Genomic DNA, 72,089 nt, shown 5'->3' with positions numbered 1-72,089 from the left:
AGTTTGTGTTCCACCGCCCTACATATATCTGCCATCAGTCCGAGTTTCCACCAGATTCATCTCCGCCACAAGTCCGAGTCTAGGATTTGGTCTTTGGTTTTTTGATTTCCAGATCACGCCATACTCCGAGTCGTGACCAAGTCGGACTCTCCAACTTTCGTGCTACCCGCAGTAGAAAAACAGTTCTAGTTTCAAAATAAAACTAAGTCTGGAAAATTCTGGCTAGGCAGTTTTTAGACCATTAGTAGACTTTTTCGAAAAAAAATTGTTGCGGAGAAAAAAAGAGGAAAAAAGTGCAAAGAAAAGTGAAAAAAAGAAAAAAAATTAGAGTGTGCTCCCCCCTTGTTTACGTGCAGCGCCGTGATTTTGTTAGTGTTCTAGGCTCGCGTCTCTAGTACAGTCTAGCCTAGGACCAGTACAGTACCGTCGTTGAGCGTTTATTCAACTTTGCATCTCTGAATTGATTATTGCTGACCTTTTTGCTACCATATTATAAGCCTTCCTAGGTCCACATTCATCTACGTCGTGCGTTTGACTCTCCCAGGTAATCGCTCTATCCAAGCTTTGAGAGTTTTGACTACAACGATTGCCAATCACCACCTGCCGCTTCGTAAGAAATGGTAAGAATTTGAGATTTGCTTGACGGATTCATGGCACACTACCACTTCCTAGTAGTTTGTAGGATCATATTCTTGTGTGTTTCTATTGCTGCTGACCATGGTAGGACCACAAGCCGACGAGATTGACTAGGAGAACATGACGAAGAAGGATCTTCATGATAAATTACAAGAAATGCCGAGTCAACAGGTGGAAGACGTCATGGCCACTTTCGGAAAGGCACTGGAGAGGATTGATGACGTTGAGAAGACAATTGACACCAAGTTGGACGCCAAGTTCGATGAAGTACTCGAGCGTCTTCCACAACCACCGCCCGCTGCACCTATCACACCTCTACATCATCAACAACAACAACAACAACAACATCGCCTTGCAAATCAAGTGGGACGAGCATTGCGTGTTCCTCTTGAGCCCGGTCAAACTTCTGGTGCCGCTGTACCTACTGTTGATGCTTCTGTTGCTCCTGTTGCTACTACAGAGGTGGAGGAACATTACGAGGATGAGGTTGATCAAAATCAGAACTACGTGCAACCACCAGCACCACCAACACCACCAGGTCGTCCTCATGCATATCATCGTAGCAGTAGGGCTGCACCATCTTCCTAAACTAAAATTGAATATTCCACCATTTGAGGGTAGATATGTTCCTGATATATTTCTTACTTGAGAGTTAGAAACTGAACAACATTTTACATGTTTACAATATCCTAAGGAGAGACGTGTTCCTGCTGCTGTTTGTGCTTTCACAAGTTTTGCATGTATTTGGTGGTCTGAACATTGTAGATTATATCCTATTCTAGCTACTTGGGCTGCTTTGAAAAATGTTATGCGTACTCGCTAGGTTCGACCATATTATCAACGTGAATTGCGTCAAAAATTGTTGCACCTCTCAATGAGCTTACAAAGAAGGAAGTGCCTTTTGTTTGCGGTACCACACAAGAAGAAGCCTTCACGGATTGAAAGATAAGTTGACACATGCTCCTTTACTCCAACTTCCTAATTTTAATAAGACTTTTGATCTTGAATGTGATGCTAGTGGAATTGGATTAGGAGGTATGTTATTACAAGATGGCAAACCTATTGCATACTTTTCTGAAAAATTGAGTGGGCCTAGTCTGAATTATTCTACTTATGATAAAGAATTATATGCTCTTATTCAAACTTTAGAGACATGGCAACATTATTTATGGCCCAAAGAATTTGTTATACATTCTGATCATGAATCTTTGAAACATATTAAAAGTCAAGCTAACGTGAATCATAGACATGCTAAATGGGTTGAATTCATCAAGACTTCCCCTTATGTCATTAAACACAAGAAGGGTAAAGAAAATGTTATTGCTGATGCATTGTCTCGTCGCTATACTATTCTTTCACAACTTGACTTCAAAATATTTGGTTTGGAGACCATCAAAGATCAATATGTGCATGATGCTGATTTTAAAGATGTAATGCAGAATTGTAAAGAAGGAAGAATGTGGAACAAGTTTGTTGTTAATGATGGATTTGTGTTCCGTGCTAACAAGCTATGCATTCCAGCTAGCTCCATTCGTCTTTTGTTGTTGCAGGAGGTGCATGGAGGAGGATTAATGGGACACTTTGGCATGAAGAAGTAAGAGGATGTACTTGCTACACATTTCTTTTGGCCAAAGATGAGATGGGATGTTGACCATTTTGTTGCTCGCTGCACTACATGTCAAAAAGCTAAGTCACGACTCAATCCTCATGGTTTATATATGCCTTTGCCTGTACCTAGTGTTCCTTGGGAGGATATATCTATGGACTTTGCTTTAGGTTTAACTCAAACAAAGAAGGGGAGGTATAGCATATTTGTTGTCGTGGATAGATTCTCGAAAATGTCATACTTTATACCATGTCATAAAAGCGATGATGTTGTTAATGTTTCAGATTGTCATACTAAATTTCTTAGCCACTTTTGGAGATGTCTATAGGCTAAGTTGGGGACTAAATTGTTTTTTAGTACTACTTGTCACCCCCAAACTGATGGACAAACTGAAGTAGTTAATAGAACATTGTCTACTATGCTTAGGGCAGTTTTGAAGAATAATAAGAAAATGTGGGAAGAATGCTTGCCTCATATTGAATTTTCTTATAATCGTTCATTGAATTCTACTACTAAGATGTGCCCTTTTGAAATTGTGTATGGTTTCCTACCTCGTGAACCTATTGATTTGTTGCCTCTTCCATCTTCGGAGAAGGTTAATTTTGATGCTAAACAACATGTTGAATTGACTTTAAAAATGCATGAGTTAACTAAGGAAAACATTGAGTGTATGAATGCTAAATATAAACTTGCTGGAGATAAGGGTAGAAAACATGTTGTGTTTGCACCTGGAGATCTTGTTTGGTTACATTTGCGTAAGGATAGATTTCCTAATTTGCACAAATCAAAGCTAATGCCATGTGCTGATGGTCCTTTTAAGGTGCTAGAGAAAATAAATGAGAATGCATATAAACTTGAGCTGCCTGCAGATTTTGGTGTTAGTCCCACTTTTAACATTGCAGATTTGAAGCCTTATTTGGGTGAGGAAGATGAGCTTCCGTCGAGGATGACTTCATTTGAAGAAGGGGAGGATGACGAGGACATCAATACCATTGTTACACCCACAACCCCTACTGCTACATATACTGGACCAATTACTAGAGCTCGCGCACGTCAATTAAATTATCAGGTACTTTCGTTTCTAGGTAATGATTCTAATGTTTGTGAGATTATGATGCTGACTAAATTGATACATTTGTTTTGCTTACAAATGAAGGGCCTGGCATGGATAAGAGGGATGAAAACTGGAGCAAGACCAAGCATGGAGATAATGGCATGTGCAAGGGGAACAAGAACGGAGTTGCACGTGATGATTTCAGGACTTTGAAGCCACCATAAGGAGTGCATGAAGCCTTGGATGAAATATACAAGATGCCATTTCATAAATTTCGTCCAGAGGCTATTCTAGGTGCCGCGTCACCTTATTATTGGGCCAGGCCCATGTAATTTCGAAATACTTAAGTATAAGTTGTTTTTAGAGTCCGTATGTGTGGGGAAACAAGAGTTAGGGTTGGTTTCGGACCCCTCCTCCAACGGACACGAAATTCCCCCCTCTTCCTCCATATATACAGCCTTTAGGGCGTCGTTTAGACTTTGGGTTTTGTTTACATTAAAATTTCACCATAGCTGCAACTTCACGTACTTCATTTGTGTTCAATGACCAGACCAAGACGTCATAGAACCCTACTTTGATCAATAAAGCTTTCATCTTATATTGCAATATCCAGATTGTAATCTCAGTTTCTTGCTTGTTCTTCATTTGTTTGTAGGAAATAGACCGTCGTGGTCAGGTTGATCATGCTCCGGCGTGGTAAATAACCTCTCGGAGTTGGTTTAGCGATTGCTAAGGCGCGACGTCCTCTCACGTTCGTAGTCGGGTCATCAAAGTCTACTCCACCGAAATGATAACCACCTTCTCATCGAAAGATGGGACACCTTTGCCTCTATCACAAGAGGAATATGTATAAGTCATGAAGAAAGCAATATCAATATAACTTAATGATCATTATGTTAAGCTAACAGATGGGTCTTGTCCATCACATCATTCTCTAATGATGTGATCCCGTTCATTAAATGACAACACATGTCTATGATCAGGAAACTCAACCATCTTTGATTAACGAGCTAGTCAAGTAGAGGTATACTAGGGACACTCTGTTTTGTCTATGTATTCACACATGTACTAAGTTTCCGGTTAATACAATTCTAGCATGAATAATAAACATTTATCATGATATAAGGAAATACAAATAACAACTTTATTATTGCCTGTAGGGCATATTTCCTTCAGTCTCCCACTTGCAGTAGAGTCAATAATCTGGTACATAGTAATGATTCTAACACCCATGGAGTCTTGGTGTTGATCATGTTTTGCTCGTGGAAGAGGCTTAATCAACGGGTCTGCAACATTCAGATCTGTATGTATCTTGCAAATCTCTATGTCTCCTTCCTTGACTTGATCGCGGATGGAATTGAAGCGTCTCTTGATGTGTTTGGTTCTCTTGTGAAATCTGGATTCCTTTGCTAAGGCAATTGCTCCAGTATTGTCACAAAAGATTTTCATTGGACCCGATGCACTAGGTATTACACCTAGATCGGATATGAACTCCTTCATCCAGACTCCTTCATTTGCTGCTTCCGAAGCAGCTATGTACTCCGCTTCAACGTAGATCCTGCCACGACACTCTGCTTGGAACTGCATCAACTTACAGCTCCACCATTCAATATAAGTATGTATCTGGTTTGTGACTTTGTGTCATGCGGATCAGTGTCAAAGCTTGCATGGACGTAACCATTTACGACAAGCTCTTTGTCACCTCCATAAACGAGAAACATATCTTTAGTCGTTTTCAGGTATTTCAGGATGTTCTTGACCACTGTCCAGTGATCCACTCCTGGATTACTTTGGCACCTCCCTACTAAACTTATAGCAAGGCACATATCAGGTCTGGTACACATCATTGCATACATGATAGAACCTATGGCTAAGGCATAGGGAATGACTTTCATTTTCTGTCTATCTTCTGTAGTTGTCGGGCATTGAGTCTGACTCAACTTCACACCTTGTAACACCGGCAAGAACCCTTTCTTTGACTGATCCATTTTGAACTTCTTCAAAACTTTATCAAGGTATGTGCTTTGTGAAAGTACAATTAAGCCTCTTGATCTATATCTATAGATCTTGATGCCCAATATATAAGCAGCTTCACCGAGGTCTTTCATTGAAAAATTCTTATTCAAGTATCCTTTTATGCTATCGAGAAATTCTGTATTATTTCCAAGAAAGAATATATCATCCACATATAATATTAGAAATGCTATAGAGCTCCCACTCACTTCTTGTAAATACAGGCTTCTCCAAAAGTTTGTATAAAACCATATGCTTTGATCACACTATCAAAGCGTATATTCCAACTCCGAGATGCTTCCACCATTCCATAAATGGATCGCTGGAGCTTGCACACTTTGTTAGCACCTTTAGGATCGACAAAACCTTCTGGTTGCATCATATACAACTCTTGTTTAAGAAATCCATTAAGGAATGCGGTTTTGACATCCATTTGCCAAAGTTCATAATCATAAAATGCGGCAATTGCTAACATGATTTAGATAGACTTAAGCATCGCTATGGGTGAGAAAGTGTCATCGTAGTCAACTCCTTGAACTTATCGAAAACCTTTCGCAACAAGTTGAGCTTTGTAGACAGTAACATTATCGTCAGCGTCAGTCTTCTTCTTGAAGATCCATTTATTCTCTATGGCTTGACGATCATCTGGCAAGTCAACCAAAGTCCACACTTTGTTCTCATACATGGATACGATCCCAGATTTCACGGACTCAAGCCATTCCGTGGAATCTGGGCTCATCATCGCTTCCTCATAGTTCGTAGGTTCTTCATGTTCTAGTGACATGACTTCCAGAACAGGATTACCGTCCCACTCTGGTGCAGAGCGGACTCTAGTTGACCTACGAGGTTCGGTAGTAACTTGATCTAAAGTTTCATGATCATCATCATTAGCTTCCTCACTAATTGGTGTAGGAATCACTGGAACTGATTTCTGTGATGCACTACTTTCCAATTCGAGAGAAGGTACAATTACCTCATCAAGTTCTACTTGCCTCCCACTCACTTCTTTCGAGAGAAACTCCTTCTTTAGAAAGGATCCATTCTTAGCAATGAATATCTTGCCTTTGGATCTTTGATAGAAGGTGTACCCAACAGTTTCCTTTGGGTACCCTATGAAGACGCATTTCTATGATTTGAGTTCGAGCTTATCAGGTTGAAGCTTTTTCACATAAGCATCGCAACCCCAAACTTTAAGAAACTATAGCTTAGGTTTCTTGCCAAACCACAGTTCATATGGTGTTGTCTCAACGGATTTAGATGGTGCCCTATTTAACGTGAATGCAACTGTCTCTAAAGCATAACCCCAAAACGATAGTGGTAAATCGATAAGAGACATCATAGATTGCACCATATCTGTCTGTGCAACAAACCCTGGGTCTGTTGACCAACCCACAGGCACAAGATCAAGATTGAAGCACTAGCTTAAGTCTGAGATTGAAGAACCAACATGCAGCTCAGAAGTACCAGGATTGAGCCTAAGGAGCAAGATATCAACAAGAGAAGGGCCTCCCATGCCGGGCAGGCGAGCCCGGCAAGGGGAGAGGCCACCACCAGAAGCGAGCAACCGAGGCTCCTTGGCAGAGACTGCCGGGGTCCGCGGGGGCAGAACCGCCCCGCCAACCACTCTAGCACGAGTCACGTCGTCAATCAGTGCGGTGTCAAGCCGCAAGATGATTAAGTGGCACCTATTCGCCACATGGCAGCCATTTCCTACAGAGAAGCCTACAAATGACGTCCGTCATGCGACGTGTCAAGAGAGCAGATGCGGAGCTGGCAAGATAGCCCGATGGGCCTTCCTGGGCGCCTAGTGATGTGACACTAAGCGGTGCATTTAATGCACCATGTCAGCCTGCAGAAGTTATGTATGATAACACTGTTTGCTATCATATCAGTGGATAATGACCACTTTGCCACTGTGGTGACCCCTTAATCTATAAAAGGAAGCCCATGGCACTCGTAGGAGGGGTTAGAAGGTTGGAAAGTTGACAACCCCAAGCCACCACATACACGTAGTCGCTGTAGGCAAACCCTGCTGGGCAAGTGTACTATGCTCCATCACATCCATTCCTCCATCAATCCACTAAAGTAGGAGTAGGGTCTTACGCCTCACGGTGGCCCAAACCTAGGTAAATCGCTTGTGTGCTCTCTGCCGCGTGGGTGTACACTGGTCTGCTCTTTGTCCAACGCGCCGTCCCCCCTGCTGAACCAACAAGGGGCCACCTGGTCCCATAGGTGGCCGCGGAAATCCCGCGACATCTTTGGCGCGCCAGGTAGGGGGAGCGCTTGCACGAACCTGAAAGTGTATGCCATGCGTCATCTTCATCGACATTTTCATCCTCGATGGCGCCACCGACCATGGCGCCCAAGAAGTATTCTGGCATCTCAGCTCATCCAGCCACCTCGAAGGCTCCTCCGCCCGCAGCCTCCTATGCCGCGGGGGACACGAGGGCTCACGAGGATATTGACGCCGCTGGGGGCATGGTTGGAGCGGGTGGCACCGTTACCGCCTTCCCCACGGCCGACACGGGGGCCAGAGCTACCGGAGGAGGATGGCATCAGTAGCATCCCGACGGTCAAGATCGGCAAGATGCGGGCGAGGGGGTCGCACCGTCCGCGCCCCCTCCTCTCGCGGACGAGCACAACCGTAGTAACGGTGCTCGGTCCGGGGCGAGCCATCACCCTCCGGCCGCCCCCATCACGGGAGAAGCTGCGGCGCATGCGCCTCCTCCCGGACGAGCCAACCAGGCTGTTGTGCTCAACGGAGCCGCTGATCTTAGAGCGCCACCGCCGCATGACCCCGCTGCCCCGGTGGTTGTCCCACAACAGCGTGGGCGGGGCGCCGCCTCCTCCGCCGCCGTTGGCACCATTCGGAGCTAGGCGACGGTGCGGTCGACGTCATTGACATCCATGCCAAGCATGGCCACAGAGGCCATGGTGCGAGCTCGGCTATACTGAGGTTCCCGCTAGTAGCCGAGCAGATGGATGAGTGGTGTGCCACCATCCAAATCCTGCTCGGTTTCGCTAAAGCTGGGGGCTCACGATGAGCCCGCCCACTACAACCTCCCCAAGCAACAACTACCACCCAACCTGCTAGCCGTATGAAGGGCGCCGTCCTCACGGTTTAGTCCCCGCCACGGCAGCCGGCGAGGACGCAGCAGAATCAAGACCCCGACGACGTCTCGATGGAGTCTTCTGACCCTCGAGCATGCCCAGGCCAACATCGAACCCCGAAAGACAGGTAACAGGGGGACGCGCGCACTGTCGCTGAACGGCTCCGCAACGATCTCCGCCAGACCGGTGGGTGCGACGGCCTCAACATCGACGAGCCCGCGCTCGGTGTTGGCGGGTTCCTATCCTTCGAGGTTGGCTTCCCTGCCTTTACTCGAGAGCTGCGGCAAGTCCGTTCGCCATCCGTTCACACGTTCAAGCTAGAGATACCTGAGAAGTATGACGGGAGGCTTAACCCGGTAGAGTTCCTGAGCATCTACACCATCGTTGTTCAGGCTGCCGGGGGAAGAGATGAGAAGGTGTTCGCCAACTACTTCCCTTTGGCCCTCAAGTCCAATGTGAGGTCTTAGCTGTTGCTGTTAGTAGTAATCTTGGTTAGTTGAGTGCATGCAGTATTAGCTAGCTAGTTAGGTGTGCTGGCCGAGTCATGTGGCTGAGATGGCGTGGGGATTGCATGGCTGAGTTAGTTAGCAAGCTAGCTGGGTTTGTTAGCTGCATGCATGTGATTATGGCCGAGTCCTCAGTCGTTGAGGATAGGATAGGCTGCGTAAGTGGTGGACGTGGGCATAATTATAGCTAGTGGTTAGTTTGGTTAGTGGCCGGGCATGGCGGCTGGCTTGTGTGCGTGAGGCTTGCCTCCGCTGTATAAGTACTATTTACTTGAGTTAATGAGAAAAGTGAGCCGAGAGGGCTGAAGAAACATGTAGCCATCGTGTGTACACCAAGGGGCAGGGCCTCTACGCAAAGCTCTTGTGCTCTTCCTTGGTGTGTGTGTGTGTGTGTAGAGTTTCTCCATGGTGTGTGTTCATGCGAGATGAGAGGAAGAAGAAGAGCAGCACTGCGTGGAGGCGGAAACAACAGATGCACCTGCCGGAGAACTCCATTTCTTCAACGACAGACCTATGCCACGAGTTCATCAGTGCCTTCACCGGTGGCAACCAAGAGCCCAGCAGGCCCAGGGACCTGCAGCTTCTCTAGCAGAAGGAAGGAGAAAACCTCCGTAAGTATTTGTATAGATTCAATAAAGTTCATAGAAATATTACAAATATCCATCCGACAGTTGTTATAGCATCTTTCTAGTCCAATGTGCGCAACCGCCGCACTCGTTCCAAAATGAACGCGTGGTTGCCCAAGACTGTGAAAGAACTATATACACCAGTGGATAAATGTGGCTAGATGGAAGAAGGAAGGAAGTTGCCCGGAGAGGAAGATTGCATTAATGTTGATTCAAAGGATGAGGATGAATCAACTAGTCAGACGAAGGGCAAGAAGCGCAGTAAGAAGCCAAGAGACAAGGCAGTGATGACTGTGGAAGGTTCGGGCATGCCTAGTACCGGCAAGAAGGCCAAGGCTGAGGCCCCCAACAAGGAAGGTGCCGGGAGGCCATGAACTTCATGAGCGTGATCAGGTTGAGCTGCTTGTCAAGAGACAGAGAGCAGAGTATGATAAGCGTGATAAGGAGAAAGGTCAGAATGCTGTTGGTGGTAAGGGCCCAGGCGGTGAAGCTAATCGCCTCGGCAAGCCCTTTCGGAACCAAGGAAAGGCTGCCAGGGGCCAAGAAAAGGAAACCTGTGATGATGCCAGTGATGGAGGGGATGAAGAGGAAACTAGTGAGCAGGAACTTCAGAAGGCCACTGACGCCCTATGCATTGATGGATGTGCATCTTTGCACACCTCTCATCGCCAACTCAAGCGATGGGCATGAGAGGTCAATGTTGTGGAACCAGCGCCAGAGGCCCGGAAGCCGCTCAAGTGGTCTCGCATGCCCATCATCTTTGATGAGGAGGATCACCGTTGCCGCACCACGGCAGTGGGGTGTTTGCCGTTGTTGGTCTCGCCAACAATTCACAACCGCAAGGTCACAAAGATGTTAGTGGATGGCGGGGACGGGTTGAATCTGATTGTCCCCACAGTTATCAGCAAGCTTCATATAGGAGAAGATCACGTTGCCAGTGACGTTTGGGGGGAGCTGAACTTTCGGACTAAGAAGATTGTGTTTGATGTGGTTGATCTCCCCCCTGCCGTACAATGGGATTCTTGGACGACCAGCCCTAGCCAAGTTCATGGCAGCATCCCACTATGCTTACAACACCCTGAAAATGCCCCGGCCATTGGGAGTCCTCATTATCCCGTCAGATGAGAAGGATGCGATTATCTGTGTGGACAAGATGTATTAGGATGCAGTCGAAGCAGGGGCTGCGGCGGTAGCAGTTCCCGCCAAGGAAAGCAAAGGAAAGAAGAGGGATTGTAGGACCTCCAGTAAGGAGTCTGGGAAGCGTGCCCCTCCGAGTGCACGGCACCCGTTGACGACGTGCCGGAGTGTTCCAACAGCAAAGATCCATGGTTGCTGCACCCCAAGTGAAGAAGGTCCCGGCAGGGCTGGCTGGCATTGATGGTACTTTCACTATCATTGCCACCCTCGATGACAAATAGGAAAGCGCGCTCGTTGCCTTCCTGTGGGAGAATATCGATGTGTTGGCTTGGCAACCATCTGATATCCCCCGTGTTTCTAGGGAGGTAATTGAGCACCACCTTGCTGTCTACCCACATGCCCGACCCGTCAAGCAGAAAGTACGGAAGCAGGCTTTGGAGAGGCAGCAGTTCATTGCCGAAGAGATCAAGAAGTTGGAAGCAACTGGTTTGGTCAGAGGAGTACTGCATCCTACATGGTTGGCAAATCCAGTAGTGGTCCGGAAAGCTAATGGTAAGTGGAGGCTTTGCATTGACTTCATAGACCTCAACAAAGCTTGCCCAAAGGACCCATTTCCCTTGCCGCGCATCGACCACATCGTGGATTCTACTTCGGGATGTGATTTGCTCTCCTTTTTGGATGCATACTCAGGATATCATCAGATCTTCATGTCTAAGGAAGATGAAGAGAAGACGTCATTCATCACTCCATGTGTTACGTATTGCTTTGTCCGTATGCCATTCGGATTAAAGAGTGTCGGGTCCACTTTTCCAAGGGCAGTCTAGATTGGTTTTGAGCCACAGTTGCACAGAAATATAGAAGCCTACATGGATGATATTGTGGTCAAAATGAAGGATAAGGCCACCCTTAGCCAGGATTTGGAAGAGACATTTGCTAATATGCACAAGATCAATCTGAAGCTTAACCAGGAGAAATGAGTGTTGGTGTTCCCTCCGGCAAGCTACTTGGGTTCTTCGTGTCCCATCAAGGGATCAAAGCCAACCCCACCAAGATCAAGGCCATTGATAAGACCCAAGCGCCAAGGACAGTTAAGGATGTGAGGTGCTTGACGGGATGCGTTGCTGCGCTGAGCAGATTTGTCTCCAAGTCTGCCGAGCATGCCCTCTCGTTCTTCAAGGTTTTGAAGAAGGCGAGACCTATGAAGTGGGCCCCAAAAATAGATCTGGCTCTATAAGAGTTGAAAGCCTACCTATCATCTATGCCTACCTTGGTTGCACCCAAACCACAAGAACCATTGTTGCTATACTTGGCGGCAACAAACCAAGTGGTCAGTGCAGCTTTGCTAGCGTAGCGAGAGGTGGATGAGGTAGAAAGCGGCCAGATCATGGCAGAGTTAGAAAAGGATCAGGATAGTAGTGACACGACAACGAGAGCATCCCCAAGGACGGGGCAAGGAAGAAAGTGGTGTAGCGCCCAGTGTACTTTGTCAGCTCCTTATTACAGGGGGCTAGATCGAGGTATTCTGGCGTGCAAAAGTTGATCTTTGGTCTCATTATGGTCTCAAGGAAACTGCGCCACTACTTCCAAGCCCATGAGATCACGGTTGTCACTCGTTTCCCGTTGCAAAGGATACTCCGAAACCATGAGGCAACTGGCAGAATAGTGCAATGGGCTTTGGAGTTATCCAGCTTTGGTTTGAAGTTTCAGAGCACTTCAACCATTCAGAGCAGGGCATTGGCAGAGTTTATTGCAGAATTGACGCCAACCCCTGATGAGGAAAGGACAGAGACAACTCTCTCCGTCAAGGAATCCCCCCAAGAGTGGATTATGTATTTTGATGGTGGTTTTTCCCTACAAGGCGCAGGGGCTGGCATGCTTCTTCTTGCCCCCTCCTGGGAGAACTTGAAGTACGTCGTCCAGATGCACTTTGCCCGGGAAGAAGCCACCAACAATACATCAGAGTATGAAGGGCTCCTTGCTGGGCTCAGGATTGCAACAGAATTGGGAATTAATAAGATGATCATTCGAGGAGATTCACAGCTCGTGGTGAGACAAGTCAACAAGGATTACCAAAGCCCATTGATGGAAGCATATGTTGAGGAAGTAAGGAGATGGGAGGAGCACTTTGACGGGTTGCAAACGAGCACGTACCCCGTGCGGAAAACAACATAGCTGATCACTTGTCAAAGTGTGCTACGCAGAAGCTTCCTATGGAACCATGAACTTTTGTTCTCCATCTCTCTCAACCCTCCGAATCACCAACCACAATGGCCCGGAAAGGAGAAAGATGGACTATGGTAAGCCTCTTCTGGCAGAGCCATCCGCTCCCAGCAGAGACCCTACCGGAAACAACTCCACACAGCCTGCCAGACCACCCCCTCCAGCTGGGCCTATGGACCCCGCGAACGAGGCTGGTGCTCCCGCAGTCGTGGAGGTGCTGCTCGTCCTTGTAGCCGAGCCTCATGCTCCAACTTGGGCAAGGCACATTGTCCACTTCCTCCAAACCGGAGAACTCCCTGGCAATCATCATGAAGCTGAAAGAGTAGCCCGGAGGGCCAGTATGTATCAGTTTGTCGATGACACTCTGTATAGAAGGAGGCCCAACGGTGTGAAATTGAAGTGTGTTTGCCGGGGGCATGGAATGGAACTATTGCCTGAGATTTACAGAAGAATGTGCGGTTCACACATTGGATCAAGGGCATTAGTTGGGAAAGCATTCTGACAAGGATTCTATTGGCCCACAGTCCTCCAAGATGCAGTTGAGCTCGTCACAAAATGTGAAGCCTGTCAGTTCCATTCCAAGAGAACACACCTGCCCGCCCAAGCCCTTCAGACAATCCCTTTATCATGGCCATTTTCAGTCTGGGGGCTCGATATCCTCAGCCCCTTCCCCCGAGCAATCGGGGGCTTTGAATTCTTGTTTGTTGCCGTCGACAAGTTTACAAAGTGGCTGGAAGTGATTGCCGTGAGAAAGGTGTCTGCTCAGTAAGCTATCAAGTTCTTGAAAGAATTGTTGTGTCATTTCGGAGTTCTGGCAAGGATCATCACAGACAATGGCACGCAGTTCACGAGCCACGCCTTCATGCAATATGTTCACACCCTCGGATGCAAAGTCTCATTCGCTTCTGTGGCACACCCCCGGAGCAATGGACAAGCTAAGAGGGCGAACACTAAAGTGCTCCGTGGATTCAATACAAGAACTTTCGATACGCTACAGAAGCACGACAGGCGGTGGATCGAGGAGCTGTCGGTAGTTCTCTGGTTCCTCAGAACGACACCTAACCGAGCTACCGGGTAGACTCCCTTCTCCCTGGTCTACGGGGCAGAAGCAGTTATCCCGAAGGAACTCATTTATAGGTGCCCTCGATTGCTTGCCTACGATGAAGTAGCACAAGGTCAGCACCGACGTGACGATGCTGTGCTACTTCTGTTGCATGCTACCAGCAAGCCCTACGTCACTATCATAGCCGCATGGCTCATGCCCGGTGTTTTGAGGAAGGCGAGCTTGTCCTTAGGCGTGTTCAGTCCGCCAAGGGTAAAAACAAGTTATCACCAAAGTGGGAAGGCCCTTACCGGGTGGTACGAGTCACCAAACCTAACGCAGTCCGTCTGGAGACTGGAGATGGCACACAGTTGCAAAACTCATGGAATATTGAGCATCTCCGTAAGTACTACCCATAAGGCGCGAGGCTGCCGGGCACCGCCCAGCAGCCACCCTTTTGTACAGGCCTTGCCTCAGTTGCATGTAACCCCTTGTACAAAGCCGGGGCGATGACCCCATGCAAGATAAAATAAAGAAGCACTGTGGGGGGCCCCGGTCGAGATCGCATGCATGCACAAGGACATCCAGATCACTGCATAAGCATTTCATGGTCATTTGCATATGCATATAGATAGGACTACATCCTGCATAAATTCTCATCTACATGGAGTTGCAGGTTCCTGCCGTGAACTTGACTCCGACAAGGGACGAGAAGATTGCACGACACCGCATTTCCCGGCAATCCAAACAGATAAGTTTACCTCTTGTCCATTAGTGTTTTGTAATCTATAATTTGTGCATAGAGAAACCTCGCCGCTCTGTTGAAACTAGGGTGCTCCCATCCTTAGCTTGAATGTTGCTTCGGCCTGGATGGTCACAGTGGTCCTTGGTGAAAGGGGATTGAGAGGGGGGTTGGCACCTCGGTTTGTTCCCCGGCAGACATGGTTCTCCGGCAGACGAAAAGGTTGCCGGCAGGATATCCTGCCGGGAAATCTCATTTAACTACAGTAAAGAGGCACTCCACCTCTACATGGACGTATACATGCACGAGTTCTCGGCAAGGTCTATTTCTTTCATTGACATGCGAATACAAGTACATGCATTACAGAACACAGAGATTTACTCGAGAGATTATATTATTTCAATTAAAATTTGGTGATTGCCTACAAGTTTAAGATTGAAAAAAGATAAGTGCCACATTATGCCTTTGCCCCTGTCCATCTCCTGCAGGGAGAGGTCGAAGGGGCCGGAGGCGCGCACAGCTAGGATGCAGCGCCTCCCCAGGATTAGTGCGGCACCACTCCCCGACAGGGAGGAAGAAACCGAAGCGCGGGCGTGGATGGTGACGCTGCCGGAGGACCAGATGGGTGGCACGGAGTCACTAGCAAACACGACTTGTCGGAACGGTCGTCCCCGTTCTTGGCACATCGTGGGTTGCCGGTGCCGTCTGCATCACTACCACCCGAATACCTCGGCGCGGTCGCCATGCCGAGCACCATGCTCTACATAGAGCATGGTCATCCCTAGGAGACCTAACGTTAGAAGTCACTGCACATCTCGAAGATGTGTGAGAAAGCAAGGAGCCTTCGTGGCCGACGAAGAAAACCACATCTAGGAGGAGCCAGATTCGCCCCCGTTGGTGGGGAATCTCTTCTACGGCTCCTCCCTGACACCGCGAAGGGAAGAAGAATGGGGATCAGTCGACTACGACATGTCGTGCCCACCTCGAGCAGCGACATGATGTTGATAGCATCCCCTCCCACTTGTCACATCCCTAGCTTCTGGTGCTGCCTGGTGTTTGCATCATGTTTAAATTTTGAAACTTGAACTGAGGGAAATTGGAAGCCTCAAAACCCTAAACAAAAGAAGGGCAAAAACCCTAAAAATCTCATTCATTGTTCCAAAATGCTCTTCTTAAATGTTTGATAATTTTTGGCAAGGGTTCTGGTCCCAACCAAAATATTAAACATTTTTAAGGATTTATTTTTGGGACTTTGAATTTAATTCATTAGCTATTTGAATTTGAATTATATTCATATAATTAGAATATAATTTCAAATATCCCTGAAATATTTTATGAGCTTTTGGAAAAGTCCATCTAGCAAAATAAAAATATTCAGAGGAGCTTTTGGCATTGTTTGAATTATTTTTAAATTCAAAACAGTGGCAAAACGAAATTAAATAAAACAAAACAGAAGAAAAAAATAAAACAGAACAGAAAAATTAAAAAAGAGAGAAGCCCAGCCACTTACCTGACTTACCTGCCTGGCCCAGCTCCTCCAGCGCGGCCCAGCCCACCACCGCCGCTTCTCCCCCTATCGTCTTCCTCCCCCTCGCCCCGAAGCTGCTCGGTGGTGCGCGCAGGCCACGCGCCCGGCCACCTCCTCCCTCCCAGCCTGCCTGGCTCCTCCTCGACGCCCCGGTGACGCCACGTGCCTCCCCGACCCCCTCTCACTTCTCCCTCGCTCTCTGGACCTCCCTCCCCCTCGCTCCTCTGCTTCTCCCCCCCATGACCGAGAGCCGCCGCCGACGTCGCTCGTAACCACTGTGGCCACGGGCCACCCCTCGCCCTAGCGATAAGCCCAGAAGAACCGCCATCGTCTCCTGCATCATCTACGCCAGCCCGTTCGACTGCGGGAGCCCTGCATCGCCGCCCACGCCGTCTCCCTCATCCCCGGTGCCCGAAGATCGCCGCCGTAAATTCGCCGTCGCAGAAGCTTCCCCGAGCTCGCCGACCCCTCCATTCGATCCACTGTGAGCCCCTCTTCCTCTTCCCCCTACTCTCAAGCTCGCGCTCATCCCCTAGCTTCTTTCTCCACCGCGGCCGAGAGCTTCTCGCCGCCGGCCATGGCGTGGCCGTGGCCACAGCCACCGCAGCTCGTTTCCGAGCCCACCGTCGTGCTCACCGCGATCTCAGGAGTCCGTAGCACGCCCCAACTCCTCCTGCCGTGCTCCCTAACACCGACCTCGAGCTCGCCCGAGCTCCGGCCGCCGCCGAGGTCGACGCCGTGCTCAACTCCGGCCACCTCCGCTCCAGCCGCCTCCACCACTGGAAGCGCCACTCCGCCAGCTCCCCGTAGATGCTCCCCGCGCCCCAAACCATGGCCTGTAGCGCAATCCCGACGCGGACGCCGCCGCGATCTGAGGTCGCCGGCGGTTAAACGCCGGCCAGCTGATGTGGCTGGCTTAATTAGCCACTAACCACCGCATCGTGTCACAGACAGCCGGGCCCCACCGCCTAACTAACCGGCTAACTAAAATAGATTAGGTTTAATCTAATTGCAGTGGCCCCACGCGCCAGCTTTGACCGCGCTGACGTGGCCTTTGACCCGGCCCCACCTGTCATTGACACTAACTAGCCCTGTGTCACTGACGTGTGGCCCCCACACGTCAGGTTTGACCCGGACCAGTCCCTGTTGACCTGCTGACGTCACACTGACGTCAGGCTGACGCAATAATGAATTACTGGAATTATTATAATTCAGGAAATTCCAGAAAATTGTATAAACTTCTAAAATTCATAGAAATTCAACCGTAACTCCAAATTAAATAATTTATATATGAAAAATTATCAGAAAAATTCAAGGAATCCATCTGTACCATTTTCATGCATGTTAGAACAACTTATAGATGCTGTTTAGCACAAATCATATTAATGGCATTTAAATATCCACATATGGAGTTTGAGTTTGAATCTTGGATTCAAACCAACTTCATTTAAACTGGTTCTAGGTGCATTAGCCCAAAACACATTCATATTGGCATGTCATAGCATGCATCATATTGTGCATTGCATTGATCGTGTTTCTTCTGTGTTTGCCGGTGTTGTTCCCCCTCGGTAGACGCTGTACCGATGGTGTGATCGTTGACACTAATGAAGACTCAACGTTATCTTCAGAAGTGCCAGGCAAGCAAAACCCCCTTGTTCATTCCGATAAAATCCCACTCTCTCGCTCCTGCTCTCTACTACTGCATTAGGACAACAACGAATCAACTGTTACTTGCTGCGGTAGCTGAACCCCTTTATCCTTTGCATGACCTGTCATTCCACAGTAAATAGATGAAACCCACTAGCATGAGTAGGAGTTGTTTGAGCCCCGTTGTGCCTACTCATTCATGTTTGTTCGTCATGCCTGCTATTGCTTAGAGTTGAGTCAGGTCTGATTCATCGGGGATGAATCAGAGGCGTGTGAACATGTCCTGCTGTGTGTGAGCTAAGTGTGTGAACACGATTTGGTAAAGGTAGCGGTGAGAGGCCATGTAGGAGTACATGGTGGGTTGTCTCATTGCAGCCGTCTTCAGGAACTGAGTTCTGTGTTTGTGATCCATGACCAGTTACTACCACACATTGGGTTCCGGTAACTCGACCCCTCTCGACTTATTAATCAACATGATCTCTGTCCAGGAGTTGCAACTAGTTTCTGGTGTTTGTAGGTAGTGTTAGTAGTCTACCAAGTGGCACCCGGTACAGGTGGGCTTGGGACAGACTAGGCACAGTGGCACGGTGTACCAAGCGTACATCCACCCGTCGAGGTGGGCTTGGGAACCCTGCACACATCGTTTGGGGCCGTAAGCGACACCCCGGCCGGATCTCCTTGCGGATGGAACCCGAATAGGCGATAAACCTGGACTAGAGACTTGTTCGGTTAGTCAGGTCGTGGCCGACTCCCTCGCTCGGCTTCCGCTTGAAGGTTGCCGAGGTACATGACGTGTACAGAGCGATAAGTGGCGAAAGCGTGTGTGAAGAAGTACACCCCTGCAGGGTTATCATTATCTATTCGAATAGCCGGATTCCTCGGATATGGAAACGTGGACACCTTGTATAGTTCATAGACAAGTGAAAGTGGATACTCTAAAATACGCAAGATAAGCGTGAGTGCTATGGATGGCGATCTCGTAGGGAGACGGGAGTGGATCCATAGTGGTGTATTGATATGGTGAATATGTGGACTCGTGTGCGCCACCTCAAAAGAGTTATTTGCAGTCGTAGTTCAGGTTAGCCACCGAGTCAAAGCTGGCTTGCTGCAGTTAAACTCCACCACCCCCTTTGTTGATAATGATGCATATGTAGATAGATCTGATGTAAGTCTTGCTGGGTACATTTGTACTCACGTTGCTTAATTTATGTTTTTGCAGAGAGACTGCAGTCTCACTAGTAGTTCCACGTGGACTTCGCCGTTTAGCTTGTTACCTCAGCTACAATCTTGTGCCCTCGACAGGATCTGGTAGATAGTCAGGCTTCTCAGCCTTTTTCATTTATAGTTGTCTGTACTCAGACATGTTAAGCTTCCGCTTGTGCTTTGACTTGTATGCTCCGAGTGTTGGGTCATGAGACCCATGTTTGTAATATCTCGCTCCTCGGAGCCTATTGATAAACTACTTGAGTCGTAGAGTCATTTTGTGATGCCATGTTATATTTGCACATATCGAGCATATTGTGTGTATGTTATTGAAATGCTTGGTATGTGTGGGATCTGACTATCTAGTTGTTTATCCTTAGTAGCCTCTCTTACCGGGAAATGTCTCCTAGTGTTTCCACTGAGCCATGGTAGCTTGCTACTGCCCCGGAACACTTAGGCTGGCCGGCATGTGTCCTTCTTCGTTCCTGTGTCTGTCCCTTCGGGGAAATGTCATGCGATGAATACCGGAGTCCTGTTAGCCCGCTACAGCCCGGTTCACCGGAGTCCTGCTAGCCCAGTGCTACAGCCTGGATTCACTCGCTGATGACCGACACGTTCGATGCTGGGTCATGGATGCCTGTCCCTGTAAGTTAGTGCCACTTTGGGTTCACGACTAGCCATGTCAGCCCGGGTTCTTTGTCATATGGATGCTAGCAACACTATCATATACGTGAGCCAAAAGGCGCAAACGGTCCCGGGCCAGGTAAGGTGGCACCCGTGGGAATACCGTGCGTGAGGCCGCAAAGTGATATGATGTGTTACATGCTAGATCGGTGTGGCATTGAGTCGGGGTCCTGACAGTGTTGGTATCAGAGCTTGACTGCCTGTAGGATTACCAAGCCAATCTGGTCGAAGTTAAGTCTAGAAATTCTTTAGTTATATAAGGGAATTGATTGTGGGATGGAACGTAAGGCTCTTTTTACTCCTTATACCTTATGCCCTTCTGATCTGAGTCATCTTATCTTTCCTACGGGGTTAAGGAACTAGGCTTTCTCTTCTTTCTATCAGGATCACGTGTTACTAATCTGTAGACTTATAAGATTGTTGGATTTAAGCTTGAGTTCAGTTTCTACCACTTCCGTACGTTAACTGTTGATCTCGAAACCTTGATATTGTGCTTCTGAGTGGTTATGCCACCATTTTTGTGAATATCTCAAATCCTTTTGAGCATTTACAGCCGTTATGCTGTTTGAGTCATCCCAGGTTTCTAAATAGTCTGATGCATTTGCAAAATCCTCTCCCTCTGGTTTCGATGTTCCTTTATGCCAGCTCAATCACACTAATTGTTGAGTTGAGGTATTCTATTGCCTTGACACTTATGTTGGAGATATGATTATGACCCTAGGTGTCTTAGGGGATCATCTAGTAATTTAGCCATGATTTGTGTCCTAGTGTGATGATTCTGGCCTTTATTCTCGAAAGCATTCCGTGATGCTACCTAGTAGTAGGTATTCTATTCCCGGTTTTTGAACCCGAGATTCACTCTACTTACTTCATGTTGATAGTGTTTGCTAGTTCCTTTAGGATATTAGTAACTTTGCGATAGTCCTCGAGGTCCGTGGTATATCGTTCTTCCAAATACCAGGAACCATTATGGCAGAAGTTTGTTGGATCAAAAGATCACAACAGGCCCTCTATGAGTTCTCCATTATATATTGTGGCTCTGCCAGTTCTACCCTTCCGCATGGATTGCCCGGAAGAAATATGTTGAATTCGTTCGACATGCTAAACCATGCATCCACAACTCAGAAAATCGTATGTTCCTTTGAGTTGTCCCTTTTTAGTTGTTTTCTGACCCTCGTCTATCAATTGATAGTCAAGAGTATGTGTGCAATCGTTCATCGATGCCTATTATTCTTGTGGTCCATCAAGCCATTCTATTCAGGATGACTAGGAGAAACAAACTCCAGTACCTCATCCATATCTAGGATTGGGTCAAAGCAGTTGTATTCCGCAGATTAAATGCCAACCCAGCTTTTGGTTCTTCTCTACCTTGGAGTATTACCCTCTTTATGTCAAGAAAGTCATAGGAACTACACATCATCTTATGAATTCTTGGTGCAGTGTTACTTCTCGCCATCATTATTCATTTCTCGGCTACCGTGTTGTTGCAACCGGAATGCCGACGGGTAAACTATGATGTGTGAAATCAAAACTCCTGGCAACTAGTTGCTTTGGTAGCAAATGGACAATATTCTCATTCTTAGCATGTTGGTTATTGAATCACCATTCTAAGATTGATCGTGCTACCTTGTCCATCTTCCTGGTGCACATTTCAATTGATGAGTTAGGATTTTGTCAAGTCCTCGCTCATTTGATCATATCGTCTTGCCCTAAAAGGCAAGGTTGTTCTCAAGCTTAGTAACATATCGGTGGTTCGTGATTTTCCGAATATCTTCTCGGAAGTATTACCAGGTTATCCCCTGACTGTTATGTTGAGCTCGTGATCAAGTTGGTTTCTTGAGAACCACCCTCTCTCCAAGAATCGGTGTTGGATACCCTGAGCTAGTTGGCTAAGCTGAACAACAACTTGGAGAGTTGGAAGATGGAAGCTTGTCCGATTTAGTTCATCTTAAGGGATATCTGGTGTAGTGTGTGTTGAAGAAAGATGATATCTTCATCGATTGGTCCCTGTGATCAGTTGCTGGACCTATGGTCTTATCAATCCTTTGATTTGAGTGTGGGCTATCGTCAAATCAAATCAGTACCAACGATGCTCGTAATGTTGTCTTACTCGTGGTTGATCCCTCGAGCATACACCATTACATCTTTGGTCTGACCAATGCTATCACCGTGTTCACATGATGGTGGAAGTCCAGTGATATGGAAATTCCGATGAGTTGTTGTTGAACCCATCAGCAGCATTTTGTCTTCCCCCATGAATCATGTTGAACATCAACCTAGTGTTGGAAACTTGTGTAAGCATTTCTTCGTGTTCCGTTCATGAAGCCTATGTTTGGATGAAAGTAGTGACTTCCTCTAATTCATGTGCATATGATGTAAGTTGCCGCCATGAATTCGAGGAAGATTGTTTTGTTTCCTGTGGAATCATCCCAAATCAGTCATGCACACGTGCGAAGTATTCTGTAGTCTGGAGGCTTGCAACCTTCATTCTATATGTGTCCCCAGCACACTAAGCCACTGATTGACTTGTTCAAAGAAAAGAAGTCTATGCTTGGGATCTAATCCATGGACTTGCGTAAAGACTTCGATATCCTCGATGATGGTTCCCCACCTGAACTCGTAGTGTTTAATTATAAGACTACTACGTGGCCATGCTTGTCTGGGACAACGTGTTCACATGTTTGTAGCAGAACCAGCTCATGTTTTGGAGCTTACTATCGTAGTTCATTCCCCGAGAATCTCGCAACGTCATCTCGTCGATTTGTGTTGCAAACTTTCATTTTTCTTTCTAGACTTGATGAGTCTGGAATTTCCTGACACCAACCAGATCTGAATCTCAGGCAGATATGATGGTTGGAACATTTCCCTAAGAACTATAATATTGGTCCCTCGATACTGGTAAAGTGGATGTCGTGGCCAACACCACCCAGCCGAAAGACCTATTATTGTAGTATCTTGATAGGAGAAGTTGGCCACCTTCCCATAAGGACTTCGTAGGATTTACTCCCTAGTTGTGCCTTATGATTTTGTGTTCCGAAGTCCGACCTTTTACTTGATGTTCTAGATATCAAACCATGGGATGGGATACACTAGCACATCAAGGAGAACATTAGAGGCGGAGTGCTAAATGTCTCTCGGTCGATCATCCAGATTTTATTCTCCTTGGCCCCGCCAAGGGCGAAATCTGAGAAAGTGTTACCCTCCTTTGCATCTGCATCGTCCATCGCTATTCATCATGGTAGTATGTTGTGTTGTCAGCACCCTTGACGCGGTTGTTGATAAAACCTTGATGATTGTGGAAATGCTCAAGTTCTTGAGAGCACGCACAAGCGCTACGTGTTATCATCGGCACTAACTTGGATTCCTCTCAGTTTCCTCGACAATGCTATGACCCTTTCAAACAGTGAATTCACTCTCTATTGTTGGGTTCTTCCCCCAGTTACCAGAATCATTCCCAGCATTTGCATTTTGTTCCCAGCTTGCACCGCCAATGTGCCATTCTACCATGGGTCTCTTCCATTTCCGGTGGTAAGCAAATTCATCCATTACGTTGTCTTCAACAAGGTAATCCACATCATCCAAGTCCGAGTATGCCATTCCACCGAACCCCTCCAAACGATCGCTCGAAAATTGCCTTAGGCTGGTTTAAAGAGTTTCAATGATTTCTGAATCAAAGGTAATTCTTTTTGCCACTTAAGGGGATATATCTACGAGTCACCATACGTAAGGTGCCTCGTTGTGGTATCATGGCAACTCAACTCCTCGCTACGTTGACAATCAGTGAACCTTCGTCATCTGCTTCACTCCATTCCCATGGATGTATGCTTCGTGTCTCAGCTCAAGAGATGTTGCTATGACTCACTTGGTGAGCTAATCCTAAGTTGATTGATCCTCGAGAAGATCGATTCTTCCGGAGTTGTCCTTTTCCTCTTGCTGTCATGCTAGCTGGAGTTCTCAGAGAAAGACGACGGGACAAAGATGGTGATCAAATCAACGTTCGTTTGAAGTGCAACTTGGATCGTGAGGATTATACTAGTTTGCATTTCCCCTTCATCTTACCCTACGCTTGAATCTCGAGACGAGATTCTTGTTTAGTGGGGGTGAGTTGTCACATCCCTAGCTTCTGGTGCTGCCTGGTGTTTGCATCATGTTTAAATTTTGAAACTTGAAATGAGGGAAATTGGAAGCCTCAAAACCCTAAACAAAAGAAGGGCAAAAACCCTAAAAATCTCATTCATTGTTCCAAAATGCTCTTCTTAAATGTTTGATAATTTTTGGCAAGGGTTCTGGTCCCAACCAAAATATTGAACATTTTTAAGGATTTATTTTTGGGACTTTGAAATTAATTCATTAGCTATTTGAATTTGAATTATATTCATATAATTAGAATATAATTTCAAATATCCCTGAAATATTTTATGAGCTTTTGGAAAAGTCCATCTAGCAAAATAAAAATATTCAGAGGAGCTTTTGGCATTGTTTGAATTATTTTTAAATTCAAAACAGTGGCAAAACGAAATTAAATAAAAAACAGAAGAAAAAATAAAACAGAACAGAAAAATTAAAAAAGAGAGAAGCCCAGCCACTTACCTGACTTACCTGCCTGGCCCAGCTCCTCCAGCGCGGCCCAGCCCACCACCGCCGCTTCTCCCCCTGTCGTCTTCCTCCCCCTCGCCCCGAAGCTGCTCGGTGGCGCGCACAGGCCACGCGCCCGGCCACCTCCTCCCTCCCAGCCTGCCTGGCTCCTCCTCGACGCCCCGGTGACGCCACGCGCCTCCCCGACCCCCTCTCACTTCTCCCTCGCTCTCTGGACCTCCCTCCCCCTCGCTCCTCTGCTTCTCCCCCCCCCCATGACCGAGTGCCGCCGCCGACGTCGCTCGCAACCACCGTGGCCACCGGCCACCCCTCGCCCTAGCGATAAGCCCAGAAGAACCGCCATCGTCTCCTGCATCGTCTACGCCAGGCCCGTTCGACTGCGGGAGCCCTGCATCGCCACCCACGCCGTCTCCCTCATCCCCGGTGCCCGGAGATCGCCGCCGTAAATTCGCCGTCGCAGAAGCTTCCCCGAGCTCGCCGACCCCTCCGTTCGATCCACTGTGAGCCCCTCTTCCTCTTCCCCCTTCTCTCAAGCTCGCACTCATCCCCTAGCTTCTTTCTCCACCGCGGCCGAGAGCTTCTCACCGCCGGCCATGGCGTGGCCGTGGCCACAGCCACCGCAGCTTGTTTTTGAGCCCACCGTCGTGCTCACCGCGATCTCAGGAGTCCGTAGCACGCCCTAGCTCCTCCTGCCGTGCTCCCTAACACCGACCCCGAGCTCGCCCGAGCTCCGGCCGCCGCCGAGGTCGACGCCGTGCTCAACTCCGGCCACCTCCGCTCCAGCCGCCTCCACCACTGGAAGCGCCACTCCGCCAGCTCCCCGTAGATGCTCCCCGCGCCCCAAACCATGGCCTGTAGCGCAATCCCGACGCGGACGCCGCCGCGATCTGAGGTCGCCGGCGGTTAAACGCCGGCCAGCTGACGTGGCTGGCTTAATTAGCCACTAACCACCGCATCGTGACACAGACAGCCGGGCCCCACCGCCTAACTAACCGGCTAACTAAAATAGATTAGGTTTAATCTAATTGCAGTGGCCCCACGCGTCAGCTTTGACCGCGCTGACGTGGCCTTTGACCCGGCCCCACCTGTCATTGACACTAACTAGCCCTGTGTCACTGACGTGTGGCCCCCACACATCAGGTTTGACCCGGACCAGTCCCTGTTGACCTGCTGACGTCACACTGACGTCAGGCTGACGCAATAATGAATTACTGGAATTATTATAATTCAGGAAATTCCAGAAAATTGTATAAACTTCTAAAATTCATAGAAATTCAACCGTAACTCCAAATTAAATAATTTATATATGAAAAATTATCAGAAAAATTCAAGGAATCCATCTGTACCATTTTCATGCATGTTAGAACAACTTATAGATGCTGTTTAGCACAAATCATATTAATGGCATTTAAATATCCACATATGGAGTTTGAGTTTGAATCTTGGATTCAAACCAACTTCATTTAAACTGGTTCTAGGTGCATTAGCCCAAAACACATTCATATTGCCATGTCATAGCATGCATCATATTGTGCATTGCATTGATCGTGTTGCTTCTGTGTTTGCCGGTGTTGTTCCCCCTCGGTAGACGCTGTACCAATGATGTGATCGTTGACACTAATGAAGACTCAACGTTATCTTCAGAAGTGCCAGGCAAGCAAAACCCCCTTGTTCATTCCGATAAAATCCCACTCTCTCGCTCCTGCTCTCTACTACTGCATTAGGACAACAACGAATCAACTGTTACTTGCTGCGGTAGCTGAACCCCTTTATCCTTTGCATGACCTGTCATTCCACAGTAAATAGATGAAACCCACTAGCATGAGTAGGAGTTGTTTGAGCCCTGTTGTGCCTACTCATTCATGTTTGTTCGTCATGCCTGCTATTGCTTAGAGTTGAGTCAGGTCTGATTCATCGGGGATGAATCAGAGGCGTGTGAACATGTCCTGCTGTGTGTGAGCTAAGTGTGTGAACACGATTTGGTAAAGGTAGCGGTGAGAGGCCATGTAGGAGTACATGGTGGGTTGTCTCATTGCAGCCGTCCTCAGGAACTGAGTTCTGTGTTTGTGATCCATGACCAGTTACTACCACACATTGGGTTCCGGTAACTCGACCCCTCTCGACTTATTAATCAACATGATCTCTGTCCAGGAGTTGCAACTAGTTTCTGGTGTTTGTAGGTAGTGTTAGTAGTCTACCAAGTGGCACCCGGTACAGGTGGGCTTGGGACAGACTAGGCACAGTGGCACAGTGTACCAAGCGTACATCCACCCGTCGAGGTGGGCTTGGGAACCCTGCACACATCGTTTGGGGCCGTAAGCGACACCCCGGCCGGATCTCCTTGCGGATGGAACCCGAATAGGCGATAAACCTGGACTAGAGACTTGTTCGGTTAGTCAGGTCGTCGCCGACTCCCTCGCCCGGCTTCCGCTTGAAGGTTGCCGAGGTACATGACGTGTACAGGGCGATAAGTGGCGAAAGCGTGTGTGAAGAAGTACACCCCTGCAGGGTTATCATTATCTATTCGAATAGCCAGATTCCTCGGATATGGAAACGTGGACCCCTTGTACAGTTCATAGACAAGTGAAAGTGGATACTCTAAAATACGCAAGATAAGCGTGAGTGCTATGGATGGCGATCTCGTAGGGAGACGGGAGCGGATCCATAGTGGTGTATTGATATGGTGAATATGTGGACTCGTGTGCGCCACCTCAAAAGAGTTACTTGCAGTCGTAGTTCAGGTTAGCCACCGAGTCAAAGCTGGCTTGCTGCAGTTAAACTCCACCACCCCTTTTGTTGATAATGATGCATATGTAGATAGATCTGATGTAAGTCTTGCTGGGTACATTTGTACTCACGTTGCTTAATTTATGTTTTTGCAGAGAGACTTCAGTCTCACTAGTAGTTCCACGTGGACTTCGCCGTTTAGCTTGTTACCTCAGCTACGATCTTGTGCCCTCGGCAGGATCTGGTAGATAGTCAGGCTTCTCAGCCTTTTTCATTTATAGTTGTCTGTACTCAGACATGTTAAGCTTCCGCTTGTGCTTTGACTTGTATGCTCTGAGTGTTCGGTCATGAGACCCATGTTTGTAATATCTCGCTCCTCGGAGCCTATTGATAAACTACTTGAGTCGTAGAGTCATTTTGTGATGCCATGTTGTATTTGCACATATCGAGCATATTGTGTGTATGTTATTGAAATGCTTGGTATGTGTGGGATCTGACTATCTAGTTGTTTATCCTTAGTAGCCTCTCTTACCGGGAAATGTCTCCTAGTGTTTCCACTGAGCCATGGTAGCTTGCTACTGCCCCGGAACACTTAGGCTGGCCGGCATGTGTCCTTCTTCGTTCCTGTGTCTGTCCCTTCGGGGAAATGTCACGCGATGAATACCGGAGTCCTGTTAGCCCGCTACAGCCCGGTTCACCGGAGTCCTGCTAGCCCAGTGCTACAGCCTGGATTCACTCGCTGATGACCGACACGTTCGATGCTGGGTCATGGATGTCTGTCCCTGTAAGTTAGTGCCACTTTGGGTTCACGACTAGCCATGTCAGCCCGGGTTCTTTGTCATATGGATGCTAGCAACACTATCATATACGTGAGCCAAAAGGCGCAAACGGTCCCGGGCCAGGTAAGGTGGCACCCGTGGGAATACCGTGCGTGAGGCCGCAAAGTGATATGATGTGTTACATGCTAGATCGGTGTGGCATTGAGTCGGGATCCTGACACCACTAAAGTCAAGGGCACGGGTGACCCAGCGGGAAGCGCGCCGGGGTTGCCACTCCTGGCGTCAGTTCCACGCCGCCCGAACCCCAGGCTTCCTTCTCAAGCATGACTAGCAGAAACAGAAGATGAGGAGAGGAGGACCACGGAAATGGATGACTACGCCCTCCTCCACTCCTCCGTTTTATAGGCCGGGCGAGGAGGGGCACCGGCTCCATCCACGGGTGGTCATCGCCCTCCTCCGCCAATTCAAGATACGCGGGCCCTCCCCAAGGTACTCTCCCATGACACGTGCCTCTGTTACCTACACCGCGCGATGCATGCTGCATACGTGGCTAAGGATAAGGGCGCGCTGCGGGAAGAGTCAATTGGCAGTTTCTACCCTGTGCTTTAAAGTCATTCATGGGACATTACTGGAGCAACCCCACCACAATTGGCTTTATGCTGCACGCGGGAAAACCGGAAACTGGCCCAATCGAGGCTGATGAAGCAGCAATGGAAAACTTAAGGGGTCAACCCCTTCAGCAACTTTGCCTATGCACTTATTAGGCCCTACCCCGACAACGCTCAGCAACGCATTTGGGGCAAGCCCGGGGGTTTCTGTCGGTGCAACAAACCCTGGGTCTGTTGACCAACGGTGCACAGGCACAAGATCAAGATTTAAGCACCAGCTTAAGTCTGAGATTCAAGAACCAAGAGATTTGAAGAACCAACATGCAGCTTAGAAGGACCAAGATTGAGCCTAAGGAGCAAGATATCGGCAAGCGAAGGGCCTCCCTTGCCGGGCAGGCAATCCCGGCAAGGGGCGAGGCCACCACCAAAAAGAGCAACCGAGGCTCCCGGGTAGAGACTGCCGGGGTCCGCGGGGGCAGAACCGTCCCGCCAACCACTCAAGCACGGCTCACGTTGTCAATCAGTGTGGTGTCATGCCGCAAGATGATTAAGTGGCAGCCATTCACCACATGACAGCCATTTCCTACAGAGGAGCCTACAGATGACACCTGTCCTGCGACGTGTCAAGAGAGCAGAGGCGGAGCTGGAAAGATAGCCCAGCAGGCCTTGACGGGCGCCCAGTGATGTGACAATAAGTGGTGCATTTAATGCACCCTGTCAGCCCACAAAGTTAGGTATGATAGCACTGTTTGCTATCATATCAGTGGATAATGACCACTTTGCCACTGTGGAGACCCCTTAATCTACAAAAGGAGGCCCATGGCACTCGTTGGAGGGGTTAGAAGGTTGGAAAGTTGACAACCCCAACCCACCACATACACGTAGTCATCGCAGGAAAACCCTGCTGGGCAAGTGTTCGACGCTCCACCACATCCATTCCTCCATCAATCTAGTAAAGCAGGAGTAGGGTATTACGCCTCGTGGCGGCCCGAACCTGGGTAAATCGCTTGTGTGCTCTATGTCACGCGGCCGCACGCCGGTCTGCTCTTTGTGCAACGCGCTGTCCCCCTGCCGAACCAACTGCTCATCAGGAAAGCTATCATCAATAGGTAGTGGGTCATGAGGCAAAATTTTGAGCCTAGATAAATTATCAGCTACAGGGTTCTCAGCTCCTTTTCTATCAATGATATTTAAATCAAATTCTTGTAACAAGAGAACCCATCAAATAAGTCTAGGTTTAGCATTTTTCTTTTCCATTAGATATTTAATAGCAGCATGGTTTGTCTGAACAGTTACTTTGGAATCAACAATATAAGCTGTAAATTTGTCACAAGCAAACACCACTGCTAAGAATTCCTTTTCAGTAGTAGCATAATTTCTTTGAGAACACTCTAGAGTTTTACTAGCATAATGAATAACATTGAGTTTCTTATCAACTCTTTGTCCTAGAGCAACACCAACAACATAATCACTAGCATCACACAAAATTTCAAAAGGCAAGTTCCAATTAGGTGGTTGAACAATAGGTGCATAAATTAAGGCTTTCTCGAGTGTTTCAAGGACTTCTAAACAATCATCTTCAAAAACAAAAGGAATATCCATTTGCAAAAGACCCGTAAGAGGCCTAGAAATTTTAGAGAAGTCTTTAATAAATCTCTTATAGAAACCATCATGACCTAAGAAACTAAGAATACCATATATATCTTTAGGACATGACATTTTCTCAACTGCATCAACCTTAGCTTTGTCCACTTCAATACCTCTTTCAGAAATTTTATGACCCAAGACAATGCCTTCATTAACCATAAAGTGGCACTTCTCCCAATTCAAGACAAGATTTGTTTGTTCACATCTCTGCAAAACTTGATCAAGATTTCTTAAACAATCATCAAAAGACTTCCCATAAACAGAGAAGCCATCCATGAAAACCTCAACAATCTTTTCACAAAAGTTAGAGAATATAGCAGTCATACATCTTTGAAAGGTAGTAGGTGCATTACATAAACCGGAAGGCATACGTCTATAAGCATAAGTTCCAAAGGGACAAGTAAAAGTGAACTTTTCTTGATCAGGTTGAGAAACAGGTATTTGTGAAAAACCAGAATATCCATCAAGGAAGCAAAAGTGTGTGTGCTTAGATAATCTTTCAAATATTTGATCAATAAAAGGCAGAGGGTAATGATCTTTTCTAGTTGCTTTGTTTAATTTTCTAAAATCAATTACCATTCTATAACCTGTAACAATTCTTTGTGGAATAAGTTCATTCTTATCATTAGGAACAATAGTTATACCTCCTTTCTTAGGGACACAATGAACATGACTTACCCATCTACTATCAGCTATAGGATAAATTATACCTGGTTCCAAAAGTTTTAGTATCTCTGTTCTTACCACTTCTTTAATCTTCGGATTTAACCGACGTTGGTGATCAACAATGGGTTTAGCATCAGGTTCCATATTAATTTTGTGCGGACATAGAGTGGGACTAATGCCCTTTAAATCATCAAGAGTATATCCAATAGCAGCTTGGTGCTTCCTTATAAATTTCAATAATCTTTCTTCTTCATGTTCTGAAAGGTTAGCACTAATAATAGGATACATCTTCTTTTCATCAAGATAATCATATTTCAAAGTGTCTGGCAATTGTTTTAATTCAAACATAGGATCACCTTTAGGTGGAGGAGGACCTCCTAGAGTTTCAATAGGCAAATTGTGTTTAAGCAGAGGACGTTGTTCAAAGAAAATCTTATCTATTTCATTTCTTTCATGCATATGTAAATCATTTTCATGCTCTAGCAAATATTGTTCTAAAGGATCAGTAGGTGGTACAACAATAGAAGCAAGACCAATTAATTCATCCTTACTAGGAAATTCTTTTTCATGAAGCTTTCTACTAAACTTGGAAAAAAGAAACTCATGAGACTCATCACTAAAACTAACACCGACAGTTTGTTTATCACAAGATATCTTAGCATTAACGATGCTCAAGAAAGGTCTACCAAAGATAATGGGACAAAACCCATCCTGTGGGAACCAAGAACAAGAAAATTAGTAGAGTATTTTATTTTCCCACACAAGACTTCAACATCTCTAACAATCCCAATTGGTGAAATAGTGTCTCTATTAGCAAGTTTAATAGTAACTTCTATGTCTTCTATCTCTGCGGGTGCTATGTCATTCATAATTTCTTGATATAAGGTGTAAGGAATAGCACTCTCACTAGCACCTATGCCACATAAACCATGATAACGGTGATCTCCTTTTTTAACTAAGACAACGGGCATGCCAACAACAAGTCTATGTTTATCCTTTTTATCAGGTTTGGCAATTCTAGCAGCTTCTTCACAAAAGTAAATAACATGCCCATCCATATCTTCTTCCAGGAGATCTTTAACCATAGCAATACTAGGTTCTACTTTGATTTGTTCATTAGGTTTAGGTGTTCTAATATAGCTTTTGTTAACCACAGTTGAAAATTTAGCATGTTCCTTTATCCTAACAGGGAAAGGCGGTTTCTCAATATAAGTAGAAGGAACAATTGGATCAACATTATAAAGTATAGTTTCTTCTTTAACTGGTAGATGTTCTTTAATTTCTTCTTTAACAGGCGGGTGATATTTAAACCACTTCTCCTTAGGTAGATCAACATGGGTAGAAAATGATTCACAAAAGGAGGTTACTATCTCAGAGTCAAGTCCATATTTAGTGCTAAACTTTTGAAAAGCATCGGTATCCATAAAATATTTAACACAATCATACTTAAGTTTAATACCTGACTCTTTACCTTCGTCGAGTTCCCAATCTTCAGAGTTGCATTTTATTCTTTCCAAAAGATCCCACCAGAATTCAATAGTCTTCTTCATAAAAGAGCCAACACAAGAAGTATCAAGCATGGTTTGATCATTACGAGAAAGCCGAGCATAAAAGTTCTGGATAATAATTTCTCTTGAGAGCTCATGATTGGGGCATGAATATAACATTGACTTAAGCCTCCCCCAAGCTAGAGCGATACTTTCTCCTTCACGAGGCCAAAAATTATATATATAATTCCGATCACGATGAACTAGATGCATAGGATAAGTTTTTTGGTGGAACTCCAATTTCAAACGATTCCCATTCCAAGGTCCAATATCATCGCATAGCCTATACCATACCAATTCTTTTCCCTTCAAAGATAAAGGTAAAACCTTTTTCATCACTTCATTTCCGGGTAAACCTGCAAGCTTGAACAATCCACAAATTTGTTCTACATATATCAAGTGCATATCAGGATGTTCGGTTCCATCTCCTACATAAGGATTAGCTAGTAGTTGTTCTATCATACCCAAAGGAATTTCATATTCAATATTTTAAGTAGGTGCAGTAGGTTGAGGGGTAGCTAATTGTGGTTCCGTTCGAGGTGAACATACCCCGAACAAACCCCTCCAAGGATTGTTTTCCATGGTAACAGGTGACAATAAATTTCAGCACACTATATAAATGTTTCCTTACAAAATTCCACTTACCAAAGGCGCTTCACTCCCCAGCAACGGCGCCAGAAAATAGCCTTCATGACCCACAAGTATAGGGGATCAATTGTCGCTCTTTTCGATAAGTAAGAGTGTCCAACCCAACAAGGAGCAGAAGGAAATGACAAGTGGTTTTCAGCAAGGTAATGTTTGCAAGTGCTGAAATTGTAAGTAGCAGAGTAGTTTGATAGCAAGGTAATTTGTAACGAGCAAGTAAGATAGTAGTAACAAAAGTGCAGAAAGGTTGCCCAAACCTTTTGAGGCAAAGGACAGGCCAAAACGGTCTCTTATTATAAGCAAAGCGTTCTTGAGGGTACATGTGATTTTCATCTAGTCACTTTCATCATGTTGGCTTAATTCATGTTCGCTACTTTGATAATTTGATATGTGGGTGGACCAGTGCTTAGGTGATTTTCTTACTTGAAAAAACCTCCTACTTATGATTAAGCCCCCCGCAAGCATCCGCAACTACGAGAAAAGTATTAAGAATAAATTCTAACCATAGCATTAAACTTTTGGATCCAATCGGTCCCTTACGGAATAGCGCATAAACTGGGGTTTAAGCTTCTGTCACTCTCGCAACCCATCATCTAATTGCTACTCCACAATGCATTCCCTTAGGCCCAAATATGGTGAAGTGTCATGTAGTCGACGTTCACATGACACCACTAAGGGAATCACAACATGCATACTATCAAAATATTGAACACATATCAAGTTCACATGATTACTTGCAACATGATTTCTCCCGTGACCTCAAGAACAAAAGTAACTACCCACAAATGATAATCATGCTCTAGATCAGAGGGGTATTAAATAGCATGTTGGATCTGAAAATATAATCTTCCACCAAATAAACCATATAGTAATCAACTACAAGATGTAATCAACACTACTAGTCACCCACAAGCACCAATCTATAGTTCCGGTAACAAGATTGAACACAAGAGATGAACTAGGGTTTGAGATGAGATGGTGCTGGTGAAGAGGTTGATGGATATTTCCCTCCCCAAGATGGGAGAGTTGTTGGTGATGATGATGACGATGATTTCCCCCTCCGGGAGGGAAGTTCCCCCGACGGAATTGTTCCGCCGAAGGGCAAAAGTGCTCCTGCCGAAGTTCCGCCTCAAGACGGCGGGGCTCCTTCCCGAAAGTCCTATCCTTATTTTTTTCTAGGTCAAAATGACTTATATACCAGAGGATGCGCACCGGAAGTGGGCCTGGGTGAGTACAACCCACCAGCGCACGCCTGGGCTCCCTGGCGTGCCTAGGTGAGTTGTGCCCACCTGGTGGGCCCCCTCTGGTAGTTATTTTCTCCAATATTCCTCAAATAATCCATAAAAAATCTCCATGAAGTTTCAGCTTGTTTGGACTTGTGCAGAATAGGTGGCCTCATGTAGCTTTTCCAGGTCTAGATATCCAGCTGCCGCAATTCTCCCTCTTTGTGTATACCTTGCATATTATGAGAGAAAAGGCATTAGAATTACTCCAAAAAGCATTATTATGGATATAAACATTATAAATAACATTAAGAAAACATGACGCAAAATGGACATATCAGTGGTCAGTCAACCTTGGTAGCGCAACGAGAGGTGGATGAGGCAGAGAGTGAGCAGGAACTGGCAGAGTCAGAGAAGGACCAGGACAGCAATGGGCACGACAATGAGAGCAACCCCAAGGACGCGGCAAGGAAGAAAGTGGTGCAACGCCTAGTGTACTTCGTCAGCTCCCTGTTATAGGGGGCTAGATCAAGGTACTCTAGCATGTAGATGTTGATCTTTTGTCTCATCATGGCCTCAAGGAAACTGCGCCACTACTTCCAAGCCCATGAGATCACGGTTGTCACTCGTTTCCCACTGCAAGGATACTCTGAAACCCTGAGGCTACCAACAGAATAGTGGAGTGAGCTTTGTAGTTATCCAGTTTTGGTTTGAAGTTTGAGAGTACATCAACTATTCTGAGTAGGGAATTGGCAGACTTTATTGCAGAATGGACGCCAACCCCTGATGAGGAAGTGATAGAGGCAGTTATTCCCGGCAAGGAATCGCCCCAAGAATGGATTATGTATTTTGATGGTGCTTTTTTCCCTACAAGGTGGAGGAGCTGACATGCTTCTTGTCGCCCCCTCCAGGGAGCACTTGAAGTACGTCGTCCAAATGCATTTTGCCCGGGAAGAAGCAACCAATAATACAGCTGAGTATGAAGGGCTCCTTGCCAGGCCCAGGATTGTAGCCGAATTTGGAATTAAGAAGTTGGTCATTCGAGGAGATTCACAACTTGTGGTGAGACAAGTTAACAAGGATTACCAAAGTCCATTGATGGTGGCATACGTCAAGGATGTGAGGAGATTGGAGGAGTGCTTTGACGGATTGCAAACAGAGCACGTACCCCATGCGGAAAATAGCATAGCTGATCATCTATTAAAGTGTGCTACGCAGAAGCTTCATGTGGAACTAGGGACTTTTGTTCTCCATCTCACTCAGCCATCCGTATCCCCAGCAACAATGTCCCGGAAAAGGAGAAAGTTTGACTCCGGTAAGCCTCTCCCGGTAGAGCCGTCTGCTCCTGGCAGAGACCCTGCTGGACGCAACTCCTCATAGCCTGCCGGACCACACCCTCCAGCTCGGCCCATGGACCCCGCGAACGAGGCATGTGTTCCCGCAGTAGAGGAGGTGCCGCTAGTCCTCGTTGTCGAGCCCCAGGCTCCAACTTGGGCAAGGCACATTGTCCACTTCCTCCAAACCAGAGAGCTTCCCGACGACCAAGATGAAGCTGAAAAAGTAGCCCAGAGGGCCAGTATGTATTAGTTTGTTGATGACACTCTGTATAGAAGGTGGCCCAACGGTGTGAAATTGAGGTGCGTCTGCTGGGAAGAAGGAAAGGAACTGCTGGTTGAGATACACAAAGGCATGTGTGGCTCCCACATTGGATCAAGGGCATTAGTTGGGAAAGCATTCTGGCAAGGATTCTATTGGCCCACAACCTTCCAAGATGCGGTCGAGCTAGTCGCCCAATGTGAAGCCTGCCAGTTCCATTCCAAGAAAACCCACCTGCCTGCCCAAGCTCTTGAAACAACCCCTCTATCATGGCCATTTTTCGTCTGGGGGTTCAATATCCTCGGCCCCTTCCCCCAAGCAATCGGGGGATTTGAATTCTTGTTCATTGGTATCGATGTGTTTACAAAGTGACTGGAAGTGACTACCGTGAGAAAGGTGACTGCTCAGTCAGCTTTCAAGTTCTTTAAAGAGTTGGTGTGTCGTTTTGGAGTTCTGACAAGGATCATTACTGACAATGGCTCCCAGTTCACGAGCCGCGCCTTCATGCAATATGTTCATGCCCTCGGATGCAAGATCTCATTTGCCTCTATGGCACACCCCCGGACCAATGAACAAGCTGAGAGGGGGAACGCTGAAGTGTTGCGCGAACTCAACACGAGAACCTTTGACACGCTACAGAAGCATGGCAGGCGGTGGATCGAGGAGTTGCCGGTAGTTCTCTGGACCCTTAGAATGACACCAAACCGAGCTACTAGGAAGACTCCCTTCTCCCTGGTTTACGGGGCATAAGAAGTTATCCCCATGGAACTCATTTATGGGTCGCCTCGAGTGCTTGCCTACGATGAAGTAGCGCAAGATCAACACTGTCGTGACGACGCTGTGCTACTCGTGGAGAACTGTCTCTGGGCTGCTATGCGTGCTGCATGCTATCAGCAAGTCCTACATCGCTATCATAGCGGCAGGATTCATGCCTGGTGTTTTGAGGAAGGTGACCTTGTCCTTAGGCGTGTTCAGTCCGCCAAGGGTACAACCAAGTTGTCACCAAAGTTGGAAGGCCCTTACCGGGTAGTATGAGTCACCAGACCTGGCATAGTCCGTTTGGAGACCGGAGATGGCATTCAGTTGCAAAACTCATGGAACATTGAACATCTCCGCAAGTTCTACCCTTAAGGCACGGTTGTTGGTCCCTACCCGGAAGCCACCCTTTTGTACAGGCCTTGCCTCAGCTGCATGTAGCCCCTTGTACAAAGCCAGGGCGATGATTCTGTGCAAGAGAAAATAAAGAAGCGCTGGGGGGGGGACCAAGATTGCATGCATGCATGAGCATTCCAAGATTACTGCATAAGCATTTCATGAGCATTTGCATATGCATATAGATAGGATCACATCCTGCATTCATTCTCATATGCATGAAATTGCAGGTTCCTGCCATGAACTTGGCCTTGACAAGGAGTTGAGAAGATTGCCCGGCACTGCGTTCCCCGACAAGCCAAACAAATAAGTTCTACCTCATGTCTGTTAGTGTTTTGTAAGATCTAACTTATGCATGAGAAAATCTCACCACTCTTTGAGACTCAGGTGCTCCCATCCTTGGCTTGAACGTTGCTTCGGGGAGGATGGTCACAGTGGCCTTTGGTAAGAAGAAGTTGGCGGGGGCCTGGCCCCTTTGTCTGTCACCCGGTAGACGTAGCTCTCCGACGGATAAAAAGGGTGCCGACAAGATAGCCTACTAGGGAAAACTCGTTTATTTACATTAAACAGGCGTCTCACCTCTGCATGGACATACACATGCACGGGTTCCCGGCAAGGTTCATCTTTTTCATTAATATGCTGATAACAAGCACAAGCATTACATGGCACAAACAATGACACGATAGATTACATTATTTAAACTAAAATTTATCTAGTGCCTATAGATTTAAGATTGAAAAAAGATAAGTGCCCCGTAATGCCTTTGCCCCTGTCCATCTCCTACAGGAAGGGGTCGAAGAGGCCGGCGGCGGACCCAACTGGGATTCGGCTCCTCCCTTGGATCAAGGTGGTGCCGGTCCCCAGCAGGGAGGAAAAAACCAGAGGGTAGGCATGGATCGTGACGCTGTTGGAGGACCAGATGGGGGACACAGAATCACTAGAAACACGACTTGTCGGAACGGTCGTCTGCATTCTTGACGCGTCGTGGGTTGCCGCTGTCGTCCACATCACTACCACCTGAAGACCTTGGCGCGACCACCATGTCGGACACCATGCTCTCTCGGTCTTCCCACAGAGAGCATGGTTATCCCCAGGAGCCCTGGCGTTAGAAGTCATTGCATGTCCCGGAGATGTGTATGAGAGCAAGGAGCCCTCCCGCACGGCGATAGAACGGCGCCCAGGAGGATTCGGGGTCACCTTCACCAATGGAGACTTCCTTCCATGACCCCTCCTTGATGTCGCGAAGGGAAGAACAATGAGGAGCAATTGACTACCACGTGCCATGCCAGCCTCGAGCTTCGACGTGGTGTCGTTCGCATCTCCTCCCACTGGAGACAAGGCCACGGGCGGCCCGACGGCGAGCACGCGGGGTTGCCACTCCCGGCGTTGTTGGCACAGCACCCGAGTCCCCCTTTCAGATCTAGGGAAGGCTTCAAGACGAAGCCCGAGGCACAACCCCATGCTATTTTTATCAGCATAACCCGAAGAAGACAGAAGGGGAAGACTGCGAGGATGAGTGGCTCCGCCCCTCCCTTTTATAGGTGAGCGGAGGAGGGGAGCCGCTCCCTCAACAGGCGGCCACCATCCTCCTCCTCCAATTCAAGGTGACTGAGCGCTCTCTTCAATGCTCTCCCACGCCACGCGCCTCCATTACCTACCCCGTGCGATGCATGCAGCATATGTGGCTAAGCACTAGTAGAAAACAGGCCGTTTGTCCCGGTTCCAGAGGCCCAGTAGTCCCGGTTCTGGAACCGGGACTAGAGGGTCGGGACTAAAGCCCAACACCTTTAGTGCCGGTTCGATTATGAACCGGGACAGATGGTGCTCCACGTGGCCGCTGCAGGGCACCCAGATAAGAGGGCCTTTAGTCCCGGTTGGTAACACAAATCGGGACCAAAAGGCATCCACGCGTCAGCAGTTCAGGAGCTGGGGTTTTTGTTTTTTTAAGGGGGGGGGGGTGTTAGGGGGTTTTGGAGGGTTAATTTAGGGGTTTCATATATTGTGTTAGTTAGCTAATAGAGAGAAGTGACCTCTCTTATCTCCGTGCTTGGTCGACGCTAGCTACTATACATATAGAGAGAACTCGACATGCTAGCTAGTAAGCAAATGAAGGAACCATTAACTACACAAGATCGTCGTGAACATATACAGAGAGGAGTGATCGACCTCTCTTTCACCGAGAGATTTTTCAAACAACAAGTTTTCGTATATCTATCCGACATTACATATATACAATATAAGATCTCTTACAATCCCTAACATCTCATGTCTATATCAATTTCCACATGGTATTCTCCTACTTTATTAATGACGTGGTCAAGAAAGAATCCCGCCAATTCATCTTGAATTGCTCGTATGCGATCTTCTGGTAGGAGTTCATCCCACATCTTCTAGATCTAAACTGAAGAAGGGGGTCAATACATATATATGAATGAAAGTCAACACAAATGATGGTAATAAATATTTTTGCTTACGCACTTCATATTGTTTTTCAGAGAAGCCCCACTTATTAGAGGCCGTCGCATTGTAGGTGAACTCGCAAATGTAGTATCCACAAAAATCATTTCTGGATTCCTGCCACAAGCACTTTACAAGAAATAGAGGTCAATCAAATTGATAAGCAAAAGCATTCTAAGTGGTATTGATGAAACTAGCTAGAATCAATGGGAGATGCGCGAAACTAGGCAGTAGTACTTACTTAGGGGTGTACAAATCACAGCTGGCTTGGCAGTGCCGGAGAAATTACGGTGAACTCTCTCCAAACCCCGCCAGACAAAGAAAATAATTACTTGATATCAGGAAATGAACAAAGTTGCTGATATGGTGCGATAATGATCGATTGAAATTACTTCTGGAGCATTTGAGTCATGTCCGCATAGTCCTCGGGATCATTTTGTCTCGAGTCTAAGATGGTCACTACTCCCTGCTCAAGCTTAATCTCTATGAGAATAAAGTGGAAGTTGTGCATGCATGCATAACTCATCAATTACATTACTATAACCTTGAGTAATAAGGGAAACCAAATATGCACAAGACAGTAACACACAATTGAAGTTGTAAGGAAATAGTATTTTATCTTTGCTTTGATTTGTGAGCAACGATTGTAGCAAGTTGTACTCGGTTTCTATGATATTGTGCTTAACCGTCCATTCATGTATGATATTTGCGTTAATGAACCCAATGTCATATATTTGTTCTTTTCTGCATTCGACGATCTTCAATCTGCATAATATAGTGAGGATAATTATATATACACATGCAATGAAAGAGCTGAGCTATATACAGAGACTTAATTACAGAAGTAGTACTTACAAAAAGTAGCAAGTCACGAGTGTTTTGTCGAGGGCCTTTTGATTGTAGAACTGGAATAACTCATCAAATTCAACAAAGAACAGACCAGTTCCAACGAGGTCGTGCTCCTCTTTAATTCTCATTGTCAAGACATCCTTCCTAGACTCGCTGCAGGTTTTCATGTACCAATCATGGAATCTTCGCATCATTGTTGTTAGAGGAGGACTTCCATCTTTGATGAGAGGCTTCTCGTACTGGTATCTGAATGTGTCCACCTCCATTGAATCAAACACTACATCATCGCCTAGGTAATCAGCAGGATTAGTACCAGGCACCATCCCCGACAGAGTAGCAACGATATCGCTAGACACCTTGAGCGAGGGGCACGATTGGTTCGCCTGTTCGCCGAGGATGCAGTCATTAGGGCATGCATGTATCTTATACACCTCCACTCCTAGAGGGCATACCACCTTCTTTGCTCCATACGTACCGTCGGGCAATTCGTTATCCTTTGGAAGCTTATTCTTTAATATTTTCAGTAGCTTCTCAAATCCTTTGTCAGGTATGCCATGCTCTGCCTTCCGCTGCAGCAATTCCAGTGCGGTACCGAGATTTGTGTTGCCATATTTGCAATTGGGGTACAACCCTTTTTTGTGATCCTCTAACATGCGATCGAACATCAGCTTCTCCTTTTCACTTTCACACCGTGTCTTTGCATCAACAATGACCCGACGAAGATCGTCATCGGGCACATCGTATGGTTCCTCTTGATCTTCACTTTCCCCCATTGCAGCATCACCGTCAGGGGGCACATAGTTGTCATCATCCTATTCTTCTTCATTGTCTTCCATCATAACCCCTCTTTCTCCGTGCTTGGTCCAAACATTATTGTGTGGCATGAAACCCTTATAAAGTAGGTGGGTGTGAAGGGTTTTTGAGTCAGAGTAAGACCTCGTATTCCCACATATAGGGCATGGACAACACATAAAACCATTCTGCTTGTTTGCCTCAGCCACCGCGAGAAAATGATGCACGCCCTCAATGTACTCGGAGGTGTGTCTGTTACTGTACATCCATTGTTGGTTCATTTGCGTGCATTATATATAATTAAGTGTGTCAAAAACCATTACAGAACATCATGAATAGATAAGTGACCAAATTTATAGAAGTTCATCATCACATTAAAACCAAAGTACATACATAGTTCTCGTTGAACAACATATAGCTCTCTAGAGCATCTAATTAAACCATACATTGAAACTATCTAAAACATTTCGATGCAACAACAAATGCGAGCATCATCGCAACTAAGGTAACAATTGATCCAACAGCGTAATGATACCAAGCCTTGGTATGAATGGCATATTTTCGAATCTTCAAGCGCATTGCATCCATCTTGATCTTGTGAACATCGACGACATCCGCAACATGCAACTCCAATATCATCTTCTCCTCCTCAATTTTTTTTTCAATTTTTCCTTCAAGTAATTGTTTTCTTCTTCAACTAAATTTAACCTCTCGACAATAGGGTGGGTTGGAATTTCTGGTTCACATACCTCCTAGATAAAAAATTCTATGTCACGTTGGTCAACATAATTGTCATAAACCCTAAATGAACCAAATAGTCATAAAAGATAATATATACCACATCCGAATCATAGACAGGACAAGGGCCTACGGAGGCGGATACCAAAACCTTCGCACTATATAATAAAAAACAATAATAAGAGTAAGAAAATTACACAAGTATCTATCTAAATCATGAAAGTAAGAACTTTTTTCTTTTAGAAAGAATATAAGATAAAGAAGCCCACCACGGTGCTGCCAGCGACGAGATCGGCGTGGGCGATTGACGGCGGTGAGGACGGGGACGTGACAGGATGGACTGCCAAACCTAGAAAAATCTCGAGGAAAATGGAGCTTGGACAAGGAGCTTCGAGAGGAGAAAGCTTAAGTATGGCTCGGGCACTTCATCGAACACCTCATGTGCATAGGAGCTAAGCTAATGAAGAAGCAAAGAAGACCTCAAGAGACCAACCTCTTCAGCAACCCCGCCTGTGCACTTATTAGTCCCTACCCCGACGACGCTTGGCAGCGTGTTCGGGGCAGGACCAGGGGCTTCTGTTGGTGCAACAAACCCTAGGTCTGTTGCCCATACTATGCACGGGCATGGGAACAAGATTGAAGCACCAGCCCAAGTCAGAGTTCAAAGTACTAGGAGATTCGAAGAACTAACACGTAGATCACATGGACCAGAATCGAACCAGAGAAGCAAGATACCACCAAGAGAAAGGCCTCCTTTGCCGGGCAGGTGAGCCTGGCAAAGCGCAAGGCCACGCCCAGAAGAAGACAACCAAGGCGTCCCGGTAGGGCCTGCCGGGACTCATGAAGACAAGGCCACCTCACCAACCACTCCGCCATGACCCACGTCGTCATTTAATGTGGTGTCAAGCCACAAAGTGACTAAGTGGCAGCCATTCGCCACATGGCAGCCTCTTTCTATAGGTGACACTCGTCCTGCGATGTGTCAAGTGAGAAGGCGTGGAGCTGGCAAGATGGTCCGGCAAGCCTTGTTGGGCAACCAATGATGTGACGTTGAGCGGTGTATTTAAATGCGCCCTGTCAGCCCATAGAGTTAGGTATGATAGCACTGTTTGCTATCTTATCAGTGCATAATGACTACTTTGCCATTGTGGTAAACCCTTGATCTATAAAAGGATGCCCATGGAAACCGTAGACAGGGTTAGAAGGTTGGATAACTCACACTCTCAAATGCGCGTAGCCACTACCGCCCTGAAGCAACCCCTGCCGGGCAAGTGTACTGTGCTCCACCACCACCTTTCCACCATCAATCCATGAAAGCAGGAGTAGGGTTTTACTCCTCGCGGTGGCCCAAACATGGGTAAAATTTCCAGCGTGATCTTTGCCGTGCTGCTCCATGCTCGTCTGCTCTTTGTGCAACGCGACGTCCCCCTGCCGAACCAGCAAGGGTACCTCTGGTCCCATAGGTGGCCATGGTTTCCCGCGACAATGATGTGTAAACTAAGCTAATAGCAGTGCAACAACGTAGAAGCAATGCAAAGCCTCAGTTGCAAGATATGTGCGACCAATATAACCTTCGAAAGTTAGAGCAAGCACCTTGATGGGTGAATAAGATAGGGCATCTGCCTCTGACTCCTCCACTAGGGAGCTACATTGACTTAGGTCTCCATCTAGCTCAGAATCACTATTAGGATCATGTTCTGAGCATGAATCTGTAGGTGGAGAGTGTTTGCATTGCATTGCATCCAGACTTGATTTCAGTCCCTTAATGCCAAGTTTGACAATCATGGCATTGTTCTGCTTTATTATTTTCATGCGTGCAAGCTCATAATCATTATGATGTTGTTCAGTATCTGAGATTCATGAAAACATAAAAAGTAGTCAGATTATCAATGGAATGCATTGTGGATTCAACTCCAAGAGTGTCTCCCTATAAACCCCTTCATATGCAAAGTTCACCCCCAACTGTGCTGACCAGACCACACACAGAAATACAAACCTCTTATGTCTCTATAATAGGCAGACAAACATTTCAAAACTGAAGTAGGACGATTAGAATCATATCAAATTCATATTTGAACAAATAAACTAAGGAATTATGAGTGACATAATGTTTAGCTTCAAGGGTCGAGTGCTGGTAGTGCGACACAAAGCAAGTAGGAAGATTGTATTCCATGTAAAATATCATAGTCTATGTAAAAGGTGGAAATGACACTTTCTTTCTATACAATGCAGTGTTCGTTGCCCACACATGATGGAAGAGATCACACAAAGAAATACTATTCACTCATGTCTGCGGTTCCAATATTTTGAAATAGGGTGGTCCACCCTAAAAGAATATTGACAACAAATATGACAAGGCAAGCATAGATGTAGTGAATCAATCATTACTTGTGATCTTACTAGGACAAGTATGCAGAATTGTAACTGCAGTAAGAGACCGTCGAAAATCTGAATCAAGAAGTTGGTCTAGCACTTATTGTTTGCAACTAATCGACGTGAATAATTGGATATCATATCAAATGAGTAAGAAATACAAGTAAAATTGTCAACAAACCTGGCCTCCAGTAGTAATATAGGTCAATGTCACTACGACCTGCAATCCAAAATGACTAGTGTTTGTTCCTAGGGCCGGAATTTTGAAACCCTGTGAACTTTACAGGTACTAAAGATTACTGAAATACATATGAACCATTAAGTGTAGGTAGCAATCAGTACACAACAAACCCTAATGACAGTCCTGCCTAATGAGTAATGAATCAATTAGAAAATGGATGATGAGGAGTGGCTGCTGAGTGTTGAGGACGTATCTCAGGATAAATCTGCTTGGCTTAGTGGCTGCTGCACGCCTGAGCCCTGAACGGACTGGAGATGTAGGCACGGCTGCGCGCTCGGGCAGCGGTGATGCTATTGGGCGAGCGGCTCCTGACTTCCTGTTAGTCTGACGTCTCCTCCTAGAGTCATGCCGTCCAGGGATGGCAAGTCACCGGCGAGGCAGGTGGCTGGGGCCGAGTAGAGATCGGAAGCGCAGCAGAACAAAGGGGAATCAGGGTCTGGGCCGACCCAAAATCCCAGGGTGGGCCGTGGCCCACCATGGGCACCCTGTAGAGATACACGCCTGAGCGGCGTACATGCATTTTGAAAACTAAACTAGGAACATTTAACTGACCAATTAAACGGCTCTGTTTTAATAATATCAGATTTGTATTTGAATAACTAAGCTTGTTTAGCTTGATGGGTGGAGCAATGCTATTATGACACGAAGCACATATGCTGATCCTGTAGTGATCATAAAAGGGGGAAATCTTAAGCTTTTTTGAGCAAAAGAGGGTTTCCCCTCCGATTTCTATTAAAGAAACTACCACGGAACCAACCTGATCGATTAAACCCTATTATGACTGTGCCATGGCAGATTTAAAGCTGCAAACCGCAGAAATACCATTTAGCATCCATTGTTTGCTTCGAACTAAGAACTAAATTCTGGTTGAGATCAAAAAGCTGAGGAGATATGAATTCCACCTCGCATGCGGCCCTGTTGGTGCACCACACCCTGGGTCTGTTGACCAACTGTGCATAGGCACAAGATCAAGATTGAAGCACCTGCTTAAGTATGAGATTGAAGAGCCAAGAGATTTGAAGAACCAACATGCAGCTCAGAAGGACCAAGATTGAGCCTAAGGAGCAAGATATCGTCAAGAGAAGGGCCTCCCCTACCGGGCAGGCGAGCTCGGTAAGGGGCGAGGCCACCACCAGTAGCAAGCAACCGAGGCTCCCCGGCAGAGCCTGCCGGGGCTCGTGGGGGCAGAACCGCCCCACCAACCACTCAAGCACGACTCACGTCGTCAATCAGTGCGGTGTCAAGCCACAATATGATTAAGTGGCAGCCATTCACCGCATGGTAGCCATTTCCTACAAAGAAGCCTACAGATGACACCCGTCCTGCGGCATGTCAAGAGAGCAGATACAGAGCTGGCAAGATAGCCCGGCAGGCCTTGCCGGGCGCCCAGTGATGTGACACTAAGCGGTGCATTTAATGCACCCCGTCAGCCCGCAGAGTTAGGTATGGTAGCACTGTTTGCTATCATATCAGTGAATAATGACCACTTTGCCACTGTGGTGACCCCTGAATCTATAAAGGAGGCCCATGGCACTCGTAGGAGGGGTTAGAAGGTTGAAAAGTTGACAACCCCAAGCCACCACATACACATAGTTGCCGCAGGCAAACCTTGTCGGGCAAGTGTACTATGCACCACCACATTCATTCCTCCATCAATCCACTAAAGCAGGAGTAGGGTCTTACGCCTTGCGGTAGCCCGAACCTGGGTAAAATGGCTTGTGTGCTGTCTACCGCGCGGCCGTACTCTAGTCTGCTCTTTGTGCAATGCGCCGTCCCCTTGCCGCACCAACAAGGGGCCACCCAGTCCCATCGGTGGCCAGGGAAATCCCACGATATCTTTGGCGCGCCAGGTAGGGGGAGCGCTTGCGCAAACCTGAAAGTGTACATCGCATGTCATCTTCATTGGAATTTTCATCCTCGACGGCGCCACCGACCATGGCGCCCAAGAAGAAATCTGGCACCTCAGCCCATCCATCCACCTCGAAGGCTTCTTTGCCCGCGGCCTCCAACGCCGCGGGGGACACGAGGCGTCGCAAGGACGTGGACGCTGCTGGGCGCGTGGTTGGAGCGAGTGGCACCGTTACTGCCTCCCCCGCGACCGACATGGGGGCCAGAGCTACCAGAGGGGAATGGCATCGGCAGCGTCCCGACAGTCAAGCTCTGCAAGATGCGGATGAGGGAGTCGCTCCGTACACGCCCCTCCTCTCGCTAACAAGCACAACCACAACAACAATGCTCGGTCTGGGGCGAGCCATCACCTTCCGGTCGCCCACATCGCGTGAGCGGCCACGGCGCATGCGCCTCCTCCCAAATGAGCCAACCAGGACGCTGCACTCAACGGAGATCTTCGAGCGCCATCGCTGCCTAACCCCGCTACCCCGGGTGTGCGGGGCGCCACCGCCGCCGCCGCTTGCACCATCCGGAGCCAGGCGAAGGTGCAGTCGATGTCATCGACATCCATGCCAAGCATGACCACGGAGGCCATGGTGCGAGCTCGGCTATTACTGAGGTTCTCGCCAGCAGCCGAGCAGATGGATGAGTGGCGAGCCACCATCCAAAGCCTGCTCGGTTTCGCCAAAGCTGGGGGCTCACGATGAGCCTGTCCACTGCAACCTCCCCAAGCAACAGCTACTGCCCGAGCCGATAGCCGTACGAAGGGGGCCGTCCCCACGGTTTAGTCCCCGCCACGGCAGCTGGCGAGGACGAAGCACAATCGAGACCCCGATGACGCCTCGATTTCCTCTTCTGACCCTCGAGCACGTCCAGGCCAACGTCGAACCCTGGAAGATAGGCAACGGGGCAACCACGCACCGTTGCCGAACGGCGCCGCAACGATCCTCGCCAGACTGACAGGTGCGACGACCTCAACGTCGACGAGCCTGCTCTCGGTGTTGGCGGGTGCCTACCCTTCGAGGTTGGCTGCCCTGCCTTTCCATGAGAGCTATGACAAGTCTATTGGCCGTTCGTTCGCACGATCAAGCTAGAGATACCTGAGAAGTACGACGGGAGGCTGAACCCGGCAGAGTTCCTAAGCATCTACACCATCACTGTTCAGGATGCTGGGGGAAGAGATGAGAAGGTGTTCCCTGTCTACTTTCCTTTGGCCCTCAAGTCTAGTGCGAGGTCTTGGCTGATGCACCTGCCGGAGAACTCCTTTTCGTCATGGGCAGACCTGTGCCATGAGTTCATCGGTGCCTTCACCGGTGGCCACCAAGAGCCCGGCAGGCCTAGCGACCTGCAACTTCTCTAGCAAAAGGAAGGAGAAACCCTTCGTCAGTATTTATAGAGATCCAGTTAAGTTCATAGAAATATTCCAAATATCCATCTGGCGGCTGTTATAGCAGCTTTCCAGTCCAATGTGCGTGACCGCCACATTCGTTCCAAAATGAACGTGCGATTGCCCAGGACTTTGAAAGAACTGTATACACTAGTGGATAAATGTGCCCGGATGGAAGAAGAAAGGAAGTTGCCCGGAGAGGAAGATTGCATTAATGTTGATTCAGGGGATGAGGATGAATCAACCAGTCAGAGGTAGGGCAAGAAGCGCAGTAAGAAGCCAAGAGACAAGGCAGTTATGACTGTGGAAGGTTCGGGCACGCCTAGTACCGGCAAGAAGGCCAATGCTGATTCCCCTGACAAGGAAGCTGCCGCGTGCACTGCCTGCCGGGAGGCCGCTGCCACAGAAAAAGTTGGGAAAGGTGATGGGTCGTACTGTAAGATCCATCAGACCAAAGGCCATGACCTTCAGGAGTGTTATCAGGTTGAGCAGCTTGTCAGGAGACAGAGAGTAGAGTATGATAAGCGTGATAAGGAGAAAGGTCAGAATGCTGCTCGCGGTATGGGCCGAGCTGGTGAAGCAAATCACCCCGGCAAGCCCTTTCAGAACCAAGAAAAGCCCGCCAGGGGCTGAGAAACGGAAACCTGTGATGATGCCAGTGATGGAGGGGTGAAGAGGAAACTAGTGAGCAGGAATTTCAGAAGCCATTGACGCCCTATGCATTGATGGAGGTGCATCTTTGCACACCTCTCATCGCCAACTCAAGCGATGGGCATGAGAGGTCAATGCTGTGGAACCAGTGCCAGAGGCCCGGAAGCCGCTCAAGTGGTCCCGCGCGCCCATCATCTTTGATGACGAGGATCACCGTTGCTGCACCATGGTGGTAGGCTGTTTTGCCGTTGTTGGTCTCCCCAACAATTTGCAATCTCAAGGTCACAATGATGTTAGTGGGTGGCGGGACCGGGTTGAATCTGATTTCCCCAGCAGTTATCATCAAGCTTTAGATATGAGAAGAGGAGCTAGAGGCCACTGCCACATTTCAAGGAGTTAACCCCAGCAGGAGTCATCCTAAGGGGAAGATCACGTTGCCGGCAACGTTTGGGGGGAGCTAAAATTTCGGACTAAGAAGATTGTCTTTGATGTGGTTGATCTCCCCCTGCCGTACAATGGGATTCTTGGACGACCAGCCCTGGCCAAGTTCATGGTAGCATCCCTCTATGCTTACAACACCCTGAAAATGGCTGGGCCATTGGGAGTCCTCACAATCCCATTAGATGAGAAGGATGCGATTATCTGTGCGGACAAGATGTATCGGGATGCAGTCGTAGCAGAGGCTGTAGTGGCGGCGGTTCCCGCCAAGGAAAGCAAAGGAAAGAAGAGGGATTGTAGGACCTCCGGCAAGGAGTCCGGGAAGCGTGCCCCCTCCGAGTGCACGACACCCATTGACGACGTGCTAGAGTGTTCCAACAGCAAGAGATCCAAGGTTGCTGCACCCCAAGTGAAGAAGGTCCCAGTAGGGCTGGCTGGCGTTGATGGTACTTTCACTATACGCTCCACCCTTGATGACATATAGGAAAGCGCGCTCATTGCCTTCCTGCGGGTGAATATCGATGTGTTTGCTTGGCAACCATCTGAGATCCCCGGTGCTCCCAGGGAGGTAATTGAGCACCACCTTGCTGTCTGCCCACATGCCCGACCCGTCAAGAGGGAAGTACAAAAGTAGGCTTTGGAGAGGCAGCAGTTCATTGCCGAAGAGATCAAAAAGTTGGAAGCAGCTGGTTTGGTTAGAGGAGTACTGCATCCTACATGGTTGGCAAATCCGGTAGTGGTCCGGAAAGCTAATGGGAAGTGGAGGCTTTGCATTGACTCCACAGACCTCAACAAAGCTTGCCCGAAGGACCCATTTCCCTTGCCGCGCATCGACCAGATCGTGGATTCTACTTCGGGATGTGATTTGCTCTCCCTTTTGGATGCATACTCAGGATATTATCAGATCTTCATGTCTAAGGAAGATGAAGAGAAGATGTCATTCATCACTCCATGCGGTACATACTGCTTTGTCCGCATGCCGTTCAGATTAAAGAGTGCCGGGTCCAGTTTTGCAAGGGCAGTCCAGATTGGTTTTGAGCCATAGTTGCACATAAATATAGAAGCTTCTATGGATGATATTGTGGTCAAAACCAAGGATAAGGCCACCCTTATCCAGGATTTGGAAGAGATATTTGCTAATCTGCGCAAGATCAATCTGAAGCTTAACCCGAAGAAATGTGTGTTTGGTGTTCCCTCTGGCAAGCTACTTGGGTTCTTCGTGTCCCATCGGGGGATTGAAGACAACCCCGACAAGATCAAGTCCATTGACCAGATCCAAGCGCTAAGGACAGTTAAGGATCTGAGGCGCTTGACGGGATGCGTTGCCGTGCTGAGCAGATTCTTCTCCAAGTCTGTCGAGCGTGCCCTTCCGTTCTTCAAGGTTTTGAAGAAGGCGGGACCTAAGAAGTGGACCACGGAAGCAGATGCAGCTCTACAAGAGTTGAAATCCTACCTATCATCTATGCCTACCTTGGTTGCACCCAAACCCCAAGAACCATTGTTTCTATACTTGGCAACAATCAACTAAGTGGTCAGTGCAGCTTTGGTTGCGCAGTGAGTGGTGGATGAGGTAGAAAGCGGACAGATCATGGGGGAGTCAGAAAAGGATTAGGACAGTAGTGAGCACGACAACAAGAGCAACCCCAAGGACGCGACGAAGAAAGTGGTGCAACGCCTAGTGTACTTTGTCAGCTACATATTATAGGGGCTAGATCGAGGTACTCTGGCGTGCAAAAGTTGGTCTTTGGTCTCATTCTGGCCTCAAGGAAACTGCACCACTACTTCCAAGTCCATGAGATCATAGTTGTCACTCGTTTCCCGTTGCAAAGGATACTCCGAAACCCTGAGGAAACTGGTAGAATAGTGGAATGGGCTTTGGAGTTATCCAGCTTTGGTTTGATGTTTGAGAGGACTTCAACCATTCAGAGCAGGGCATTAGCAAAGTTTATTGCAGAATGGACGCCAACCCCTGATGAGGAAGGGACAGAGACAACTCTCCCTGGCAAGGACTCCCCACAAGAATGGATTATTTTTTTGATGGTGCTTTCTCACTACAAGGCACAGGGGCTGGTGTTCTTCTTGTTGCCCCCTCCGGGAAGCACTTGAAGTATGTCGTCTAGATGCACTTTGCCCGGGAAGAAGCCACCAACAATACAACAGAGTATGGAAGGCTCCTTGCCGGGCTCAGGATTGCAGCAGAATTGTGAATTAAGAAGTTGATCATTCGAGGAGATTCACAGCTAGTGGTGAGACAATTCAACAAGGATTACCAAAGCCCATTCATGGAAGCATACATTGAGGAAGTAAGGAGATTGCAGGATCACTTTGACGGGTTGCAAACAGAGCACGTACCCTGTGCGGAAAATAGCATAGCTGATCACCTGTCAAAGTGTGCTGCGCAGAAGTTTCCCGTGGAACCAGGAACTTTTCTTCTCCATCTCTCTCAACCCTCCGTGTCACCATCCACAATGGCCCGAAAAAGGAGAAAGATGGACTATGGTAAGCCTCTCCCGGCAGAGCCATCCACTCTCGACAGAGACCCTGTCGGAAACAACTCCTCACAGCCTGCCGGACCACACCCTCTAGCTAGGCCTATGGACCACACGAACGAGGCTGGTGCTCCCGCAGCCGAGGAGGTGCTGCTAGTGCTTGTTGCCGAGCCTTAGGCTCCAACTTGGGCAAGGCACATTGTCCACTTCCTCCAAACCGGAGAACTCCCTAGCAATCATGATGAAGCTGAAAGAGTAGCCTAGAGGGCCAGTATATATCAGTTTGTCGATGACACTCTGTACAGAAGGAGGCCCAATGGTGTGAAATTGAAGTGTGTTTACAGGGAGGATGGAAAGGAACAGCTGGCTAAGATTCACAAAGGAATGTGCCGCTCACACACTGGATCAAGGGCATTAGTTGGGAAAGCATTCCAGCAAGGATTCGATTGGCCCACAGCCCTCCAAGATGCAGTTGAGCTCGTCACGAAATGTGAAGCCTGTCAGTTCCATTCCAAGAGAACACACCTGCCTGCCCAAGCCCTTCAGACAATCCCTCTATCATGGCCATTTTTGGTCTGGGGGCTCGATATCCTCGGCCCCTTCCCTCGAGCAATCGGGGGCTTTGAATGGTTGTTTGTTACCATCAACAAGTTTACAAAGTGGCTGGAAGTGACTTCCATGAGAAAGGTTACTGCTCAGTCAGCTATCAAGTTCTTGAAAGAATTGGTGTGTCATTTCGGAGTTCCGGCAAGGATCATCACAGACAACGGCAGCCAATTCGTGAGCCACACCTTCATGCAATATGTTCACACCCTCGAATGTAAAGTCTCATTCGCTTCTGTGGTACACCCCCAGAGCAATGAACAAGCTGAGAGGGAAAACACTGAAGTTCTCTATGGACTCAAGACAAGAACGTTCGATATGCTGCAGAAGCACGGCAGGCGGTGGATCGAGGAGTTGCCGGTAGTTCTCTGGTCCCTCAGAATGACACCTAACCGAGTTACAGGGCAGACACCCTTCTCCCTGGTCTATGGGGCAGAAGCAGTTATCACCATGGAACTCATTTATGGGTCCCCTCGAGTGCTTGCCTATGATGAAATAGCACAAGGTTAGCACCGGCATGACGACACTGGGCTGCTACGTGTGCTGCACGCTACCAGCAAGCCCTGCGTCACTATCATAGCCATATGGTTCATGCCCAGTGTTTTGAGGAAGGTGACCTTGTCCTTAGGCGCGTTCAGTACGCCAAGGGTACAAACAAGTTATCACCGAAGTGTGAAGGCCCTTACCTAGTGGTACGAGTCACCAGACCTGGCGCAGTCCATCTGGAGACCGGTGATGGCACGTAGTTGCAAAACTAATGGAATACTCAGCATCTCCGTAAGTACTACTCGTAAGGTGCGAGGACACCGGGCACCGCCTGGCAGCCACCCTTTTTGTACATGCCTTGCCTCAGTTGCATGTAACCCCTTGTACAAAGCCGGGGCGATGACCCCATTCAAGATAAAATAAAGAAGCGCTGTGGGGGGGGGGTCCCGATCGAGATCGGATGCATGCACAAGCACATCTAGATCACTTCATACGCATTTCATGAGCATTTGCATATGCATATAGAAAGGAATGCATCCTGCATTCATTCTCATCTACATGGAGTTGCAGGTTCCATCTGTGAACTTGACTCCGACAAAGGACGAGAAGATTGCACGACACCGTAGTCCTCGACAAGCCAAACAGATAAGTTTACCTCTTGTCCATTACTGTTCTATAAGCTATAACTTGTGCATAGAGAAACCTCGTCGCTCTCTCAAAACCAGGGAGCTCCCATCCTTGGTTCAAATGCTGCTTCGGCCTGGATGGTTGCAGTGGCCCTTGGTAAAAAGGGAGTGAGCGGGGGGGGGGGGGGGGCTGGTGCCTCGGTCTGTTCCCCGATAGACATGGTTCTCCAGCAAACAAAAAGGGTGCCGGTAGGATATCCTGCCAAGAAAACTCGTTTAATTACATTAAAGAGGTACTTCACCACTGCGTGGACATATACATGCACGAGTTCTCGGAAAGGTCTATTTATTTCATTGACATGCGAATACAAGTACAAGCATTACATAACACAAAGATGGACTTGAGAGATTACATTATTCGAATTAAAATTTGGCGATTGCCTACAGTTTAAGATTGAAAAAAGATAAGTGCTCATTAAACTCCTCTCCCTATCCCTCTTATCCCAGGTATTGCGGTGGGAAGAGAAGAGGGCTGGCGCCACCCCGGTCCTTGCCAGGAGCTGGCGACCCCAGGCTGACAAAGTCAGGAGTGGCGAGGCTGTGAAGGAGGTAGATGTGCGGGGCACCATGACGGCTCCCTGGTCACCACCCCCAGAACCGGGAGGGGGGCTCCAGCACAGGCACCGGCAGAAGAAGACACCGACGCCCAGCCAGAAGACCCCAAAAGGAGGCAGGAGCACCAGGGGAACGAGCCTTTTCCCGGCAACTAGAAGAAATGGTGATGACGACGCTAGGAAAAGGGGGGAAGAGCTAGGCCGACGGGCAGCTGATCCCCAGTATGACATGAACGCGTCGATGCGGTCGTGCTCCTACTGGGTGGCCTGCCTCTCGTCTTCTCCTTCTCCCCAGGCTTCATCTCCATCAACACTACTTCGGGAAGAGGCTGAGGCCCCAGTACGGCGCCCCCGGCAGAGAAACAGCAAGCAGCCAGGATGACGAAGGGGCTCGAGGCGTGCCGCACCCCACCTTGGCGGGCAGGAAGGCGCGCCTCTCCTCGACATCAACTGCAAGGCCTCTGGGAGGGGTGATGCTAGGATTACCAATGATCTCCAGCCCTGCCTCCGGGACGAGCATTGAAGAGACTAAAAGATTCTCCATGCCAAGGAGAAGACTCACTCCCCAAGCATTAGCATCAGCATGAGGATGCCTCGAGCCAGAGCCCGAGGGCTGGCCCCAGGCTTCCTTCTCAAGCATGACCAGCAGAAATAGAAAATGAGGAGAGGAGGACCACGGAAATGGATGACTCCGCCCTCCTCCGATCCTCACTTTTATAGGCCTGGCGGGGAGGGGCAGCGGCTCCATCCACGGGTGGTCACCGCCCTCGTCTGCCAATTCAAGACGAGAGGGCCCTCCCCAAGGTACACACCCATGACACGCGTCTCTGTTACCTATCCCGCGTGATGCATGCTGCAACGTGGCTAAGGTAAGGGCACGCTGTGGGAAGAGTCAATTGGTAGTTTCTACCCCGTGTGCTAAAGTCATTCACGGGACATTACTGGAGAAACCCCACCACTATTGGCTTTATGCCGCACGCGGGAAAATCAGAAACTAGCCCAGAATCAAGGTTGATGAAACAACAACAGAAAACTTAAGGGGCCAACCCCTTCAGCAACCTTGCCTGTGCATTTATTAGGCCCTACCCCGACGATGCTCAGGAGCGCGTTCGAGGCAGGCCCGGGGGCTTCTGTCAGTGCAACAAACCTTGGGTCTGTTGACCAACCGTGCACAAGCACAAGATCAAGATTGAAGCACCAGCTTAAGTCTGAGATTGAAGAACCAACATGCAGCTCAAAAGGACCAAGATTGAGCCTAAGGAGCAAGATATCGGCAAGAGAAGGGCCTCCCTTGCTGGGCAGGCGAGCCCAACAAGGGGCGAGGCCACCACCAAAAGCAAGCAACCGAGGGTCCCCGCAGAGCCTGCCGGGGCTCGCGGGGGCAGAACCGCCCCACCAACCACTCAAGCATGACTCACATCGTCAATCAGCGTGGTGTCAAGCCGCAAGATGATTAAGTGGCATCCATTCACCACATGGCAGCCATTTCCTACAAAGAAGCCTACAGATGACACCCGTCCTGCGACGTGTCAAGAGAGCAGATGCGGAGCTGGCAAGATAGCCTGGCAGGCCTTGCTGGGCGCCGAGTGATGTGATATTGAGCGGTGCATTTAATGCACCCTGTCAGCCGACATAGTTAGGTATGGTAGCATTGTTTGCTATCATATCAGTGAATAATGACCACTTTGCCATTGTGGTGAGCCCTTAATCTATAAAAGGAGGCCCATGGCACTTGTAGGAGGGGTTATGTAGCGACCCAACCTTAGACGGTCAAGTCTTTGTGCTTAAGTGTCATCCCTGGGTCGGTATTGTGACACATAATACTCAAGGATTTATAACAGAGGTAAATCACATGTATACAGTAATGTAAATACTATTACCTCAATCCAAATAGCGGAAGTAACAACAAGGTTGTGGATTCCCATCAACACCAACGGCAAAGTTGAGTGTAGAAATTATAACCCTAACGTATCACTTACTCGTTGTAAGATCCCAACAATATGAGACGTTGCAGCCATGTAGGTCAGTACATTGAATGTACTGGCAAATTCACACCATAGAATAATAAGGAGAATGTCTATCTCTATATGCATATTTGGCTGGTAGAGTCTCTACGGTTATCATTTGTATAAAGCTAATTTTTCCCTACAACAAAAGGATATACTTTATTTAACTACCAAGTTGGTTGAAAAAAATTATTGAGAAGGTTCCTCCAACTCAATCACAAAATAACAATATTAACCCCTCAAATTTATTAAGTAAAGTGACGAGATCAAACCAATAATTCAATTACCAGATACTCAAGATGTCCATAACCGGGGACACGACTAACCATGATTAGTTTGCACACTCTGCAGAGGTTTGTGCTCTTTTCCCCACAGGACTCGATCTCCTCCATTGTATTTCTCGCAATACATGATGTTTGAGAAACTGATGATCGAGACACAATCTTTCCAAAGAGGTCCCCTTAACCGATAGATAGGCCGGTACACCTACAATCCCCTACATCTGCTAGCCCATCATGGAAAGGTTTCCCACAACTTACTCAACTATGCTAGAGCCCATAATGGCTTGTGGCTGCACATGGAAGTTTCTAGCATGATTAATCTTATGATCCCTTTGAGCCTGGGTGGCATTCCATAGGGTGATCATACGGGTACTCCGGGATCCCCTTGGGGAAGCACTGGATTCTCCAGGTGCCCAGACAACCACTGGGTGCTCCAAGGTGCCTCAACCAATCCACCGAGATGTGTATTAAAGTAGCCACCTTAAGTCAACCCTTATTTAACAACTCTCACATCTGTCATGGATACACTCAACCAAACCATGTCTACGAGCATAGCATAGCAGTATAAGCATAACATAGAAGTAACTCCCAAGGTTTACATAAAGGACAATAGGTTCTACCACATCAACTACTTCCCAATACCCACAAGTATTTAAGTCCTAACCATGCAGTGTTTGAGGATTGAAACTAATGCATAAAAGCTGGGAAATAAGGGATATGATCAAAGTGTGAACTTGCCTCGTACTGTTGATGAAGATGATTCACACTCATAACTCCTGATAGTTCTACTCATCACACTTTGGTCAATGTATGAAAAGCAAGCAATAGTAACCACACATAAGAAATCATGCAAAAGAAATCGAAGAAAAGACTTCGAAAAACTTCGAAAACAAGCAATTAACTCTTGCAACAAAAAACAATTTCTACCAGTACCAAAATTATGTTGATTTGGTCTTATCAGAAAGTTTAGGTCAAGAGCTTCGATTTGCAAAAAGAATCAACTAAATAGGAGTTACAAAACTCAAGTTATGATCAAAAGAAGTTTGAATATGAATCTGAACAAATTTCGAAATTTGAAAATTTCAAAAACTTGATGTGACAGGTTCACTAGATAGGTGAAAACGAGACAAAACTATAGGCGCTGGTTTCATCTAATTTGGATGAATGAGTAAAAAGTTCTATTTGAAAAATCAGGGCCAATCTGTTTTACGGAAGAAAAATAGCTATGGCTAAAAGAATTCTAGGTCTAATGTATAAATACAAAGACTAATTGATAAACTAATTATTATACCATACTAGTCTAAAAATAATAAACTACGGAAGTATAAAAAGAAAAAATGAAGAAATATACCTTTATAAGGTAGAGAAAAGACGACTTCGGAGAGGAGACAATTTCCAGAAGTCTCGCTGAAGAGGAGAAAAATATTTTTCTTTAATAAATCTAGTCAAACAAAAATATTGATTTAACCCGAATCAGATGATTTTTGGAGACTCTATGGGTCCATATTTATACATGGAAAAGAGGTTTAGGGTTCAGAGGCTAAGCAATGTGGGAGTAAACATATACGTACGTAGATGAAATTTGAAAATTATCATGGGCTAAAAGTTTGGCCCGGCCGCGCGCACTGTAGTTCTTTTTTAAACAAAAAAATGGTGGGGCGCCCGATGCCACTATGCTGCACAGGTGCGCGACAGTTAGTTCCAGGTGCACGCGCAGTTTTTTTAATAGAATCAGAAAAGAAAAAACTGAATAATGAAAATAAAATTAAATTGTACATAGGCATATTATATATAAAAAATTTCAGAAAAAGATTTTCTAAATGATGAACATATTTTCAGCGGTAAATAAATTCCACAAAAAATAAAATAAAGCAAACAGTGCTACTGCTGCAATAAAACCTCATAAAATCATTTTTAAAATACCAGAATAAGTTCAAATTTATTTCTCTCCAATTTTCTAATGTAGGGAATCATTTTACCATAATTTCCATATATTTTATTTTTGGAGAAAAATAATTTGAATAAAATCCAAATAACTCCAAAATGAGAAATAATTTCAAAAGGGACTTTCAATTTGATTCTTTTAAACTCCCAACTCCTATTTCATATGATTTGTAGAAGTCATTTTATCTTCTCTCATGAAAATCATTGAGTTGCTTAATGTTTCTGAATTGAAAAAATATTTCCAAATAAAAATTCAAATCTTTTCAAAACCCCTTACATCTATTTAAATTGAAGAAGTCATGTCATCTTCTCTCCAGGGTTATGTGATGAAAAGAATTTGAATTCATGGAGATCAAAATGCAAAGTGAAAGTTTGGGAAAGTCCTTTTATTCCCTCTCATTTAACTTTCAAAAGTTTCAAATTTCACTCAATTGTACTCAAGCAACCACACCACAAATCAAACAATTAATCAAAACTATTTATTTAATATAACATTCCAGAATTTAGAATTTTGGGATGTTACAAACCTACCACCCTTAAAATGAATGTCGTCCTCGAGATTCGGAGAGGCTAGCAAGAAATAGGTTAGGGTTTGGGGGTCTCCTCAAAATCCATCGATTGTCGCAGGAGGGGGTCTGGGTGCTACCACCCTTAGAAGCATGGTTACGGCTCCATCAAAACTCATATACTTTCTCCTTTTCATTGACAGTGTCGAACCTCTCAAATCTTCAGGATAATTCTTCTCTGGGACCTTCCGATAGTGGCATAACCTTCTTCCTCAATTCTTGTGTCCTTTCATCTCGGTAAGGTTCTTATGTGACTGGGTCTGGCACCAATACTAAACAATTATCGATATCTCATGGTGGTCAACCATTTATGGTTTCTCCTGCAGGAAATGGGTCTGTGTTGAACCTCACCGTAGAATTTTGGGATGTTACAGGTTAGAAGGTTGAAAAGTTGACAACCCCAATCCACCACATACATGTAGTTGCCGTAGGCCAACCTTGCCGGGCAAGTGTACTACACACCACCACATCCATTTCTCCATCAATCCACTAAAGAAGGAGTAGGGTCTTACGCCTCGCGGTGGCCCGAACCTGCGTAAAGTCGCTTGTGTGCTCTCTGCCGCGTGGCTGTACACTGGTCTGCTCTTTGTGCAACGCGTCCTCCCCCTGCCGAACCAACAAGGGGCCACCTGGTCCCATAGGTGGCCGCGGAAATCCCGCGACAGGCGTCGTGTAGGCATCGGGGGTGCGATGGCTATCAGTGGCGTTGAAGCAGATCTGCGACGGTAGACGGGTGCATCGGGGGATAAGTCCCATTGCGGTGGACAAGAAGGTCGTGTGAGCGGCCCCGACAAAGAGGACGACAGTGCCGATGAAGCGAGAGGACGCGATGCAAGGCTCCTGGTCCATCATCATGGATGAGAAATGTCCATCTCTAGTAGTTGACGATGCGGTCTTGGTAGGCGCTCTGGCATGACGGGGGACGGCGCTGATGGATGGGGTGGAGGACGGCGGTGATGGATGGGGTGGCGGACGGAGAAGGCTGGTGTGGGGATGGTGTTCTAGCGCGGACGGTGTATGAATGGGAAAATGGAGGGAGAGGTATGGGGAACCATGTTTTTGGGACGCGCCTGTCTGAAATATGGGAAAGTTACGAACTTAGCCCCCGTTTGAAATTTAGACGTCTCGTTAGTTGGGGATAGGAGGGTAATCTCGCATCTCGCCAATATTTGCCCAGAGCGATTTCGGGCGAGGAGAGGGTGTTTTGGCGCCCACAGTTGGCGCCCATGGTGTATGAACGGGGCTGACAGGTAGGGTCGTTGTGTCATATCTGAGTGAAGTTACAAACCTGCCCCTATTGAAAATATTTGCCTACATCGATTTCGGCCGAATCGAGTTTGTTTTGCCGCCCACCATGTATGAACGGGGAAATGGAGGGAGAGACAGATTTCTTTTGGATGAGCTTGAATCAAATGTGTTTTGCCGCCCCTGTTTAGCGCCCATCGTGTCGGAATGTGCTCAGAGGCGGTCGTGTCACGTCTAATTGAAGTTACTAACCTACCCCTATTTAGAGCAATGGAAATCAGGCCGATGGATTGTCCGTGTAAGGGGTAGACAGTAATTTCCATCTCCCAGACACTGGCTTCGGGCAACCGATGTGGGAGTGGACATTTTGCCGCTTCTTTCGAATTTTGGGACAATAAGAATCCACGTTTACCCTAACAAGTAAATTCGAATCCATTTTCTATTCCTATACGAATATTTATAAATAATTCTTTCTGTTTTTATATATCTTCAAAAGCACGACAAAGATGTATCCCACAGTCATATATGAATATGATTTACAAATGCCAATACTCGAATTCAGATGCTAGAATCTAGTTTAAGGTGAATTCAAATATTGGAAACCACTTTATGTCCAACTCAAGTGTCACACGCAGCATAATGTGTACACCCATTTAGATATGTACATAAGCGATGTATCAAGATTCGAAGACAGAGTTAATCAGCCAATAATGTACAAAACTAACAGGCATATAAACACTTATAGAGTATATGGATCAATAATATCAACTAACATACATAAGCCAGTGTCACATCCCTAGCTTCTGGAATTGCACTAGGGTAACTTCATGTGTGCATCATGTTTAAACTTTGAAAGAAACTTGAAATGGGGATTGCCTAAACCCTAGCATTAAAGTAATTTACTAGGTTCAACCAAACTATTTCCAGTAAATCCAAATGGATTTAAAAAATGTTCATCATTCTTGGAAAAAAACTGGAAACAGTAACTAGAGGTGATGCACATTTTTGCATGACATATTTGGTCTCTCGATTAAATCATACTCTATTTGCATTTGGGCATTTAAATGCTATTAAATATTTTAAATGCTCAAATAATCATAAACGAAAATGTTTACTGTAGGATATATTCCCAACAGTGATCATGAGTAGTTTCATGATTTTTGGAAGTGTCTAAGTATTTTTAATAAATCCTTAAAGACTATAGAATAATAGAAAACAAAATTAAAAACAGAAACAGAGAGAGAGAGAGCGCTACCTGGACTTACCTCTGCATCCCACCTGGCGGCCCAAGTGGCCGGCTCAGCCCACCACCACCTCCTTCTCTGTCGCCTTCCTCCTCGCGCCAGTAGGCAGAGGGCGTGTGCCCGCGCCGCGCCGGCATGCGCCAGCCACCTCCTCCCTGCCTGGCTGCCCCTCTTTCCCCTGGATGTCTCTCGCGATGCCACGCTACCCCCAAGCCCGTGGGGATCGCTCCCTCTCTTGCTCGTTCCGTCCCGCGCCCGCTCCGCACCATGGCCGAAGCCACCGCAAGCTCACTGTCGTCGTTCGCATAGTCACCCCATTCCCCTCGACCGCTCGTTGTGTCTACGAGATCCTCCACATCTTCCTCTTCGTCCACGCCGAGCCATGCTTCACCGGGAGCCGTGCATCATCCTCACCACCGTCGTCTTCAACCTCGGACGTCCGAGATCGCCGGCGTCGATTCGCTCCGTCCAGGCCATCCCCGAGCACGAAGAGCTTCTCTACCGGTTCCTTGTGAGCCCCTCTTCCTTCGCCCCTCTCCCCGCCGTCCTTTCCTCCCCCCAGTCGTGGTTTCCACCTCGGTCGGAGCTCGCTGCCACCGTCGCAAAGCTCGCCGTCAGTAGCCACCCCGCCTGGCCAATCCAAGCACGCAGTCGTGCTCCGGGCTTTCTCAGGAAGCCGTAGCGCGCCTCAGGCCGTCCGCTCGTGCACCCTAGCCCTCACGCCCGTGCAAGCCGCAGCTGTGCCGCCGTGGAACTCGACGCCGTCGACGTTCCCGGCCACCCTAGCATCACCCGAGGCCACCAACCGACGCGCACCCTTGCTCCGGTTCCAACACGCCCAGCCCCGCTTGCTCCCGTCGCCGGAGTTGGCCGGACGGGGAACGCCGCCGCCTCTGCTTACGCCGGCGAGTAACCGCCAGCCTAATCTAGCCATTAGGCACTAATTGCCAATTAGGTTAGCACCTGAGCCAATGACAGCCGGGCCCCACGGATTTATTTGACCCACTAACGAAATTATTTGGACTTAATTTGATTCCAGTGGACCCACACGTCAGCATTGACTTTGCTGACGTGGCCTTTGACCGGTCCCACCTGTCATTGACTCGAGCCAGCATTGTGTCACTGACCAGTAGGCCCCACTGGTCAGGTTTGACCTGGCCAGCCACAGTTGACCTGATGACGTCACTCTTACGTCAAGCTGACGTAGTAAAACCTTTTCTGCATTTTAAATAAATCTAAATGATTTATTTATTTTCAGAAAATATCCAAAACTTTGAAAAATCATAGAAAATAATCTATAACTCAGATTGAAAAGATTTATATTTGAAAAATGATCAGAAAAATCCAAAGAATCTGAATCTGGCATTTTCATGCATGTTGGAACAACTTAAAGTTGCTGTTTAGGACAATCCAATTAAATGGCATTTAAGAAATCACATATGGAGTTTGAATTTGAACTTAGGGTTCAAACCAACCCCATTTAACCTGTTGCTAGTTGCATTAGCTGAAAACACAGCATATTGACATGTCATGATCATGCATCATATTGTGCATTAGATTGATTGTGTTCTTTTTGTGTTTGCCGGTGGTTGTCCCCTCTTGATAGACGTTGTACCGACGTTGTGCTCGTTGACACCGATGAAGACCCAATGATATCTTTAGAAGTGCCAGGCAAGCAAAACACCCTTGTTCATTCCGATACAATCCCACTCTCTCGCTCCTGCTCTCTTTTACTGCATTAGGACAACAACGATTCAACTGTTACATGTTGTGGTAGTTGAACCCCTTTCCTCTGCATGACCTGTCATTGCCACAGTAAATAGATGAAACCCACTAGCATGAGCAGGAGTTGTTTGAGCCCTGATGTGCCTACTCATTCATGCTTATTTGTCATGCCTGCTACTTCTTAGAGTTGAGTCAGGTCTGATTCATCGGGGATGAATTGGAACAGTGATGAACATGTCCTACTGTGTGTGAGCTAAGTGTGTGAACACGATTTGGTAAAGGTAGCGGTGAGAGGCCATGTAGGAGTACATGGTGGGTTGTCTCATTGAAACCATCCTTAGGAACTGAGTTCTGTGTTTTTGATCCATGAAATAGTTAATACCACGCATTGGGCCCGAAACCAATGGACCCTCTCGGCTTCTTGATCACCCTTGTCCTCTGTCCAGGAGTTGCAACTAGTTTCTGGTGTTTATAGGATATGTGTTGGCGGCCGTGCGTAGCGCTGACCCTAGGGGTGGGCTATGATGTGGTAGATACACCGTGGCCGGGCATGCCGGGCGCCCGTTTGGTGTCTCGGAACCCTGTACACATCGTCTGGGGCCGTATGTGGAAACCTCGGCCGGACTCCCTGTGGATGGAACCTGGATAGGCGATAAACCTGGACTAGAGACTTGAGTGTTTAGGTAGGCTGTGGCCGACACCGTCGTTGGGCTTCCGCTTGAAGGTTGCCGAGTACATGTCGTGTAAACGGCGGTAAGTGGTGAGAGCGTGTGTGAAGAAGTACACCCCTGCAGGGTTAACATCATCTATTCGAATAGCCGTGTCCACGGTAATGGACTTCTGGGTTGCCTATAACAGTTCATAGACAAGTGAAAGTGGATACTCTAAAACTCGCAAGATAAGTGTGAGTGCTATGGATAGCCTTCTCGTAGGGAGACAAGAGCGGATCCATACTGGTGTATTGAATGTTGAACATGTGGACTCGTGTGCGCCACCTCAAAAGAGTTGCTTGCAGTCGTAGTTCAGGTTAGCCACTGAGTCAAAGCTGGCTTGCTGCAGTTAAACTCCACCACCCCCTTTGTTGATACCGGTGCATATGTAGTTAGTTTTTATGTAAGTCTTGTTGGGTACATTTGTACTCACGTTTGCCTATTCTATGTTTTTAAAGAGAGACGTCAGTCTCGCTAGTAGTTCCGTGTGGACTTCGACGTTTAGCTTGATACCTTAGCTACAATCTTGTGCCCTCGGCAGGATCTGGTAGATAGTCAGGCTTCTTAGCCTTTTTCATTTGTAGATGTCTGTACTCAGACATGTTAAGCTTCCGCATGTGCTTGATTTGTATGCTATGATTGTTGGGTCATGAGACCCATGTTTGTAATATCTCGCTCCTCGGAGCCTAATGAATAAATGTTTGAGTCGTAGAGTCTTGCTGTGATGCCATGTTGTATTTACACATGTCGAGCATATTGTGTGTATGATTGAAATGCTTGGTATGTGTGGGATCCGACAATCTAGTTGTTTATCCTTGGCAGCCTCTCTTATGGGGAAATGTAGTCTTGTGCTTCCATGAGCCATAGTAGTCCGCTACAGCCCGGTTCATCGGAGTCCTGTTAGCCCAGCACTACTGCTCAGGACACTTGACTGGTCGGCATGTGTTTCACTTTGTTCCTGTGTCTGTCCCTTCAGGGAAATGTCACGCGGTAACATCCGGAGTCCTGCCTAGCCTGCTACAGCCCGGGTTCCCGGAGTCCTATTAGCCTAGTGCTACAGCCCGGATTTACACGCTGCTGACCGACATGCTCGATGTGATTCATGTATGCCTGTTCCCATAGGTTAGTGCCGCTTTGGGTTCACGACTAGCCATGTCGGCCCGGGTTCTCTGTCATATGGATGCTAGCGACACTATCATATACGTGAGCCAAAAGGCGCAAACGGTCCCGGGCCATGGTAAGGCGACACTCGTGGGAATACCGTGCGTGAGGCCGCAACGTGATATGAGGTGTTACCGGCTAGATCGATGTGACTTGGAATCGGGTTCCTGACAGCTTTGGTATCAGAGCCTGACTGCCTGTAGGATTACCAAGCCAAACCGGTCGAAGTTGAGTCTAGAAATGCTTTAGTTATATACGGGAATTGATTATGGAAGGGAACGTAAGGCTCTTTTTGCTCCTTATACCTTATGCCTTCTGATCTGAGTCACCCTCTTCTCTCCTACGGGGATTAAGAGCTAGGCTTCTCATCTTTCTATCAGGATCACATGTTACTAATCCATAGATTTGTAGGATTGTTGGTCTCAAGCCTCAGTTCAGTTTCTTCTACTCCAGTGTGTTGTTAAATGGCCTCAGAACCCTGATATGATGTTGTTGAGTGGTTATGCCACCATTTTGCAGGATGTCTCAAATATTTTTGAGCATTTACATCCGTTATGCTGTCCGAGTCATCCCAGGTTTCTAAACAATCTGATGCATTTGCAAATCCTTCCTCCCAGTTCCCGATGTCCTTTTGGACCAGTTTAAGCACACTAATCCGTCTGTTGAGGTACTCCGTTGCCTTGGCATTTATGTTGGAGCTATTATTATGACCCTAGGTGTCTAGAGTATCACCTGGCAATCTAGCAATGCTTTGCATCCCCAGTGTGATGATTCTAGCCACCATTCTCGAAAGCATCCCCTGATGCCGTTTAGTTAGTATGCATTCTATTCCTGGGTTCTTGGCCCAAAATTCACTCTACTTATCTCGTGTTGATAGTGTTGCTAGTTCCTTTAGGATATTAGTAACCTTGTGACAGTCCTCGAGGTCCGTGGTATTTCCTTCTTCCAAATACCATGAACCATTAAGGCAGAAGTTCTTTGAACCAAAAGATCACAATAAGAGTGCTCTTAATGGGTTCTCCATTCAAGAATTGTGAATCTGCTAGTCCTACCTTTCTGCATGGATTATCCGGAAGAAACCTGTTGAACTTGTTCGACATACTAATCTATGCGTCCACAACCCAGAAAATTATATGTTCCTTAAGTGGTTCCTCTTCAGTTGTATCCCGACCATCCTCTATCAGTTGATAGCCAAGAGTACGTGTGCATTTGTGTTCATCGATGCCTAGTATTTTTTTGGTTCGTCAAGCCGTTCTATTTCAGAATGACTAGGAGAAACAAACTCCAGTACCTCATCCATATCCAGGATTGGGTCAAAGCAGTTGTATTCCGCAGATCAAAATGCAACCCAGCTTTTGGTTCTGTTCTACCCTGAAGTATTACCCACTTTATGTCAGGAGCGTCATGAGATTTGCACCTTCTCTTATGAATTCTTGACGTAGTGATACTTCTTGCCATCATTGTTCATTCCTCGGTTCCCGTGTTATTGTAACCGGAATGCCGGCAAGTGAGTCGTGATGTGTGAAATCAATACTCCTAGCAACTCCGTTGCTTAGTAGTGAATGGACAATATTCTCATTCTTAGCGTGTTGGTTATTGAATCATCATTCTAAGATTGATCGTGCTATCTAGTCCATTTTCCTGGTGCACTCTTCGATCAAGAGTTGGGACTGTGTCTATCCTTGCTTAGTTGATCATACCGTCTTGCCCTGAAAAGCAAGATTGTTCTCGAGTTTAGTAACATATCGGTGGTTCATGATTTTCCGAAGATCTTCTCGGAAGTATTACCTGGTTGTCACCTGACCGGTATGTTGAGTTCATGATTAAATGGGTTTTCTTATAAATCACCCCTTCTCCAAGAATCTGTGTTGGATATCCCTGAGCTAGTTGGTTGAGCTAAACAACAACTTGGAGAGTTGGAAGATAAAGCTTGTCTGACTTAGTTCATGTTAAGGGATATCTATTTGTGTGTGTGTGTGTGATGAAGAAAGATGATATCTCCATCGATTGGCCCTCGTGATCAGTTGTTGGATCTATTGCCTTGTCAAAACCTTGACTTGAGTATGGGCTATCGTCAAGTCAAATCAGAACCAATGATGTTCGTAATGTTGTCTTACTCGTGGTTGATCCCTCGAGCATACACCATTACATCTTTTGGTCTGACCAATGCTATCACCGTGTTCACATGATGGTGGAAGTCCAGTGATATGGCAATTCCGATGAGTTGTTGTTAAGTCCATCAGCAGCATTTTGTCTCCTCCATGATTTGTGTTAAACATCCAGCTAGTGTTGAAAACTTGTGTAAGCATTTTCTTCATGCCCCGTTCATGTAGAATATGTTTGGATGAAAGTAGTGACCTCCTCTAAGTTCACGTGCAAACGATGCAAGTTGCCGCCGTGAGTTCGAGAAAGGTTGTTTTTGTTTCCTCTGGTACCATCCCAAGTCAGTCATGCATGTGCGAAGTATGCTATGGTTTCACAGGCTCGCTACCTCCATTCCATTTGTATTCCCTATCACACCAAGCCACTGGCTGATTTGTTCAGGGAAAAGAAGTTTCTTCATAAGAGCTAATCATATGACTTATGCAAGGACATCGATATCCTTGATGATGGTTCGCAACTAGGACTCGGCAGTGTTTCATTGTAAGACTACTATGTGATCATGATTGTCTCGGACAACATGTTCACATGTGTTTAGCAGAACCAGCTCATGTTTTGGAGCTTACTACCATAGTCCATTTCCTGAGAATCTCGCAATGTCATCTCGTTGATTTGTGTTGCAAACTTTCATTTTCTTTCCAGACTCGATGAGTCTGGAATATCCTGACACCAACCAGATCTGAATCTCAGGCAGATGTGATGGTTGGGACGTTTTCCCAAGAGCTATAATATTGATCTCTCTGTAACCCAGTAAAGTGGATGTCGTGACCAACACACCTAGCCGGAAGACCTATTATTGTAGTATCTTGATTGAGTAAGTTGGCCACCTCCCCATAAGGATCTCGTAGAATTTATTCCAATAGTAGTTCCTTATGGATTTTTGTGTTTCCGAAGTCTGACCTGCTACTTGATGTTCTATATACCAAACCATTTCAAAGAATGGTTAGGCTAGCACATCAAGGAGAGCATTAGAAGCGGAGCGCTAAATGTCTCTCGGTCGATCATCCACATTTTGATCCCTTGGCCTCGCTAAGGTGAAATCTGAGAAAGTGTTATCTTTCTTTGCATCTGCATCTTCCACCATTATTCATCATGGTAGCATGCTATGTTGCCAGGATCCTTGACACGGATATTGGTAAAACCTTGATGAATACGGAAATGCTCAAGTTCTTGAGAGCACGCGTAAGCACTAGGATTTATCGTCCGCATTAACTGGGATCCGTTCTCAGTTTCTTCAATTATGCCATAACCTTTCAAACAGTGGAATCTCTCTCTACTGTTGGGTTTCTCCCCAGGTACTAGAATCATTCCTAGCGTTTGCATTTTGTTCCCAGCTTGCACCGCCATTATGTCATCCTACTACGGACTACCCTTCTCAGTAATTATTAACCAGGATCATCCTCAAGTGGTCCTACCACGGGTCCCATCCATTTCCGGTGATAAGCAAAAATCATCCATTGCTTTGTCTTCAACTAGGTAGTCCACATCATCCATTCTAGTCAGGGTATGTCATTCTTTCGAACTTCTTCAAACGATTGCTCGAGATTTTCCCTAGGCTGGTATAGAGAATTTTATTGATCTCTGGATCGAAAGTAATTCTTTTTGCCACTTAAGGGATGATTCTATAGGTCACCCTCCTCCAAGATGTCTCATTTCGGTGTCTTGGAAACTCAACTCCTTGCTATGTTGGCAACCGTTCACCACCCTTTTACATGTGGAATTGTTGCCCACCTAGTGATCCTTTGTCATGTGTTTCACTCCATCCCTCTGGACGTATGCTCCGTATCTCAGCTCGAGAGATGTTTCAGCGTCTCGCTCCACGAGTTGATCCTAAGTTGTTCGATCTTCGATAAGATCGATCCTTCTAGACATTTCCCTTTCCTCTCATTTGTCATGTTAGTTGGAGTTCTCAGAGCAGGACATCGAGACAATGATGGTGGTCGAATCAACGTTCTTATCAAGTGCAATTTGATCGAGCAGGTTGTGTTAGTTGCGTTCCCCTTTATCTTACCCTACGCTTGAATCTCGGGACGAGATTCTTGTTTAGTGGGGGTGAGTTGTCACATCCCTAGCTTCTGGCATTGCACTAGGGTAACTTCATGTGTGCATCATGTTTAAACTTTGAAAGAAACTTGAAATGGGGATTGCCTAAACCCTAGCATTAAAGTAATTCACTAGGTTCAACCAAAATATTTCCAGTAAATCCAAATGGATTTAAAAAATATTCATCATTCTTGGAAAAAAACTGGAAACAGTAACCAGAGGTGATGCACTTTTTTGCATGACATATTTGGGCTCTAGATTAAATCATACTCTATTTGCATTTGGGCATTTAAATGCTATTAAATATTTTAAATGCTCAAATAATCATAAACTAAAATTTTTACTGTAGGATATATTCCCAATAGTGATCATGAGTAGTTTCATGATTTTTGGAAGTGTCTAAGTATTTTTAATAAATCCTTAAAGACTACAGAATAATAGAAAACAAAATTAAAAACAGAAACAGAGAGAGAGAGCTAACTGGACTTACCTCTGTAGCCCACCTAGCGGCCCAAGTGGCCGGCCCAGCCCACCACCGCCTCCTTCCCTGTCGCCTTCCTCCTCGCGCCAGTAGGCAGAGGGCGTGTGCCCGCAGCGTGCCGGCACGCGCCAGCCACCTCCTCCCTGCCAGGCTGCCCCCTCTTTCCCCTGGATGTCTCTCGCGACGCCACGCTACCCCCATGCCCGTGGGGATCGCTCCCTCTCTTGCTCGTTCTCTCCCGCGCCCGCTCCGCACCATGGCCGAAGCCACGACAAGCTCACCGTCGCCGTTCGCATAGCCACCCCATTCCCCTCGACCGCTCGTTGTGTCTGCGAGATCCGCCACATCGTCCTCTTCGTCCACGCCGAGCCATGCTTCGCCGGGAGCCGTGCATCATCCTCACCACCGTCGTCTTCAACCTCGGACGTCCGAGATCGCCGGCGTCGATTCACTCCGTCCAAGGCATCCCCGAGCACGAAGAGCTTCTCTACGGGTTCCCTGTGAGCCCCTCTTCCTTCGCCCCTCTCCCCGCCGTCCTTTCCTCCCCCCCAGTCGTGGTTTCCACCTCGGCCGGAGCTCGTTGCCACCGTCGCGAAGCTCGCCGTCAGTAGCCACCCCGCCTGGCCAATCCAAGCACGCAGTCGTGCTCCGGGCTTTCTCAGGAAGCCGTAGCGCGCCTTAGGCCGTCCGCTCGTGCACCCTAGCCCTCGCGCCCGTGCAAGCCGCAGCTGCGACACCGTGGAACTCGATGCTGTCGACGTTCCCGGCCACCCTAGCATCGCCCGAGGCCACCAACCGACGTGCACCATTGCTCCGGTTGCAACACGCCCAGCCCCGCTTGCTCCCGTCGCCAGAGTTGGCCGGACAAGGAATGCCGCCGCCTCTGCTTACGCCGGCGAGTAACCGCTGGCCTAATCTAGCCATTAGGCACTAATTGCCAATTAGGTTAGCACCTGAGCCAATGACAGCCGGGCCCCACAGATTTATTTGACCCACTAACAAAATTATTTGGACTTAATTTGATTCCAGTGGACCTACACGTCAGCATTGACTTTGCGGACGTGGCCTTTGACCGGTCCCACCTGTCATTGACTCGAGCCAGCACTGTGTCACTGACCAGTAGGCCCCACTGGTCAGGTTTGACCTGGCCAGCCATAGTTGACCTGATGACGTCACTCTTACGTCATGCTGATGCTGTAAAACCTTTTCTGCATTTTAAATAAATCTAAATGATTTATTTATTTTCAGAAAGTATCCAAAACTTTGAAAAATCATAGAAAATAATATATAACTCAGATTGAAAAGATTTATATATGAAAAATGATCAGGAAAATCCAAAGAATCTGAATCTGGCATTTTCATGCATGTTGGAACAACCTAAAGTTGCTGTTTAGGACAATCCAATTAAATGGCATTTAAGAAATCACATATGGAGTTTGAATTTGAACTTAGGGTTCAAACCAACCCAATTTAACCTGTTGCTAGTTGCATTAGCTGAAAACACAGCATATTGACATGTCATGATCATGCATCATATTGTGCATTGCATTGATTGTGTTCTTTCTGTGTTTGCCGGTGGTTGTCCCCTCTCGATAGACGTTGTACCGACGTTGTGCTCGTTGACACCGATGAAGACCCAATGATATCTTCAGAAGTGCCAGGCAAGCAAAACACCATTGTTCATTCCGATACAATCCCACTCTCTCGCTCCTGCTCTCTTTTACTGCATTAGGACAACAACGATTCAACTGTTACATGTTGTGGTAGTTGAACCCCTTTCCTCTGCATGACCTGTCATTGCCACAGTAAATAGATGAAACCCACTAGCATGAGTAGGAGTTGTTTGAGCCCTGATGTGCCTACTCATTCATGCTTATTTGTCATGCCTGCTACTGCTTAGAGTTGAGTCAGGTCTGATTCATCGGGGATGAATTGGAACAGTGATGAACATGTCCTACTGTGTGTGAGCTAAATGTGTGAACACGATTTGGTAAAGGTAGCGGTGAGAGTCCATGTAGGAGTACATGGTGGGTTGTCTCATTGAAACCGTCCTTAGGAACTGAGTTCTGTGTTTGTGATCCATGAAACAGTTACTACCACGCATTGGGCCCGAAACCAATGGACCCTCTCGGCTTCTTGATCACCCTTGTCCTCTGTCCAGGAGTTGCAACTAGTTTCTGGTATTTATAGGATATGTGTTGGCGGCCGTGCGTAGCGCTGACCCTAGGGGTGGGCTATGATGCGGTAGATACACTGTGGCCGGGAATACCAGGCGCCCGTTTGGTGTCTCGGAACCCTGTACACATTGTCCGGGGCCGTATGTGGAAACCTCAGCCGGACTCCCTAGGTGGTTTGATGCATATGGCCAAGATACATGTAACACATTGTCTACTCTGTCATGTTTATGCTCTCACATGCCTCTATATTATTTACACGAGTGCATACATGTAGGGGGAGCCTATGCTTGCTACATGTTCTTCCAAAGCTTTACTTGCTGTTCTTTATATCTTTATCTAAAAGCTTTGATGTATGTTGCCATCAATTACCAAAAAGGGGGAGATTGAAAGCACAAGTGCTCCCTAGGTGGTTTTGATAATTGATGACAACATATCTCTTGTTGGACTAACACTTCTATCTAGCATGTTTCAGATAAGTTCAACAATGGAGTGGCATGGACTAAAGCGTGTGGGAACTCCTTAGATGCTAAGGACAAAGGATTGGCTAAAGCTTCAAGCTCAAGACTCTTCATTTTATATTTTAGTGATCCAAGATCACATTGAGTCCATAGGAAAAGCCAATACTATCAAGGAGGGATGAGGTGTTGCTTAATGAGCCTCTTGCTTCATGTGCTTAATGATATGCTCCAAAACCCTCAACTACTTTCCCATATCCACATATGACCTAAACTCTAAGCCAAACTCGGTCCTACCGATTTTTCCTATCCGGCG

The sequence above is a fragment of the Triticum aestivum genome, chromosome 6A, assembly GCF_018294505.1.
Source record: "Triticum aestivum cultivar Chinese Spring chromosome 6A, IWGSC CS RefSeq v2.1, whole genome shotgun sequence".
Classification (NCBI taxonomy): Eukaryota; Viridiplantae; Streptophyta; class Magnoliopsida; order Poales; family Poaceae; genus Triticum; species Triticum aestivum.
The sequence above is the reverse complement of the archived record's forward strand: the minus strand, read 5'-3'. Positions refer to the sequence as shown.